Source organism: Capsicum annuum, chromosome 10, assembly GCF_002878395.1.
Source record: "Capsicum annuum cultivar UCD-10X-F1 chromosome 10, UCD10Xv1.1, whole genome shotgun sequence".
Classification (NCBI taxonomy): Eukaryota; Viridiplantae; Streptophyta; class Magnoliopsida; order Solanales; family Solanaceae; genus Capsicum; species Capsicum annuum.
Window position 1 is genome coordinate 131,484,052 of NC_061120.1, and position 72,089 is coordinate 131,556,140.

At 36.9% G+C, this 72,089-nt stretch overlaps 2 protein-coding genes across 12 annotated transcripts; both read left to right on the forward strand.

Moving 5' to 3' along the window:
* The first annotated feature begins 20,949 nt into the window (after nt 1-20,949).
* Nucleotides 20,950-42,921, forward strand: LOC107845374 (V-type proton ATPase subunit B 2). Of its 10 annotated transcripts, none has more exons than XM_016689662.2 (15): nt 20,950-21,026; nt 22,213-22,277; nt 25,706-25,761; nt 25,865-25,963; nt 26,108-26,167; nt 26,594-26,705; nt 26,793-27,001; nt 27,692-27,820; nt 27,930-28,067; nt 28,222-28,372; nt 28,471-28,553; nt 41,855-41,902; nt 42,010-42,063; nt 42,196-42,279; nt 42,381-42,921. In XM_016689662.2, exons 1-15 carry the CDS (start codon nt 21,001-21,003, stop codon nt 42,564-42,566), a joined length of 1,500 nt encoding a protein of 499 aa, XP_016545148.2. In that variant the 5' UTR covers nt 20,950-21,000; the 3' UTR covers nt 42,567-42,921. The 10 variants fall into 10 exon arrangements, with proteins under 10 accessions (XP_016545148.2, XP_047254101.1, XP_047254108.1 ...); XM_047398145.1 differs by having other exon boundaries at nt 20,986-21,026; nt 28,492-28,553; XM_047398147.1 differs by having other exon boundaries at nt 21,012-21,147.
* On the forward strand, nt 32,958-35,421 carry LOC107845375. 2 transcript variants are annotated; one of them, XR_001666815.2, is made up of 5 exons: nt 32,958-32,990; nt 33,079-33,185; nt 34,173-34,388; nt 34,464-34,581; nt 34,670-35,421. XR_001666815.2 is itself a non-coding variant. In XM_047398154.1 (3 exons), the coding sequence occupies exons 1-3, from the start codon at nt 34,031-34,033 to the stop codon at nt 34,701-34,703; spliced, it is 510 nt and encodes a 169-aa protein (XP_047254110.1). In that variant the 5' UTR covers nt 33,733-34,030; the 3' UTR covers nt 34,704-35,421. The 2 variants fall into 2 exon arrangements, 1 of the variants encoding a protein (XP_047254110.1); XM_047398154.1 differs by lacking the exons at nt 32,958-32,990; nt 33,079-33,185 and having other exon boundaries at nt 33,733-34,388.
* Nucleotides 42,922-72,089: the final 29,168 nt, after the last annotated feature.

The window sequence follows — 72,089 nt, forward strand, 5'->3', positions numbered from 1 at the left end:
ATGTATCATATAGTTTACATCTAGGATTTAATGTAGACAATAGCTTATAATAAATTTTGTATGACAGACATATAGGTTCAGAACCAGGTGCATAATTATAACCATGCGTTTTAACATTTAATGTTAAAGCATCAAGTATATTGACACCAGACAGTGATAACTGTAAATTGGGCTGAGTGTTAAAATAAACTGGACCATATGCCACAGTAGATTCAATCGAACCCATTAGAGATTGTCGGAAATTTAAATTTTTAGCAACTCTAAGAGCTGCCAAAAACATTTCTGGTGACCCTTTAAGGGTTAAAGGTTTAAAAGCAATTTGGACCATACCAATATGTAAAAAATTGTAATGTTTTTATATAAATCAATATCTCATTTATTTAATAAATGAATAGTTTATCCTGATGAATTTAAAACAAAAGACTGTTTACTGTCTTTACAATTTGTTTTGAAGAAAGTTTATCAAACTAACCATAATCATAAATGGTTTTTATATTAACTTTTGGAATAGTCCACTTGTTTAACAAGTCAAGATCTTGGGGTATATCTACCTCTTCAAGTCTAGTACTTTTCGTACTCACTTCTCCCATTTTCATAAGTAGAAAAATTCATATCTATGCTGAATAGTTTAGATCTATTACATAATTACAATGAAAGTTCCTAGGCTATAATACCAGATTGCAGGATCGGAGGCTGGCGGTAAGCCACACGGCCATCTGGACCTATAATACAAGAAAATTAAAATATATAAGAATTTCAAATAACTTATTGACTGTATAGAGGAATAAATCTCTTTTTATTATTATTATTATTATTATTAGAGTTTATTTAGGACTCTTCAACTATGAGTTCCTAGCTTTAAGCTAATGATTTTTTAAATTCTTCTAAAAATTTAATATTTGTTATAAATGTATTTACATTATAGTGAATGTCTATCAAGATCTAATAAGATCTAGTTGATATCTATCAGAATTTGAAGTATCTGACTTTCAGTCAGAAACAAGGAGTATTTTCCCCTATAAATAGAGGGGTCTTGTTTATTGTATTCTCAACAATCTAATAATCTCTCATCACTCAAGAGAAATAAGAATTACTCTCTCTATTCTCTCTACTCTTCTTCTTTATTCTTTATTTGTTTATAACACATTATCAGCATGAGACTTTAACTAATGAGTTTCATACGGTTTACAAATTTGTTGCGCGGCTAAAGAGGTTTGGTAGCAATTGCATCTTTAGTATAACTTTGTTATTAATTTTTTTCTCTCTATTTAATTTGCTTCCTTAGAAATTATGAATGAGCATGAGTCTCGTTGCCGTATAAAATTAGAGACTTCACCACAGTATAAAATTAGAGAGTAATCTTTAAAGGAAAAGTTGTTGTATCAATAGATCAATGCATATTGATAAATCTCTTTCTGTGTCCATAATCTATATATGATCTTTACATACATTAATATTTTATGTAACAGATAAAAGTCTTTATTTTATTATTATACGATTTTTATTCATACTAACATTCATCCTCCATCTTATTTCACAAGACTCTTCCAAGTGAGATTATAAATCTAAAGGTAATTTAAAGTTAATAATTCCTTATGGTATTTAATTTTTGCTACTAATAATATAATTATTGTTGGATTTGAGAAAAAAGGATGGGTGAATAAAGCCTAGAAGCGGCAATTGATTACGAGGAAATTGATCGTTCTGTGATTCGTGATTTTAAAATTTGGCTTGGTTGATTGTAATTATGATGTAATGATGATGAAAGGATATATAATTATCATATTATGCCCTTAGGTAGCAGTAGTGATGCATGAGTGTGTGTGTGAGTTAGGCAAAACCCATTACTGTAGTGATTCATTCCTTTCAGTACTATTATAATTCCTTATAAATCTATTTGGTTAACATTGTTACATATTAATATGGGAGATTGTTAATCATTGGGAAATTAATGATGTGAAAATAAATCTCATGTATTGTATATAGTGGTCATATGTGTGATAATTGGTTTGGAACCATTTATTTCTCAAGAACAATATTATCAAAAGGGATGATAATATGTTGGGTTCAAGTCCCATTGATTTATGTCTAAGACGCCTTTATATGGGTAAGACGTTGAGTTTGAATCTCAATGCACCATACTGATGATATTATGATGGCTAAGGAAAAATAATTGGTATTTGGTGAAGAGTCAGGAAATTCAACCCATTGAATATGCTCCATTCCATGAAGTGAATGTGGTAGCAATATCGGATAAGTCTGAAATATGACAACTTACTTCATTCTTGAGGTGTATGTGGTAGCAACACATAATATATCAGAAAGAATATAAGTGATTGAATGCACGGATATAAGCGTAGAGACACAATATGATAATAATCATCAAAAGTGATAATATTTTCATACGCTTATTATGACTATAAGATATGTTAGAGAAAAATTCTCTACATTATATGTATATCATAATTTGATAAGCTTAAGGCACGATTATATTTCATTATTCCTAGAGAATGAGAAACTTATTAATGTAAACATGCACTTGATTGTGATGATATCACAACTCACCTCCGAAAGAGGCAGAACAACTAAGAAGAGTTATTTTGAAATCTACTTCTGAAGTAGCAAATCAGAAATCTATTCATGTCATAGTAAATTTAAAATTTACTAAAATAAAAAACACATATCATGGTAAACTTGGAGTTTACTAGTATAAAAAGTCATAAGTTGACATGAACGATTGTAATATCTCGAAGATGTGCATATTAAGTATTAGACACGTATTGAAGAACTAGAAGATTCTTCAAGAATCTTCAAGAATTGTTTATGTCGCTTGTTCTAATGATAAGTTAGTTGGACCAACTAATTTTAGGATTGGATCCCTTAAAATTTGAAAAGTATAAAAGGTGAACGAGGGCCTGTTCACCTATCATGTGATATCTTGAAAAGATGCATCAATAAGATGATTACATGTACATTCATTGTCAACCTACAGTTTGACATTCATAAAGTTGCTTGCTCAATAAAGTTGCGTTAAGAGCATAACTTTCAGGTTGTGTAATCAAGATAATTCATCTTGATGATGATGGTTTGGCATTGAATGTTTTCGATAAATAGCTAAACAATTACTAATGAGAACAAAACTTCATGTGTTGGTCTAAAATTTGATATGTTGCATACAATAGCACTTGTATGTATTAGACTAATAAATTATGATATATTTCCTCTCCTTCAATTGGTTCATGGTTAAGAACCAACTATTCCATCTAATAGTTTTGATGTGCGATATACGATTAATGAATATACTATGATGCACAAAGATGAATTTCTCAAAGAAGATAGAGGATGTATGTTAGTTTTTCTAACATAAGGGGAAGATTATAAGCAGCTATGAAATATATTAGGAATTATCATCAGATCCTCATTCAAAAGACAATTCAAGTCAAATGTCGAAAGCTTCCCACATTAAGCTGCAAGTGCTCCTATTTTGTGTCCTTAAAGGATAAAGTCTATGCATGTGTGAAGCATTATAGACCAATCGATTCCAAATAAATAATCCTTGAAAAGGATAAAGAGCAAATAATCATGATAAGAAGGTAATAAGCTCTTGAAGAGCCTACGACATAACACTTCATGAAATCTTATGAGAGGTTTAGGTACCAAAAAATAATGAAGTGATGAGATCTTAAAATGTTATGTTGCATTGCAAACCAAAACAAAATGAGAAACCGTCGACAATACCTTTGATACAATATTGGCACAATATTGTGAAAGATTACGAGGATCCAAATTCTACGTATATTTAAGCATGCTAACATAGAAATATTTATCAAGTGACCTGAAAGGATACATTTTGGTAAGCGTACAACTTATTTGATTTGCAGTCCAGATACTTGAAGATGTGACACTTGACTTGTTGGATATTGTTACTTGACAAAAATCCATATAAAAATTCCTAAAGGATTCAAAATACCTGAAGCATATAAAAGTTTCTGAAAAACTTATTTATAATCCTTATATTGTATAAGCTTATAGCTTGAAAATCATTAGAACTCTTGGAGAGTTTTCAAATCAATAGATTATTTGTTGAAATTTGAAATATATCGAATTAGATTGGTTATGAAGTACCATATCTTAGTGCAATTGATGCACTCATGTACCTTACAAATACTATAAGGCCTATAGCCTTTTCGGTTAATATGTTAGCAAAGTATATTTCTACTCCTACTAGGAGACATCGAAATGGGATAAGATACATGAGCTTATTTTATTCTAAATAGTCCCGATCTTATTGGTCATGCTGATGTTGGGTACTCATCTAACCCGCATAAATCTCGGTCTCAAACATGCAATGTGTTCACATATGGGGATACTGCCATATCTTGGAGATATACAAAGCAGTCTATCATAGCCATCTCATTGAACCATGCAATATTATAGCTATTCATAAAGCAAAGCGATAGTGTGTGTGACTGAGGTCCACGATATATCTCATTCCTAAAAAATATGGTTTGAAATTTGATAAAGTTCCCATGATTTTTATGAAGAAAATGCATTATGCAAGCACATCTTAATGAAGGATTCATAAAAAGAGATAGAACGAAGCACACTTTATCAAAGCTTTTCTACATACATGAGCTACAAAAGAATGGTGATATCAACGTGCAACATATTCGTTCAAGTGACAATGTGGATGATTTTTTCACCAAGTCTCCTCCAATTGCAATTTTTAAGAATATGGTGCACAAGTTCGAGATGCAAAGGTTCAAGGATGTTCTCATTAGGGAGAGTTAATAAGCGTTGTACTCTTTTTCCCTTATGAGGTTTTATCCCAATGGTTTTCTTTGTAAGGTTTTTAATGAGGCAGTCGATATGTGTATTGTTAGAGATGTGTACTCTTTTTCCTTTACTAAATTTTTTCCCACTGGGTTTTTTCTAGTAAGGTTTTAACGAGGCACATTATATATCTGGATATTTAAGAGGGAGTGTTATAAATATATTTACATTATAGTGAATGTCTATCAAGATCTAATAAGATCTAGTTGATATCTATTAGGATTTAAAGTATGTGACTTTTAGTCAGAAACTAGGAGTATTTTTTCCTATAAATAGATGGGTCTTGTTCATTGTATTTTTAACAATCGATGATCTCTCATCCCTCAAGAGAAATAAGAGTTACTCTCTCTATTCTCTCTACTCTTCTTCTTTATTCTTTATTAATTTATAACAATATTTTTGAATTCAAATATTTAATATCCTTTGATTAGGATCCCCCTCCGTCGTTCAAACCACCCATTGCTTTCGCCGGCAGTTAAGGTCACCGGCGGCTCAACTTTGGTGACACAGGCAGCGTGCAGCTCCAATCATACATGATCGATCCGGTAGGTCCATCTGATGGTACTATTGGTTTCGACCAAATCTGATTCCCACAAGTTTTGATTTCGGAGGCACTCCAGCGAAGCTCCGACCATAATACCAAGCGTAACCCGGTGACTTCTAACCTTTGCTATTTTATTCTTCGTATAAATTCAAGTATTATCTCCTATATCTTGACTTGTGCTTAATTTGTTGGGATTGTCTATTGTCGTATATTTTTGGTTTATTCCATTGCTTGACTTAGTTATAATTTATGGGTTTGACTTTTTCTTTATTATTACATATACCGTGCTTGTGCCTTCTATTTCCTGTTGTTGATTTATTACTATCATTGTGTGTTTTTCTTGGAGTTGTGGTTGTGGGCATTGATGGTAGGATAGGGTCATGTCTAAGGGGGTTGGGGCAGGGACTTGTGTTGGGGGTGGGAGAGGAAAAAATGGGTATGGGAGTGAGGGCTAGGCCCAACGTTAGGGGAGGTAGAGAAAGACGGGTTGCTAGAGTTGATAGGCTGTGGGTTGGGTCTTAGAATATAGGCACTCTTCAGGGTAAGTCTATAGAGCTGGTGAAGATTCTTAAAAAGAAGAGGATCAATATTGCGTGTGTGTAGGAGACTAAGTGGGTAGGGTCTAAGGCTAGGGATGTGGATGGTTACAAGCTTTGGTAATCTGGTAGCGAGAGGCGTAGGAATGGAGTTCGCATCTTAGTAGATGAAGAGCTTAGAGGGAAGGTAGTGTAGGTTAAGAGAATCAGCGATAGGTTGATGACTATTAAGTTGGTCATTGGGGGGTCTACTCTGATCGTGTATAGTGTTTATGCACTGTAAGTGGGCTTGGATAGGGAGGAGAAGATGCAGTTTTAGGAGGAATTGGATGAGGTGGTGAGAGGAGTGCCTAGTTCTGAGAAGATTGTTATAGCAGAGGATTTCAATGGGCATATTGGGGTATTATCAGGAGGCTTTGGCGATATGCATGGCGGTTTTGGTTTTGGGGAAAGAAATGAAGAGGGATCTACTCTATTGGATTTTGTGAGGTCCTTTGGGTTGGTAGTAGTGAATTCGAGCTTCCCAAAAAAGGACGATCACCTTTCAAAGCACGATAGCCAAGATGCAAATTGACTTTTTGCTGCTTAGGAAAGGGGATAGCGTGTTGTGTAAGGACTGTAAAGTCATCCCGAGTAAGAATCTTTCAACCCATCATAGGCTCTTGGTGATGGACTTAGGTATTAAGAAAGATAAAAAGAGAAGGGGTGAGGAGGGTAGACCTAGAATTAAGTGAGGCGGCCTTGCGCCGGTAAATGTGAGAGAGATAGGGAAGAAGGTGGCGGGAATAGAGGTATGGGAGTACAGGAGGGACGTGGATGGTAGGTGGGATAGGGCAGCTAGGTGCATCAAGGAGACTTCTAGTAAGGTGTTGGGTATTTCCAGGGGTATGCCGACTATCGTCGGGGGGATTGGTGGTGGAATGAAGAAGTTAAGAAAAAAGTGAAGACTAAGAAGGGGGCGTATGCTAAGTTGGGTGAGAGTGAGGATGAAGATAAGAAGCGAGCTAATAGGGAGGAGTACAAGATAGCAAGGAAGGAGGCTAAGTTAGCAGTCACGGCGGCTAAAACGGCAGCGTTCGATAGCTTGTATGCAGGGTTAGAGGAGAAAAGAGGGGAAAAGAGGTTGTTTAGGCTTGCTAAGACTAGGGAGAGGAAGGGTTGTGACCTCGACCAGGTGAAGTTCATTAGGGGGAAGGATGGTAGAGTATTGGTAGAGGATAGTCACATTAAGAAGAGATGGCAGTCGTACTTTGATTGGTTATTAAATAAAAAGGGGATAGAGTTATTGTACTAGGGGAGCTGGAGCACATAGAGGAGTGTCATGACTTTAGTTATTGTAGACGTTTTAAGGTAGAAGAGGTCAGAGAGGTTGTTCGTAGGATACATAGGTGTAAGGCGACGGGGCCTGATAAGATCCTTATGGATTTTTGGAAGTTCTCTACGAGGCTAGCTTAAGGTGGTTGACCGAATCATATAACGACATTTTCAAGTTGGCAAAAATTCCCGAGGGTTGGAGATGGAGTACTATGATCCCTCTTTATAAGAACAATGGTGACATTCATAGTTGCAATAATTATAGAGGTATTAAGTTATTGAACCACACTATGAAGATTTGGGAAAGAGTGGTCGAGTTGAGGTTGGGGAGAATAGTGTCTATCTCAGAGAATCAGTTTGGATTTATTCCCGAACTCTCGACGACAGAGGCAATTCACTTGGTGCGGAGACTAGTGAAACAGTATAGGGAAAGGAAAAGGGATCTGTACATGGTGTTTATCGACTTAGAGAAGGCGTACAACAAAGTCCCTAGGACGGAGCTTTGGAGATGCTTGGAGGTGAGTGGGGTACCGGTGGCGTATATTAGAGCAATCAAAAACATGTATAATGGAGCTAAGACTCAGGTGAGGACGGCAGGAGGAGACTCAGAGCATTTCCCTGTCTTGACGGGGTAGCACCTGGGTTCCACTCTTAGCCCATTTTTATTTGCTTTGGTGATGGATGTGTTGACGCGGCGTATTCAAGGAGAGGTGCCTTAGTGTATGCTTTATGCAGATGATGTAGTTTTGATTGATGAGACGTGGGGGATTGTGAATGATAAATTAAAGGTGTGGAGACAGACCCTTGAGTCTAAAGGGTTCGGGTTGAGCAAGAGCAAGATAGAATATTTGAAATGCAAATTTAATGACGTGAGGCAGAAAGACTAGGTGGTAGTAAGGTTGGATTCCCAGATGGTGTGTAAAAGGGATAGTTTCAAGTATCTGGTATCCATGATCCAAGGGAATGGTGAAATTAACGAGGATGTCTCCCACAGTATTGGGGCGGGATGGATAAAGTGGAAGCTCGCCTAGGGGGTGTTGTGTGATAGGAAGGTGCCGCCTAAGCTTAAAGGCAAATTCTACAGGGTAGCAGTCCATCTGGCCATGTTGTATGGAGCGGAATATTGGCCAGTCAAGAACTCTCACATTAAAAAATTAAAGGTGGCGGAAATGCGGATATTGCGTTGGATATGTGGGCTTAATAGGGGTGATAGAGTTTGAAATAAGACTATTCAAGAAAGGTTGCAGTGGCTTCGGTGGAGGACAAAATGTGGGAAGTCCGATTGAGATGGTTCGGGCATGTGATGAGGAGGGGCACAGATGTCCCGGTTCATAGGTATGAGAGGATTGCTTTGGATGGTTTCAGGTGGGGTAGGGGTAGGTTGAAGAAATACTGGAGAGAGGTGATCAGGTGGGACATAAAGCAGTTACAGCTCACGAGGACATGACCCTAGATAGGAAGATTCGGAGGACACGGATTAGGGTAGAAGGCTAGTGCCAGTTTGAGTCGCTGGGGTAGGGCATTACTTGGTAGATGTATTATTCTTGCTAGGACACTTTGTTGCATGCTTTATTACGAATGTGTTTACTATTCTTTGTTTATTATTCCTTATGGGTGGCGTATTTATTTCTAGACATCTTGTTCCATGCTTTATTAAGTATTTGTTTATTACTCCTTGTCTTAAGCCGGGGGTCTATCGGAAACAGCCTTTCTACTTCTCCTGAAGTAGTGGTATGGACTACATACATCTTACCCCCCAGACCCCACTATGTGGGAATTTACTGGGTTTGTTATTGTTGTTGTTGTAATATCCTTTGATTATGAGTCCTTAGTATATATGGAAGAGTTAATTAAAATTAGCATTATCTAGTATGTTATTAGTTTTCAATTAGAATTCTAGAATCTATAACTTATTTAAATTAAAAGTTTGAAAATTTAACCTTGACAAAAAATTCAACATTAGCCTTTTATTTTATGCTCTTTATTAAGAAAATAAAAGTTTTGTTTATCTTATAAATACAGTTTCACCCAAAATTCATGTAAAATTGGGCATAGTGAAACGTAACTTTTTATAAAAAAAAAAATTCAAGTTCAAATGGAAATGTAAATTAACTTAATCATTTTATATCTAAAATTCAAATAAATTACAATGATAGTTTATTTAATAATAATTTCAAGTGACTTATTATTACTAATAATAATTTATAGATCAGTAGGTTTGGCAATAATTTTTTGTAAACAATATTTAAATAGGCCAGAGATTATTCTTTAGAAAACCATGAAGGTAAAATCTTAGGTTAAAAAACTGAATAATGAAAGAAGGTAAATTAAGAAAACATAATTTTATTTGAATTTGTATTTATAATTATCTCTTAGCCTTATTTTGTGGAAATATAATTCCATAAAAATAGGCTTTTAAAACTGATTTTTGGTGCAGGGGATATGTTGTATGATTAGTGGAAATATTTTATTATATTATTATTATTATTAAAATGAAGTTATCTTCATTCAAATTTCAAGTAAAGTTACTTTTATGGATAAGTTTAAAAAGTTAAAATTTGAAAATTTATTGGTAATTAATGCACTACTAAAATAATTAACAATTGAATTTTCCACCGTTTTCATGTTTGATAGAAATCTCTAGTACTAATATTATTAATTTGTTATTATTATTATATTATTATTATTTTATATTTTAATCTTCTATTTAATATTTAAATCAAATATAACACCATTTAAAAGGAATAAGTTTATGAAATAGTAGAGTTTATTTAGAACTCTTCAATCTTATGTTGCTACTATTAAGTTAATGATCATCTTTGTGTTTTAGAAAAAAAAATTTAATAATTGAAAATTCAAATATTTTTAAATTTTTTATTACAATACTTTAAGCTTTGTCTTACAACTGTCACATGACTTCTCAGTAGCTTGCCACTTGATTAATTATGATGCTTCGTCCTTTACTTTATAATATATATAGATATATCTAAAATTCAAAGAAATTACAATGATAGTTTATTTAACAATAATGGCAAGTGGCTTATTATTATTAATAATAAGTTATTGATCAGTAGGTTTGGCAAATAGGCAAAGATTATTATTTAGAAAACCGTGAAGGTGAAATCTTAGGTTAAAAAATTGAATAATTAAAGAAGGTAAATTAAAAAACATGATTTTATTCGAATTTGTATTTATAATTATCTCTTAGCCTTATTTGTGGAAATATAATTCCATAAAAATAGGCTTTCAAAACCGATTTTTGGTGGTTTATGTTGTATGATTAGTGGAAACATTTGATTATATTATTATTATTATTATTATTATTATTATTATTATTATTATTATAATATTAGTATTATTATTAAAATGAAGTTAACTTCATTCAAATTTCAATTAAAATTATTTTATTGATAAGTTTAAAAAGTTAAAATTTGAAAATTTATTGGTAATTAATGCACTATTAAAATAATTAACAATTGAATTTTCTACCGTTTTCGTGTTTGATAAAAATCTCTAGTACTAATATTATTTATTTGTTATTATTATTATTATTATTATTATTATTATTATTATTGTTTTTATTATATTATTTTATTATATTATATTTTTATCTTTTATTTAATATTTAAATCAAATGTAACACCATTTAAAAGGAACAAGTTTATGAAATAGTAGAGTTTATTTAGAACTCTTCAATCTTATGTTGCTAGTATTAAGTTGTAACGCCCCGAGACTACACCATGGACGTCACACGATGCTTATAATCCCGAAGGACCATAATCTAACTCATGACTGGTACCTGTTGTGGCACTAAGTAATAATCATGAAAAACATGTGTGAAAGTAAAACTGAAAATGACATAAGGTTTATAAAACTGAAATCAATACTGAGTACAATTGTGGAATAACTGCTAACTGAAGGTGTTTGAAAGCCTCTAACATCTGAATTTAACGAGTTGATGGGACAGGACCCAACTAACTCACAACTACTATCTGAAAGTAATTGAAAAGCTGAAATACTCTAAATAACAAAATGACTAAATAAGTGTCATGCCATCGATGGATGAGGACTCACTATTGTAGCTGCGGCTGATTAACTGAATCTAACTAAGTACGGTCAGGAACCTGAGCATCCGAACCTATGATATAAGACATCATAGCACAAAAAAAGTATGCATCAGTACTTTGAATGTACTGGTATGCTAGGTGAGAATAGGTTGTTATGAATGGTTTACGTGTAAGATTATAATCGCTAAATATCATGGAATGACTGGATGAAAGTATTTACAAAACTAGGTCTATTGTGAGTATTTTACTCACTCTAGCACACATATATCGTCTATCTAAATTAGTCTGAAACTATAACTGTGGAAGTTATCATCTAACCGACATGCCTCGCTCTAAACTGATTGGGGTCCAACCTGTAGAAGAGTGTCAGTACCGTGCCACGGGTACTAATATCTGACTGTGTGGATCCACTAAAGTAAAGTCCCGAAGGACTAAAGAGCCACCCTCTACTGGGAGGTGCTCTGGTGAGAGATGCGTCAACCCTTAACTGGCAGGTTAACATCTCAAACCTACGCTGGCCACGTAGTTCTAGAACACAGAGATTGCTACTAAGAGTAACACCCTCAACTAGTAGGTGAACCCCCCTTCGTCCCTGGGTTCACTCGGTGCTAAATCCTATTCCCAACTGAATCGACACTGAACTCATTACTAGACTATACTAGGATTGACTGATATGACACTTGACTACTTTAACTGACTGGGTGAATCTCGCTCATGGTATAACTAAATTCGTTCTGTAGACCCTGGAAAACTAGACAACAGCTAAATTTTAGGTATTCGATACCCCCAGGACTCGATAGCATAGATAATGGAACCATAACTCAACCTTAAAACCTCATACATAAGTTATGATGCACAATTCCTTCACATAAATGGTTTGTCAAACACTTTGGATGCAAAACTCTTATACACAAGAATGAGCAATGTATGAATTATCATGACTACCAAAATTAACCAAAATTCAGCATTTAAGCATGAGAGTTACTTAAATCAACATACGTTCTTGTAAATTCACATGAAACTCAAAATATTCTTGGCTTTAAATACACATAACATCATATGCTTGAACACGACTCCATTCAAGAATATAAATCATAATCTAAGTTTAAAGAAGGATTCTTGAACACCAAGGGTGGAAGTAACCCAAGGATGAACATCTAAACATACCTTGATTGACAAATTCTTGGAAGTTATTAAGGTATTTCTTATAATTTGAACTTGAATGCTAAAGGGTCTAGGGTTTGTTGTTAAAAAAGAATGCTTTTGATTTCGAGAAAATTGTGATAAATGAGGCAAAAATGCTATTTTGGGACCTAAATCCCGTGTTAAAGTAAGGGGAAAAGACTAAAATCTCCCTATGGACTCGGGATTAAATAAGCTGAAAAATGCCCAGTGACATGATAGGTGCCGCATTGTGGAGATTGTATCAACGCAATTACCAACACGTCGCATTGATGGTGACGACACGATAGCCAATAGGACGTGTCCTGATCGCATTGGCTTGCTATTTTAATCATCTAAACATGACTCAAACGACGTCCAAAAAATCTGAAACTCACCCGAGATGACCTATAGATAACCCTGATCATGAATCAATTTAAAAATTGCCAATCTAAGTGTGAAAAGATCGAAACTAACACCATTGAAATGTCCAGACCAAAAATTAGACTAAGTGTCAACACTTAGCTAAAACTTTTCTAAGTTTGGGACCTCTTTTGGCATGCTATAAAGGACTGAAATGACTAGGACTTTGCGGGGTCTTACAATATCTTCCCCTTGGTAACATCCTTCCTCGAATGAGACTGATTGAGCTGAGAGGCACTAAGGTACTTCGGTTATACTGATATACATAGCTGAAACATGACTGAACTGATCCATGAATGTATGAATGATATGATAATGATATGAAGCTGAAACTAAGCGTGGAACAGAGTAAATTTAAGGAAGATTGTTACCTTAGGCTAAGTCTGAGTTTATGGAAAAAAGATGAGGGTACTTGGTTCACATGTAGCATACTTCCAAGTGGATCCCTCAACTGCCAAAGAACTTTGACCAAGGAAACTTCTTTGTTCCTTAGTCTGCAGGTCTGACAATCAAGGATTTAGACTGGAACTTCTTCATAATAGAAACCATTTTGAACATTTAAACTCTCTACGGGGACTAGAACTGTTGGGTCACTTATGCACTTCTTTAGCAAGGAGATATGAAACACTGGGTGCGCTGATGGTAAGTCTGCAGGCAACTCAAGTTTATAGGCTACATTTTTGAAATGACTCAAAATCCTATAAGGACCAACATACCGAGGACTAAGCCTCCCCGTCTTCCCAAATCTCTTCACTCCCTTCATGGGAGAGATTTTCAAATATACAAAGTCGTCAATCTCAAATTTGAGATCTTTTCTCCTCACATCTACGTAAGATTTCTGTTGGCTCTGGGCTGTCTTAAGCCTTTCCCTGATCAACTATACTTTCTCTAAGGCATAAAAAACCAAGTCAGGCCCCACTACCGCGGCCTCACCTACTTCAAACCAACCAATGGGAAATCTACATCTACTCCTATAAAGAGCCTCAAATAGAGCCATCTGAATATTAAAACAATAGCTATTATTATACGTGAACTCAATCAAATATAAGTGGTCATCCCAACTACCATTAAAGTCAACGACACACACTCTCAACATATCCTCTAGAGTCTGAATGATTCTTTCAATCTGACTATCTATCTAGGGGTGGAAGGTTGTACTGAGATGGACATGGGTACCAAGACCCTTTTGGAAGGCTTTCCAAAAGTGAGAGGTGAACTGCGTACCTCTATCTGAAATGATGAACAATGGGACACCGTACAACCTAACTAACTCTCTAATATAGAGCCTGGCATAGTTCTCGGCTGAATAGGAAGTATGGACTGGTAGAAATGAACGAAATTGGTCATTCTGTCTACAATGACCCAAATCGAATCGTGCTGACAACGAGTACAAGGCAAACCTGTCACGAAGTTTATGTTCATTTCTTCTCACTTCCATGTGGGAATACTGAACTCCTGCATGGAACCACTAGGCTTTTGGTGCTCAATCTTCACCTACTGACAAGTAGAGCACTTAGCCACAAACTCTGCAATGTCTCTTTTTATCCTTCTCCACCAATAGACTTTTCGCAAGTCGCGGTACATCTTAGTGGCCCCTGGATGAATAGAGTAATGCGCACCATGCGTTTTATCAAGAATTCTCTATCTCATGCCATCCATACATGACACACATAGCCTACCCTAGCAACGCAACACACCATCTCCCCCTTGGGAGAAAACCTCAACCTTCTGGTCTCTGACTGACTCTTTCAACTTAACTAAATTGGGATCCCTGTCGTGCTTTTCTTTTACCTCAGAAACTAAAGAAGGTTCCGAACTATTTTGTACCCAAACACTACCTTCGGCCGAATCAACCAAATGGATACCTAGTCTGGTAAGCTGATGAACTTCCTAAATTAACTTCTTCTTACCATTTTAAACATGAGCAACACTACCCATGGACAACCTATTGAGGGCATCTGATACTACATTGGCCTTACCCGGATAATACAAAGCACTCATGTCATAGTCTTTCAATAACTCTAACCACCTTCTTTGACGCAAGTTCAGGTCTTTCTGTGAAAATACATACTGCAAGCTTTTGTGGTCTGTGAATACATCAACATGCACCCATACAAATAATGCCTCCAAATCTTTAAGGCAAATACAACAACTGCTAATTCAAGATCATCGGTGGGATAATTTTTTTCATGGGGCTTTAGCTATCTAGAGGCATAGGCTACAACCTTACCCTTCTGTATCAAAACACACCCCAAGCCAACTCTGGAAGCATAAAAATATACAACAAATCCATCTGAACCGTTGGAAAAATTCAAAACTGAGGCTGTAGTAAGTTGAGTCTTCAACTCCTAAAAACTCTTCTCATAAGAATCTAACTACTGGAATTTGACTTTCTTTTGAGTCAATTTGGATATGGGGGATGCAATAGACAAAAATCTTTCCCAGCCAAACCCAAGAAACTCCTGATATCTGACGGAGAGATGGGTTTGGGCCAGTTTCTCACTGCTTCGATCTTTTAAGGATTAACTTTAATTCCATCACCGGCATCTATGTGACCAAGAAAAGCTACTGACCTTAGCCAAAATTTCCATTTACTGAATTTAGTGAACAACTAGTGGGCTCTGAGAGTCTGTAATACTATTCTGAGATGGTCTGCGTGATCATGTTTATTGTGGGAGTAGACAAGGGTGTCATCTATGAAGACTATGACGAACATATCTAAGTATTGCTTGAACACACGGTTCATCAAGTCCATAAAATTATTGGGGCATTGGTAAGACTAAATGACATGACTAGAAATTCAAAGTAACCATATCGAGTTTTGAAAGTTATTTTCGAAATGTCATATTCTCTGACTCTGAGTTGATGATAGCCGGATCTGAGGTTTATCTTAGAAAAGTAACTGGCACCCTAAAGTTGGTCAAACAAGTCATCGATTCTAGGAAGTGGATACTTATTTTTTATGGTAACTTTGTTCAACTAACGGTAGTCTATACACATTTTGAGAGAACTATCTTTCTTATGCATGAACAAAACTAGTGCACCCCAAGAAGATTCGTTAGGTCTGATGAATCCCTTATCTAGGATATCTTTCAATTGTTTCTTCAACTCTTTTAGTCCGACTAGGGCTATTTTGTATGGCAGAATAGAAATAGGTTGAGTATCAGAAAAGAGGTCTACTCCATAGTCAATTTCTCTTTCGGGAGGAACTCCAGGGACATATTCGGGAACACATTTGGAAATTCACTTGCGATTGGAACTGACTTAAGATTAGGAGTCTTAAAACTAGAGTCTTTAACTCGAACAAGATGATAGACATACCTCTTGGATATCATTTTTCTCAATTTAAGGTATGAAACAAGTTAACCCCTAAATACTGAAGTACTACCCCTCTATTCTATGATAGGTTCATTCGGGAACTGAAAATAGATAACTTTATTTGTACAATCAACTGAAGCATAGCATGAATGGAACCAATCCATGCCGAGAATAATATCAAAATCCACTATCTCTATCTCTACAAGGTTTACTGAAGCAACCTTCTGAGACTCCATAACCAGACAGTTCCTATATACCCACTGAGCTATGATAAACTTATCCACTGGGGTAGAGACTGAGAAAGGCTCTATTAGGATTTTGGGGCTGACTCCGAGCTGACGGTTATGTAAGGAGTTATAAAAGACAAAGAAGCTCTAAGATCTAACAAAGCATAAATATGTAAAGGAAATACTTGCAACGTATTGGTAACCACATCAGGATAACTCTCCTAATCCTGTCGGGACTGAAGTGCATAGAGCATGTTTGGGCACTGACCACTGGTAGCACAGGAAGCGGCACCCTGCTGAGATAGGCGACCGTACTGAATTGGGGGATAATTATACTGACCCTGTGAGCCTGTCTGGGGACAATCTCAAACTTTGTGACCTGGCTTTCCACACCTGAAACATATATCGCTGCCCGCTCTATAGACACCCTGATAGTTTCTGCCATATTTCTGGCAAAGAGGATTTGTTTAAGCACTGTTCACACTACCTTGAGATTTAGAGCCTGGCGCCCTATCATAATTATCATTTCCTAATCTAGGCATCGGTGCACTAGCCGAAGAAGGATCTGGGACTGAAGTTTTTAGGCAAAATTGAGGACGGTTTCTACCTTCTGACCTCGGCTGCGTGAAATTAAATTTTAGCCCTCTTGTTCTTCCTTCTTCTTAGTCTTTTATTCCTCAATTTGTTGAGCATGGACCATAAACCTAGCCAAGTCTATATCCTTAATCAGCATTGCGATCCTACACTCCTTGACCACACTGTCAGATACACTAGACATGAACTTGCTCATCTTAGACCTACTATCGGCTACCACATGAGGAGCATACCTGGACAACTGAGTAAACTTAAGGAAATACTCTTTCACACTTATATTGCCCTACTTTAGATTGATAAACTCTAATCCCTTAGCCTCTCTTAACTCCAACAGAAAGAACCTATCTAGGAAGGCAGTAGCAAACTCTTCCCATTCAATAGGCCCTACATATGCGCCTCTATCTACCTTTCACTATTTAAACCACGAATGAGCTATATCTTGCAGCTGATAGGCAGCTAATTCAGTACTCTCACTAGTAGTTACTCCCATAATGTATGTTACCTTCTGTACCATGTCAAGGAATTTTTATGGGTCTTCTTCAGACTTAGACTCTAAAAATGAAGGAGGGTTCGTTTGGGTGAAGTCCTAATATCTAGATGCAGTAGTATTGGCCACTGGATTTGGCCTGAACAACAGGTGGTCGAACATTCTGAGCTGCCACAGAATGGGATAAAGTGGCGAAAGCTGCTTTGAATTCTGCGTGAGAGACATGCTCATTCAGGGGATCTTCCTGAACGGGCAGAGGTGCTGGCTAGTTCTCAGTTCTTCTTTTATTAGTCTTTCTGTGAGGTATGTTAAAAAATTGAATTAGACAGAGAGTTTAACTTGAGCTCATGGTCACTCATACGATATAAATACTAAAAGAAAGGAACTCCTCTAAAAAGTGTCTTGTAGCCTCTTGTCCATAAGTGTGGCTCTCTACACACCCATGCACAAGACTCTACTTGATGCGGCTTTCAGACTCTCTAGGATACTTTAGAACTTTTGGCTCTGATACCAAGTTTGTAATGCCCTAAGACTACACCTTGGGCGTCACACGGTGCTTATAATCCTGAAGGACCATAAGCTAACACATGAATGGTACCTGCTGTGAGTACTGAGTAATAATCATAAAAATATGTGCGGAAGTAAAATTGAAAATGCCATAACTTTCATTAAACTGAAATCAATACTGAGTACAATCCTGGAATAACTGCTAACTGAAAGTGTCTGAAAGCCTCTAACATCTGAATGTAACGAGTTGATGGGACAGGCCCCAACTAACTCACAACTGCTATCTGAAAGTAACTGAAAAATTGAAATACTGTAAATAACAAAATGACTAAATAAGTGTCATGCCCTCGATGGATAAGGACTCACTACTGTAGCTGCGGTTGATCAACTAAATCTGACTAAGTACGGTGAGGAACTCGAGCGTTTGAACCTATGATTTGAGATATTATAGCACAAAAAAAATATGCGCCAGTATATTGAATGTACTGGTATGCTAGGTGAGGTTAGGCTGATATGCACGGTTTACATGTAAGATTTTAATCGCTAAATGTAATGGAACGACTAGATGAAAGTATATGCAAAACTGGGTCTATTGTGAGTACTGTACACGCCCTACCAAGCATATAGTATCTGTCTAAATTAGTCTGAAGCTAAAGTACTGAATTTATGATAACTGATTTCTGAGGACTTGAAGTCATGATCATGTATAGCTGAACTGAGTTTTGTACTGAATACTTGATACTGAATACTAAAACTGTAGCTGTGGGAGTTATCATCTAATCAATATGCCCCGCTCTGAACTGATTGGGGTCCAACCTACAACCCAGTTGGAAGGGTATTAATTCCGTACCATGGGTACTAACATCTGACTGTGTGGATCCACTAAAGTAAAGTCTCAAAGGACTAAAGAGTCACCTTCTACTGGCAAGTGCTCTGGTGAGATATGCGTCAACCCTCAACTGGCAGGTTAACATCTCAAACCGATGCTGGCTACGTGGTTCTGGAATGCAGAGATTGCTACTAAGGGTCACACCCTGAACTGGCAGGTGAGCCCCCCCCGTCCCTAGGTTCACTCGGTGTTGAATCCTACTCCCAACTGAATCGACACTGAACTGTTCACTAAACTGTACTAGGCTTGACTGATCTGACACTAGACTACGTTAACTGACTGAGTGAATCTCGCTTATGGTATAACTAAATTTCGTTTTGAAGACTCTGGAAAACTAGACAACAGCTAAATTTCGGGTATTCGATACCCCAAGGCTCGATAGCATAGATAATGGAACCATATCTCAACCTTAAAACCTCACACATAAGTTATCATACACAATTCCTTCACATAAATATTTTGCCAAACACTTAGGATGCATAACTCTTATACATGAGAATGAGCAATGTATGAATTATCATGACTACCACAATCAACACCAAAATTCAATATTTAAGCATGAGGGTTACTAAAATCAACATACGTTCTTGTTAATTCACATGAAACTCAAAACATTCTTGACTTGAAATACACACAACATCACATACATGAACACGATTCCATTTAAGAATATAAATCATAATCTAAGTTTAAAGAAGGATTTTTGAATTCCAAGAGTAGAAGTAACCCAAGGATGAACACCTAAACATACCTTGATTGATGAATTCTTGGAAGTTATTGAGGGATGTCTTATAATTTGAACTTGAATGCTAGAGGGGTTAGGTTTTGTTCTTGAAAGGGAATGCTTTTGATTTTGAGAGAATTGTGATAAATGAGGCAACATTCTGTTTAGGGACCTAAATCCCGTGTTAAAGTGACGGGAAAAGACTAAAATACCCCTATGGACTCGGGATTAAATGAGCTGAAAAATACCCAATGATGCGATAGGCGCCGTACCGCGTCGATAGTATCGACGCGATTATCGATGCATCGCGTCGATGGTGACGACGCGATAGCCAACGTAATGCATCCTGATCGCATTGGCTTGCTGTTTTGGTCATCCAAATGTGACTCAAATGACATTCGAAAATTCTGAAACTCACCCGAGATGACCTATAGATAACCCTGATCATGAATCAATTTAAAAATTATCATTCTAAGGCCGGAAATATCGAAACTAAAATTATTGAAATGTCGAGACAAAAAATGAGACTAAGTATCAGCACTTAGCTAAAATTTTTCTAAGTTTGGGACCTTCTTTAGCATGCTATAAAAGACTGAAATGACTAGGACTTTGCAAGGTCTTACATAAGCTAATGATCATCTTTGTTTTTTTGTTTTAAAAAACTTAAAAATTTTAAATTCAAATATTTTTAGATTTTTTATTACAATACTTTAAGCTTTGTCTTAAAACTGCCACGTGGCTTCTCAATAGCTTGCCACTGGGCTAATTGTGGTGCTTCGTCCTCTACTTTATAATATATAGATATAAGATATAAATTCTATCATGTCCTGTATTTTACTTTTTCTTTTTTATGTTCATTAAGATATATACAAGTATATTATAATAATAATAATTACCATTCAAAATACTGAGATAAGAGGCGAATTGCTATGACATTGACACAAAGGTGATCATAATTATAACTTGTGCAATGTTACAAAGTTCTTGCCGGAAAATGCCAAAAGTGATGAAATATTCTCAAAATATGACCATGATGATACGGTTGCTAACGACGCTGATCAACAATCGAATCAAAACAACCATGATCTTTTATACTAGTACAACTTATGTTCAATTTTCATTTATTGATCTAAATTCTAATCAATAAATATTTGATTTTTATAAACTACTCCCTTTATTTAAAAAAGAATATCCTATTTTCTTAATTAATCAATTTTTAAAAGAATTTTTTTTTTGATAATAGTATAATTTTAATTTTTCACGTGAAATAAATATGATATATTTTTTTTAAACGGAGTGTATGAGTTTTTCATTTTGATTAAGAAAAATACTTTTAAAATTCAAATATAAACAAAATTTGCAACTTCCATGTCCAAATGACCCTAGTGAAAAAGCAAATACAGTATGTCTCAATTCCTTTAGAACCCCCCCCCCCCCCCCCCGGCTCGCACAACCACCCCGGATCTTGTTTTTAATTAATTCTCTCCCTCTCCTTTTTCTCCGTTTTAATTAGTGTGGAAAAGGTAATCTCCTTTTTGCAGATCCATTTTTTTGAATTTTCATCTTTCTATTTACTAACCGCTTTTCAAGGTTCGTTTCCGAATTCCCCGTGATTGCTCGGTATCGCTGTTGTTATCTTTCTAACATTTTGTCCTTTATTGTCTATTGATGCCTTTTGAACTGTCTGGTTTGGCATTTCTTTATTCTTATTGCTATTAAATACATGTGTTAATTAACTGTGAACCAATTTTTACCCGTTCTATTTCTTGGCATATCACTGGTGATAATGTTATGACTTTTTTAACATTTAGCAGCAAATTTTCTCCAGGTCTGAGATTAAGGCATAGTTGATTGATTGAGTTGCGAGCATATACATTCATGATTTTGTTTTTTAGAGATTCAAACTGAATGTTCTTTGACCTGCTTTTGAAATGTTTTTCCTATTTCTCATTTTGATTAGGAGAGTTGTAGTTTTCTTGTTCTCCGATTCCTATTACTATTTGTTGTTTCGTGTAATTTGACTATAGTATTATTTTGTTGTAGTACTGTTCCACTACTATCATATTGTTTTTGTTACTATTTGTTGTCTCTTGTACTTCCATTATGTCCTTTTCTAGACCTTTTTTTTTTTTGAGCGGAGGGTCTATTTGAAACAGCTGCTCTACCTATGAGGTAGTGATAAGGTCCTGCACATTCTACCCTCCCCAGACCCCACTTGTTGGACTACAGTGGGTATGTTGTTGTATTTTGAATTTTTGATTAGGATAGTTGTGAATTAAATATTTTTGGTGTAGTTTTTGAATATTTAAAATGTAAAAGTACGCGATAGTCTAGCCTGTTTAACTCTGGAAACTAGTCAAATTGGCCTTTGACAAGTAAAAATTGCTAACAAATGTATGTATGTGGGGTTCTCCCAAATGATAATAAAATTATTTACCTTATTAAAAAAAACAAATCGAGATAGAGGGAGTACTATTTTTATGATAGCCACAAACGTACCCACAATTCTTATTCTAGTTTGGTATTGAGGTATAGTTGATGATTGATTATTGGTGCATTATTGTTCACGTTTTTGCTTTCTTATTCAGGTTAAGTATGGGTGTGGCACAAAATGCTATTGAAATGGAGGAAGGAACCCTGGAAGTTGGAATGGGTAAGTTCATGCGCAACTCTTCTTTTTAATACCTTTTGTTTTGCGGAGTGAAATCTATTAATGATTCTATTGGTATAAACTAGAGCTATGTAAGACTAAACTATGGGGCAAGAACAATGAATTCTGTACCTTTATTACGCAACGGATATTGTTGAACTCAACACCAAGAAAGTTAACGCAAGTCAAACTTCGAATACTAGGAAACAAAGTTTAATTCATAAACTAAATGTTTTTTTTTTCTCTTCTTGTGTTTATAAGAGAAAACAAACCAGAGAAATTCTTTGAGCAATAGAACAAAAGAAGCGGTAGTTTTCCAAAAAAAAAATAAAAAATTCTTGCCCCACATCCCTTTTCACGTTAACTCATAAGTGATAGGGCAGGTTGTAACTTCTCTGTAACTTCCCTTACTCATCTCTTTTATATGAGTTGGGTCACCCCACATGGAGCGGCACATGATCCAGACCCAGTATCCGACAAAGTTAAACATACTATATAGGGCTAATGAGCTGAATGCCTCTAGAGGTTTTCAACCTTTGAGAGAACGGTAGTCAAAGACCCTTCGAATTTCCTTTTTAGTAGTTCAGGTGCAAATGAGAGAGGAGTTTCTACTTCTTGGTTTTTGTAGTTAGAGGATTTCATTGGTAAATACTAGTATAAATCATGAATAGACTGTGATGTACCTTCTGCTTATATGCTAGAATGAAATATGCAATTAAATTTTAGGAAATCATCAATAATGACGCTTGAGCCGGGGGTCTATCGGAAACAACCTCTCTACTTCTTCGGAGGTAGCGGTATGGTCTGCGTACATCTTACCCTCCCCAGACCCCACTTAGTGGGAATACACTGGGTTTGTTGTTGTTGTTGTTGTAAATCATCAATAATGAATACAATATTTTCTGGCTCTCAATCTTATGTTGTAGTAATATTGACTCTACCGTCAAGAATTTGATTAAAATTTTCATTTAGAAGATTTATGGTGATCTCTAAACAAGGCAGATCTATTAAGGCCCAAGGCCCAGGGGATTGACATGCGACCCATAAGCTTGGTTAAAACTTTGTATGTATATGTGTGTATATATATGTCAAAGAAATACTACAAATGGATCAAGTGTCGCTTTTATTAACAAATAAGGCAAAGGTGCCAGTGGCAATAGACTTAAATTTTTTAAGCGCTGGGAGTTCGAATCCCACTACCAACAGGTAGTAACTTTTGGCTTACTGAAGGAATAACAGGTAGTAACTTTTGGCTTACTGAAGGAATAGAGATACATACGAGTACACTTACTAGTATTCCATTCTCTATGGTTCTTTTCTTTTTCTCTTGACCAACTATTCTTCATTAAATGTTGTTTGACTCTTTTTTAATTGATTCTTGAATTTTTGTCTCATCTTCGTTTAACACTTTAACAACAACAACAACAAAAAAAAAACCCAGTGTATTCCCACAAAGTGGGGTATTGGGAGGGTAAGATGTACGCAGTCCATACAGCTACCTCCGAAGAAGTAGAGAGGCTGTTTCCGATAGACCCTCGGCTCAAAATAAAGAATAGTAAACACGGTCGTAATGACATATGAAGCAGGATGGATGACATAACAGAAATAAGGAATAAGAAATAATAAAAACAGAAATCAGAGACATACGAAATACGAGAAATAAGAGCAACACGAAATAAGAAAATAGGACACCCACCTAGTAGTAACATACACTCACATACCAAAGACACCTATGGACACAGTCCTAGGATTACTAACCCGGCTACACAAGATCTCTCCTGACTACTTTCTACAACCCACACACCCACACTAGCCTTCTACCCTTATTCGCGACCTCCACACCTTACTATTCTAGGGTCATGTCCTTAGTAAGCTGAAGCTGCTCCATGTCATGTCTAATCACCTCCCTCCAGTATTTCTTCGGCCTACCTCTACTCCTCCTGAAGCCATCCAAAACTAGCCTCTCACACCTACGAATTGGGGCATCCGCGCCCCTCCTCACCACATTCCCAAACCATCTCAGCCTTCCTTCCCGCATATTGTCCTCCACCGAAGCCACTCCCACTTTCTCCCAGATAATCTCATTCCTAACTCTGTCCCCTTTAGTAAACTCACACATCCAACGCAACATTCTCATTTTCGCCACCTTTAATTTTTAGATGTGGAAGTGCTTGACTGGCCAACACTCCGCTCCATACAACATGGCCGGACAAAATGCCACTCTATAGAATTTGCCTTTAAGCCTAAGGGGCACCTTCTTATCACATAACACTCCCGAGGCGAGCCTCCACTTCATCCAACCTGCTCCAATATGCTTAGAGACATCCTCGTCAATCTCACCATTCCGCTGAATCATAGACCCAAGATACTTAAAACTATCCCTCTTACAAATATCCTGGGAGTTCAACCTCACCACCATTTCGTCCTCCTGCCTCAAGTCACTAAACTTGCATTCCAAATACTCCATCTTGGACCTACTCAACCTGAACCCCTTAGATTCAAGGGTTTGCCTCCAAACCTCCAATTTATCATTCACACCCCCTGCATCTCATCAATCAGCACTACATTATTTGCAAATAAAATACACCAAGGCACCTCACCTTAAATACTCCGCATCAACACGTCCATCACTAAAGCAAATAGGAACGGACTAAGAGTCGATCCCTGATGCAACCTTGTCTCGATCGGAAAATGCTCTGAGTTTCCTCCCGCCGTCCTCACCCGAGTCTTCCCTCCATCGTACATGTCTTTAATAGCTCTGATGTTCGCCACCGGGACCCCTCACCTCCAAGCATCTCCAAAGAACCTTTCTCGGGACTTTATCATACTCCTTTTCCAGGTCGATGAACACATGTGTAAAGTATACATAAAATAAAATTGAACTTATTTTCTTCCATATTAGAACTTAAAAGTTCATCTCTCCCCGTAACAAGTATACTTGTCCTGATGTCATAACCACTTAATAATGGAACTGAAAAGTGAAAACATATGTTTATCAGTATACTATAATTCACAAGTTGGATAAGCATTTGTTTTGCTCTAAGTTATTATAATCGTTACATTTTTTTCTTTTTAATTTGTCTATATAAATTGAGAAGATGAATAACCTTTGAAGCTCAAAGTTGATCAAATGGACCAAATGTTTGCCCTATTTGGAGGTTTTAGATGCCACTGTGCTTTGAACGTAGACGTGTAGTACCAAAAATCACTAATTTATCTACAAAATATTTGATGGAGTTCATCGCATTTTTTCTCGTGCTAACGTTTTGACAGATTTTTGATTGATTATCCCCTACCGACGAGCCAAATTTCAGCTTTCATTAGAAATTAGCAATTTTATGATAGTGATGTGTATATGTTCAAAGTACTGTGGCACCCGAAACCTCCAAAATCCTGGATCCACCTCTGTTTCTGATGTTGCGGAATTGCAGAATATAGGACTGTCTCTGGTGTTGCTGGACCACTGGTTATCCTCGACAAAGTTAAGGTAATCATCATGTACTTTGTTTTTTTTTCAAACATAATGTAGTTTAATTGTATTTTTTGTGTTAATGCAACTAGATTTATGTGTACATGTGTTTCTTTGTCAGGGACCTAAGTACCAGGAAATTGTTAATATTCGTTTGGGAGATGGAACAACTCGACGTGGGCAAGTTCTGGAAGTTGATGGGGAAAAAGCTGTTGTTCAGGTCTATTATTCTTTAGGGTCACTTATTGCTAGATTTGACTTCTGAGGAATATTTCATCTATTTTAAGTTTCTACCTTCTGATTATTCTTATAGAATAAATTGAATCTACTATAGCATGCTCATTTCCTCTTTTGTTTTTACCAGGTTTTTGAAGGAACATCTGGAATTGACAACAAATACACAACTGTGCAGTTTACTGGGGAGGTACATTATATTTTATAACTCATATTTTCTCATGACTTTTGTTCCATAAAATCTTATTAACATAAATCACTTGTAGAAAGTCCTCTTTATTTCCATCAATTCTTTTTAAGGTCCACTGGGAAAACATTGTTCTGCAATAACATGCAGTCTCCTTTTGTTTTGCCTTTTATCCCTCTCTTGTATTCAAAGTGTTGTATAGGGCATGCAAAAGTCTTTGTCAAGAACAGTAAATTTGTTAGTATTATCATGTTGCAATAACTTTGTATTTGCTCAATGGAGGAGAAAAGTAAGTAATGAGATGTATCCTGCAACAAAGATATTATTCATAAAGGGTATTATCAATTTTTTTATTAAAGGAGATATCTTTTATGCTTCTTATGGTTTATCATTATCATTACTTTCTAAGAGTGTACATAATGTTTGCAGGTTCTGAAGACACCGGTCTCACTGGATATGCTAGGACGCGTATTTAATGGTTCTGGAAAGCCAATAGACAATGGCCCTCCTATTTTACCCGAGGCTTACAGGGATATTTCTGGCAAGTACTTAGTTCTAGCAAGTTCAGCTTTGGTTTTCACATGATATTTCTAGACATATCCTGCTACATGTAATATGTCGATTTTAGGGAGTTCTATCAACCCCAGTGAGAGAACATATCCTGAAGAGATGATACAGACAGGAATTTCAACAATTGACGTCATGAATTCAATTGCTAGAGGGCAGAAAATTCCTCTTTTCTCTGCTGCCGGTCTTCCTCATAATGAAATCGCAGCTCAGATCTGCCGACAAGCTGGTCTAGTGAAGAGGTTGGAGAAATCTGAAGATCTTCTTGAGGTTAGTAGTAGTTTCTTATAACTGACTCTACTCATTTCAATTTATGTCTCTTTTCCGTTTTTGCCACTTGACACCATTACATTCCTATACAACTTTTACAAAATTTCTAAAGTTCAAGTTCGTTAAATTATTAAATGTTTTATTTTGATGTGTTGTTTCTCTGTCAAACTAAATTTTCAATTATATTTTAATTTTTTCTCCACTATCATTAAAACAATAATTAAGTCAAATTAAAGAATTAATCTCGGTACCCAGTCGAACACTATCTTCAGAAATGGAACGAAGAGGAAGTATGCCACTTTACTTGAAATGGCCATTGAATACTCCGTTTGTCTTCTAGGCCTAAATGCTTGTTTTGATGTCCGTGTTAATAATCTTACTTTTGTCATATAACATGATAGCCTTAGATTATTGCATTGAAGTGGACTTCACAACATTACATCCAAGATGAGGAAGAACAAAATACGAGTCTGCAATTTCATTGTCTCCTGCTTGGGAAGTTCTTTAACTATATGTTTAAAAGGGAAAAACTTAGCAGATTTAAATCTTTTCAGAAAGCTGTTACTGAGTGTTAGTTACTTCTCTAATCTACGCGTGAATAGTTGGAGTGACTCATTTTGGTCTCCATGTTTTGGTGATCGAGTTGGATTCACATTGACATAATTCTCACTCTCTTCCTTGATCTCTCAGGATAGTGGAGAGGACAACTTTGCCATAGTCTTTGCAGCTATGGGAGTCAACATGGAAACTGCACAATTTTTCAAACGTGATTTTGAGGAAAACGGTTCCATGGAAAGAGTGACGCTTTTCTTAAACCTGGTAATGCTTGGATTTAACTCCGACTAACACATGAATATTTGGTTCTGTGAAATAATAACACTTCTTTAAGGTGAAGCTCATTGTGATCTCCTATGTTTACTTCTTGCAGGCAAATGATCCTACCATAGAACGCATCATAACTCCCAGGATTGCTTTGACAACTGCAGAATACCTAGCATACGAATGTGGGAAGCATGTTCTTGTCATTTTAACTGATATGAGTTCATATGCTGATGCTCTGCGTGAGGTATTGTTTATGAAGTGTACCTCATGACCTTTCAACTTTAATATGTAGCTCTTTTAGAACTAATATTAGCACATCTCGGTTATATGGTGTCATCAGATGTTCTGAGTTCTTTAGAATACTGAGAGCTAAGACCATAATTCTCATCCTCCCACAGGTATCTGCTGCCCGAGAAGAAGTGCCTGGAAGGCGTGGATATCCTGGTTATATGTATACCGATCTGGCAACGGTCTATGAACGAGCTGGGCGTATTGAGGGACGGACGGGTTCCATCACGCAAATTCCAATTCTAACCATGCCAAATGATGGTAACTCACAGTCGAGCAATAATTTCTGGCTATTGCTTCTCCTTGTGATTGCACTGTTATATTTGTTTACGAATCCCTAGTTTCTGTTGTTTGAACAGATATTACACATCCTACTCCAGATCTTACAGGTTATATCACTGAAGGACAAATATATATAGACCGACAGCTTCATAACCGACAGGTATTGTATAGCTTGAGGCTGAGTACTCATATATACTCTAAACGGGAATCGTTGCTGAATGTCATAGATCTTATCAGTAAATGAGCAATTGATCCAACTAAAGTGGGTTTTCGAAGCTCTCTGCTATCTTTATTAGTTGTTGATTCTTTGTCCAAAAATAAAAAATAAAAAAAGATAAATATTTTATTGTTTTTGACAATAGGAAAGAATGGTTTATGATCCTATACAAAGTAGAGAAAATTATTCTGGATAAGCTTCCCTGTTACCTACAGAATGAGTCGACTAATGGGAATCGAGACGTCACCATTTGCAGGAGTGGGTTCATTCCCTGTTCCTGCAGATGGGAAGCAAACCTCAAGTTATGCCCCCCTTCCCCACTCGCCTTAACATTTATAGAAAAGCCCCTTCCATTAAAAGGTAAGCTCTGGAACAAATAAACAGAATGTCTCCTAAAATTCCTGAGCTTGAAACTAAATTCTAAACTTCATCCAACTCTAGATTGTTTATTAAAATTAGCTCTAGATTATCCGATCAATCTGATTAGATTTTTACCATACTTTTGGAAACTAAGGGTAGGGAGAGGATGAGAAATGTACAAGAGGGGAAATAGAAAAGATCAAGAAAAGAAAAATTGATGAGCCTGATATTTAATAGGAGAAGGGTGAAGGGGCAGACCCATTATCCCTGAGTTTCGTGGGCTTTTGGGCTAGATTTGGTCCTCGATGGATTTCCAGGTCAACAACAATAACCACATACTGATAGAAACTAGGATGCAGAAGAGATAGAGAAGGAGATATTACTGGTTAAAGAAAGTGCAAGAATCTTAAACACTATATTAACCAATAACCAAGTCCGTTTCAAGTGGGCAAATCTCCAAATATAAAGACAATGATAGTATTTTTCTTCTATTCTTAAAAATCTACCAGATTTTCCAGTTTAAACTAAGATAAGCAATTACTGCTGTAGATAACTACTACATATAACTATTAACAACCACTAATAGATAACTACTAACAACTACTAATAGATAACTGCTTCTATCCTATCTGAAACTAAGGAACTAAGTTACATTATCTTCACATGCTAAAGAAGCAGTCTTATCAGTGCATTACCCTTGAAAAATCCCTTGTCCTCAAGGCGAAAAGAAGGAGACTGTGTGTTCTCCTCTTGCATTAACTCCAAAGATGCAAACGTTCCAGGTTTGCCGTGATGACCTGGGGCAAACTTGTCTCCACAACGATAGCATAGGCTTTTTTTTCGGTGAATTTGTTGTTCAGAATTTGGAGGACTAGTGTTTGGAAGCGGTGATTGTTGAAAAGAGCATACTGGTTGACGGGATGACTGAAAATTAAAGGATTCTTGAACCGTTGGAGAGGAAGTTCCAATTGATAAAAGCCGTGTTATAGAAGGCCAATCGGTTACCTTAATAGACCGATTTGGTCCATGTTTTCCTTCATATTCTAAAGTCAGACTCATTGTCTTATACACAGATCGAGGCTTGTGAATCCTAACGTCCACGCGAAGGTCTTCTTTGAGCCTACTTAGGAAAACTCCAAGCAGGCAGCGTTCTAGCCAGTTTTGCACATGGGCTGCCCGTTTTGCAAATTCTTGCCTATACTCAAACACTGATCCAGTCTGTTGGATTCCACACAGGTGTTCATCTAGATTTTGAAACTCAGCGGGTTCGTAATTTTCTTACATAACTTTAACCAACTTATCCCAATAATAGATGGTTTTCTCACTTTTGATCCAAGAAAATAGATCTAGTGCATCTCCTTCCAAAGACATTGAAGCTACATCAACCTTACAATCATCAGGTGTTTGATAATTTTGAAAATATTTCTCTGCTTTCAGAATTCAACCTCTAGGATCTCCCCCCTCATACTTTGGAAATTCCATCTTTGTGTGAGGACGCCGATAAGTTTCTTGATGCTTTCAAGTGCTATCAACCTTATCTTCGTCCAGTAAAACTTTAGATTTTCCTTGTTGATTCTGAATGTTTTTTCCTTTTAATGCAGCCATATCAACAACCACAGCATCCATGGCTTCCATTTTTGCTGCTATAGTAGTTAGTTGTTGGCTGCTTTGATCAGGAGTCGACATGATACGTTCGCTATGAGAAGCGTTAGCCCGTGTGTTAACCATGACAGATCTTACTGCTCTGATACCAAGGATAGAAAATAGGATGCAGGAGAGTTTGAGAAAGAAATATTACTGGTTAAAGAAAGTGCAAGAATCTTAAACACTATATTAACCAATAACCAAGTCCGTATGGAGTGGACAAATCTCCAAATCTAAAGAAAATGATAATATGTTTCTTCTATTCTTAAAACTCTACCAGATTTTCCTATTGAAACTAAGATAAGTAGTTAATGCTGTAGATAACTACTACAGATAACCATTAACAACTACTAATAGATAACTACTAACAAGTAACAACTACTAATAGATAACTGCTTCTATCCTATCTGAAACTAAGGAACTAAGTTACATGTATCTTCACATGCTAAAGCAGTAGTCTTATCAAATACCCAGTATATTTCCACCCAGTGGCGTCTGGGGAGGGTAAGTGTATGCAGTCCATACCACTACCGCAGAAATGAGATAGAGAGGCTGCTTCCGATAGACCTCGGCTCAAAATGAAGCAATGCTCAAAATAAAACAATCTAGCCAAGGAATAGTCAAAGGACAAAATACCATAGAAATCAACATATCCAATAATGCCATGTACAAGATACACCAAGTGGTACAACCAGTGTTGTGAAGAGTGCTGAAGTGCTCGCTTAAAGCATGAAGAGAAGCGACAATGGGTCGCTTTGTACACTTGAAGTGTTGGGGCGATAAAAAAGCTCTCGCTTTATGCCCAGACGAGAAGCGCTGAAGCAAAAAAAGCGTAGAAAAGTTCGCTTAAGTGGATATTTAATTATCTTTTTTTTTAGGGTTTTATTGCTTTATTTAATTTATTTTAGTTAAAACCCTTAAGTGACTGTACGACTGCATTGCTGCTGCTGCGACTTTTCTGGAACAACTGCAGAAGGTATGCACTTCTTCTCTATTTCTCCCTTTCTTCTTCTTCTTCTTCTCTATTTCTCTTCTTCTCCTATTAGGGTTTTCTATTTTTTTGTTCTTCTCTATTACGCTTTTTCATCCGTGTTTTTTTTTTCCTCTTCTTCGTCTTTATTTCTCTTCTTCTCTGTTTTCCAGTTCTGTTTTACTTTTTTTTTTGTTGTACGTAATCTGACTTCCAGCTTTGTATTTTTTTTTACTTTTTTTTTGTTGCATGTAATCTGACTTCCAGATTTTTTTTTCTTCTTTTTACTCTTTTTTGGCTGTATGTAATCTGAATTTTGTTTATCAGTATATATTTTTATTGTTTTGTTTTTTCTTGTAGTATATTTCTTTACTCAATGGCGCAAAAAAGAGATCCAGCTTGGGCATATGGAATTGCAATAGGCAATAGTAACACATGAATAAAATGTATTTTTTGTGACAATATATATAACAGTGGAATATTTCGTCACAAAAAAATCTTATTGGTGGTTATAAAAATGTCATTGTATGTCCAAAAGTCCCGAATGCTATTAAGGAAGAAATGAAGGAGTACATGAAGAAAAAAAAATGAGCTTAAGACTCAAATGAGGATGTAGCAATGGTTGATCTTGTTGATGATGATCTAATTGAGAATGATGAAATTGAAGTGAATATGCCAATGGGGCCTCTTTCAAAATACCAAAGGAAGTCTGCAACTAGTAGGAGTGGATCATTCACCGTTAGCAATGTTAAAGGTTCTATAGATATCTATTTCCCACAACTACCCAATGAAAAAAGAAAACTTAGAGCTATTGATTTAGCATCTTCTAGGAAGATCGTAAGGGACCGCGCCGTATTTGCTTTTGCAAGGTGGATGTATGACGCGGGCCTCCCTTTTTATTGTGTTAATTACTCGGAGAATTTTGGTGAATTTATTGAAGCAGTAGGCCAATATGGTCCAGGAATGAAGCCCCCAACGTATCATGAAGTTAGAGTTCCTTGTCTGAAAAATAAGGTGGAGAAAACAAATAAGATTGTGGAGGCTCATAAGGTTCAATGGAAAAACTATGGATGTTCCATTATGATGGATAAATGGACTGCCAAAAATGGAAAAATGGTAATCAATGTTTTGGTGAATTCTCCGATGGGGAGTGTATTCCTTGAATCTCATGATGCTAGTGACTCTTCTTACTGATGCTACTAAAATGTTCAAATTGTTTGAGAATACAATCTTGAAAATTGGGAAGGAAAATGTGGTGCAAGTTGTGACTGATAATGCAAGTGAGAATAAGAAAGCGTGTGAATTGTTGAAGAGAGTGTACCCGCATATTTTCTGGACTCCTTGTGCTGCTCACTGTATAAACTTAATGTTTGGTGACATTTTCAAGGAAGCCCCATATTCTACAGGTGAATAAGTGGTTTAGTTTTCTTTTTCAATTTTCATGTCAGTTATGCATACTTAATTTACTAACTACTAAATCTATTTTTTGAACAGTTTTTGCTAAGGCTGTTAAGATTCATTCTTATATCAGTCAAAGGGCATTATTGTTGAACATGATGAGGAGATACACAAACCAATCTGGTAAAACCTGCGAAGACAAGGTTTGCAACAACTTTTTTGACATTGTATAGTTTTTATATACAAAAGAAAAATTTGCGAACCTTGTTCATGTCAAATGAATGGAATGCGAGTATCTATTTAAAGGAGGCTCTTGTAGGGCTGTGCAAAAACCGAACTGACCGAGAAACCGAACTGATAAAAATTTTATTGGTTTATTGTTATTGGGTTTACGGTTTCTTAATGGTTTTATAAAAAAAAATTATTGGGTTATTGGTTCGGTTCGATTTTTTCTTATTGGGTTATTGGGTAAACCGATAACCCAATAAGAATATATATATATGTGTGTATGTGTGTGTATATATATATGACTTATTAGATATTTCTCTTAATTTCTCTTTAATCTCTACAAATTAACAAACCTATTATTTCAATTATACAAACTTTTAATTTCTCCTAACAACATTTAGTTCAAACTTGAAGATTCTTGTAAATTAAAACACATTATGTAGGATTTTTGTTTGCAGCTAAGATTCGATTATTTTTCATGTTAGTTATTACTATTTCTATTTTATGAGTATTTTCTTATCGGTTAAATCGAAAACCAAACCGTTAAAGGACTAAAAACCGATAAACCGAAAACCGATAAAAAATATCTTATTGGTTTGGTTATTGGTTTAGCATATTTAAAAATCGAAAATCGATAAACCGAACCGGTAATATGTAATACCGAACCGAACTGACCGATGCACACCTCTAAGCTCTTGGGAAAGAAGTTGCTAGACACATCATTAGTCCATCTTTTTGGAATGACACTGTAAAAGCACTTAAAGTTGGTGGTCCTCTAGTTACTGTACTTCGTTTGGTGGATGGAGAGATAAAACCACCAATGGGCTACATTTATGAAGCCATGGATAGAGCAAAAGAAAGTATTGAAAAGGCATTTGATTATGTTAAAAGGAAATATGAGAAGGTTTTTGAAATTATTGATACAAGATGGACGAATCAACTTGATCAACCTTTGCATGCAGCGGCACATATTTTGAACCTCGGGCTCTATTATAAAAATAGTGAGATGAAGGATTTGGATGAAGAAGTGTGGCTGGGATATCATGCATGTCTTGAAAGGATGGTCCCAAATAAAGCTTTGATAGACAAAATAAGGGAGGAGCTTGGTAGATACATGAAAGCTGATGGGCTACTTGGATTGGAATCAGCCATTAGAGCTAGAACCTTAAGGCCACTAGGTGAGCATTTCAACTTATAATTGTGTTTAAAGCTTAACTAATAAGTTATTAACTATTAAAATAATTCTTCTACAGTTGAATGGTGGATGCAATATGGCCATAACGTCCCAAACTTGCAACAGTTTGCTATTAGAGTTCAAAGTTTAACTTGTAGCTCATCCGGTTGCGAGAGAATTGGAGCGTGTATGAACATGTGAGAAACTACATCACATTACTAAAAATTAAGTAGTATCTTAATTGTCCTAAGTACTATTATTAATTACTTTCTACAACTTGTGCAGATTCACACTAAAAAGAGGAATAGGCTTGAGTTGAAATGCCTCAATGATCTAGTGTTCATCAAATACAACAGAACACAACACTGGTGCGTCGTTACAATGCTTGTGATACCATTGATCTAATTATGTTGGATAATGTTGATGATGCAAATGAATGGTTAACGGGAGTCCCTTCAAATCATGAAGATGAAAAAGTATATGAAGGAGAAGATCTCACTTATGGCCATGTTGCTTCAGCAAGTGGTGTTGAGGAAAGTGTTTATGGTTTTAGGAGGAGTACTTTAAGGGGCAAGGAAAAAGTGGGTTCAAGTAGAACCCTTGTTGATGAGGCTTCTGATGATGAAGAAGATATTGTTCAAGATAATAGTGTGATGACACTTCAGGAGTTTGGAGATCTTGTTGAGGAATAGGATGTAGAATATAAGTGCTAAACTTTGCTCTGATTGTTGGTTTCTCTATTTGTGTTGGTTGATTACGACGCAAGCGGCAAGACTGATTTTTAGTATTTTAGTAGTTTGCTTGAATGCTTGTTATGACTATCTATTCTTTTTATAATTTGAGTATTGAATGATTGTGTTATTTATTAAGCTCTTGGTTATTTATTTATGCATGTTTAATATTTTTAAATTTTGTACTAAATAGCGCTTTAATGGAAAAAAGCGTGCGCTTCGCTTCACGCTTTTCGCTTCTGTGAAGCGAGCCCTCGTCGCTTTTTTTCGCCTCTCGCTTTTCAAAACATTGGTTACAACAAAAGATACAACATCCTAAACTCATACTAGCCTTCTACCCTAATCCCAAGCAAAGCTTCAGAAAAATGGATAACTAATTAGTACTTCAACATAGAATGTTATCAAAACACCTTCCTTTCCCTCTTTCCCAAAAATTGATAACATCCAATCTTACACCTCAAAATGAAATGTAGTATGTAGCAATAATAAATCCAACAAAGGTTGGGGTCGAGCCCACCAGGAGTGTGTGGTGTGTCAAGATGTCTATAAGTGTGAGAATTTGGTAATTCCTAAGGTAATCTTCAAACAAAAGCATGATTGAACAATTATTTCTAAACTAGATTATTATACTTAGCTAGGACTTTTAACAAACATTTGGAACGCAAGAAAAAAGTGATTATTGCTTCCACAAAAGTATAGGCCAATACCTCGTTGGTCTATTGGTGATATGGCCAGTCCCCGAGAAGATATTTGAACCTCTCCCAAGTATGATATAAGTTCTCATCCGGCTTTTGCTTAAAACTCAAGATTTCACTGTGTAACCTCGCAATCTTGCCGGATAGAAAGAATCGGACGAGGAATTTCTTTGCCTGATCATCCCATGTAGTGATGGAGTTTGAAGGTTTTGCTTTCAACCATTTCTTTGCTTTCTCCAAAAGTGAGAAGGGGAAGAGAGTGAGCTTCACATTGTCAGTAGAGACTCCAGTGGGGATAAACGTGTCACTAATCTCCAAGAAATTTTGCAAATGGACCTGTGGATCCTCATGTGATAGACCTGTGAATTGTCTATGCTGAGAAATAGTTGCACCATGTTTTGTTTAAGCTTGAATCTACCTCCAGGTTTCGGTCTACGGATGACGGGTAACATTAGTTGCGAGTGGAATTGGCACTTCGCAAACTGTCTTGTGGGCTGGTGGATCTTCAGCCATTGATGCAAGATTATCTTCTTTTTGCTGAATTTGAGGTATCCGATAAAGAAGTACTGCTTTTCTCCTCAACAGATGTAAATGTCGCTCAGGTTTAGGATATGGGTCAACCAAATCCCTTTTCCTTGCCAGCTTACATACTTTTCAAACCTGTACCTGCAAATTTAGAAGCTGAGATCAAGTTGCTAGCACTTATAAAACCAAATAGCAAAACTAAAAGTAAGTCAGTTGCCAATTTTCAAGTCCCTGACAACGGCGCCAAAAACTTGTTGGGTCCTAGCGCACACACAAGTGTACATGGTCACCTAAGTAGTAAAGTGGCCTTTAAAAGCCAAGTATTGATTCCACAGGGACTTGTTCTCAACAACAATCTAATTCTAGCCTTACTACGAAGATTAAACAAGTGCAAGTGTAACCAAAAGAGTTTGAGATTTGAAAACTAAAGGTAACCGTAAGCAGTGTGATAAAATAAAGTGCTTGAACAACAATGGGGAGAAATCCAGGGTTAAGGCACTACGAACAATCCTACTTAGCTATACAATTTTGTTGGTTTAGTTAATTATCTTGGTTGTTGATTTATGGGGTTGATAACATGATTATGGTCTTCCGAGCCTCTAATCGTCTATCTAACTTAGCCTCACAACTACATCGTTGAGCCGGAATGCGAGAACTAAGTTAAACGCATTTATATTTCATCCCACATATGAATCAAATGGGGCGAATTAGGTATATTCCTATCCTAAATGCAAATCTTAACTTCAATCCCTTGAACATTTAAGATCCTGCTCCATACATCCCACGTTCTAATCTATTCTTCCTCCTTCCGGGCTCACAATAGAAATATAAGTTTATCCTATGGGCCGCGAATTCGTAGAATAGTAATAACAAGGATATATGAATAACCAAACATGATAATAAACATAAACCAACTCAAATATAAACTAAAGTATTCATGTTCTTGGCCTCAACCCTAGATGAGGGTGTTTAGCCACTCATGGATTTACAACGAATTGCAATTAAGAAATTCATGTATAAAAACTAAAATTAAACTAAAGGAAAGATTACGAAGCCTCCTCCCATGTATTTTCAGCCCCATAGGTAGTCCAAGGTGTGTACAACAAGATAGAAGTGTCCTATTTATAATGGGAACTAAGTGCCCATTTTGAACAACATCATGGGCATGGCACACCCTTGGAGATCTGCAATTAGGGGCGTGGCACACCCTTATCGCATATGCTTACTGTTTTATGACATTCCACTTTGTGCACAAGGGCGTGGTATGCCCTTATCTTGAAGGCTAGAAGGCGTGACACGCCCTAGTGGTCAGAAATTTCAGGTTTTGTCACCGTTTGCTCCATCCATTTGGCCTTGAGTTCCTCACTTCGTAGTTGCTTTTCCAGCATCATTAGACCTTGTTTTGCTTGCATACGTCACTCTTAATATCTCACATGGCCTCCTATAACATCAAACCCCATGAATTAGCACTTAAAACACAATAGAATGCATCGAGATGAACTAGAATAACACATAGCTCGAGCTAAAAGCACTAGTTTTCTCGTCTAAACTCTAGGTGAACGTTTTGATTCCAGACTTGTTTTAAGCACACCTTAAACATTATTACCAAGTAGTTTAACACTTAGATGCTCAATTATATGAATATCAACTCATTACGCATACAAAAAGTCCTCAAAACTAAGCTAACCAAGCGTAGATAATGACAATTAGGTGCATAAATCTACCTAAGATCAATAAACTAATACTCATTCACATTAATTCCATGAGAGCTACAACCCCACCGATTTAGCTATTCATACTAGAAATGGAAAATACAAGAGAAAAGGAAAAGAAAGTCATAACTAAAGATTACTTAAGTAAGAAATTTCATATTCTATGGCGATGAATTGCCAAATCCTCCTAACGTTATCTATGGAGGCTCTCTTAGCTCAAAAAGTACCAAGATGACTTAAGAAAATGCCCTAGTTTCTATTTAAAGTCGTCTAAAAATGTGTAAAAAACATGCCTCTCCTCACTCCTCAGCAACGTGGCTGAGCTGTGTGATCACGTAACATGTGTGGCCATTTCCAGAAGCTCCCCGTTCATCTCTTTGGCTGCCTTGATGGGCCGTGTGCCCCAAGGCTACGTGGTTGAGGCCGTGTGGGCAGCTATGTGGGTGAGTCCCGGAGCCGACTCAAATTTTTTCCCTTTGCTCTTTTAGCTACTTTTTCTCAAATTTTGGCCTTTGTGGTCAATTTTCTCAAGTATTTGAAACTCTTTTAATCCTTGTGCTTTTTAATGGCTCCTAAAACCTGAAATTATATAATACAAACCATTATCAGTTAATTAATCTCACAAATGTGCCACAAATTTATCATTAAAATGTAGCACAAGTTGGCCAAAATGTCCACTTATCAACTCCTCCAAAATTAAACCTCTGCTTGTCCTCATGAAAATCAAACACAAGCATAGATTCATGAGAAAAATTACACACAACCCAAATTCAATCAAGCTCAACCACAACCAAGTCACAACTCAATATACACATAAATTTCACGGCTTTGGTGGTTACCAACGATAAATATAAATCATGTTAATCATTGCAGTCTCTTAAAGCTTCATTTGCATTCAGTAGCCAAAATACCAAATCGGTTAAAGTAAACAATCCAAATCATGAAACTAAAGCTTCACAAGTTGCCTCGACTTCTTCACATAGTGACTTTCTTTTGTTCATGCATTTCAATTGAGAAAAGAAATGCCTTCACGTCTCAAGTTTTCATGTGCCTTCACAATCAAAGAGAATATCACTCACACCATTTGCATTTTAAGATAAAGGCGTGATATCAAAATAGGAATAATTAAGATTTAAGACACTCTCATAAGGATGTTCAAGTGCCCAAAAGTGGTAGCATAGGTTTGTCCTTTGTGCAAATTGCTAGTAATTTAGAACTCGTTTGCCCATAGATTTTCCAAGTAGCTTTTGGAGAAAAACTTAGCGAATAATGTTTGGCCATGCAATTAGTCATTATTTGGCAAATATTTTGGCAAATAATCCTAATTCCCAAATACTAGAAAAAACTAGTATTTGGGCCAAATTTCATTTTTTGGGAACTGCTAAAAGTAAAATATGTTTCCCAAAAACTATGGCCACAGACATGGTGAAACTTCACACAAAAATGACTTGCCAAAAATATATGGGAATCTATGGCCAAATGCTAGCTTGGGTGCACCTAGCTCAAAGTCATTTTGGACTTACGGGAATGTAATGCAGACTTTTGGTTGGAGTTAGGATCAATATGGGTAATGAGTAACTATACTGCCTAAGCACTAAATTTCACACTTCTAATCATTATCCTTTTCAAAACTCTTACCCTTTTCTCATTGTCACCCGTTTGTCATTTCTTCTAGCCACCCCTTTATTTCATACTTCTTTTTGCTTCTCATTTTTTCCAATTCCACATCAAACTTTATTGATTCACATTTCTCCTTTTTCATTTTTTTTCCTTATACCACAATACATTGTTCTCATTGCCTCCCCCAAACATAGGCTTTTAGCCTTAGTTGTAACGTCAAGTGCTCAGGAAGGTCGGGGCATCAAAAGAGTAATCACAAAAGGAAAATGCTTGTAATGTAGTTGTCAAATGAAAAGACTAATAGGCCCAAAAGAGTTGACCAGGGTGATTCTGCAAAATGGGTAGGGACAAAAAAGGCTCAATTGTTCCAAGGAAAGCCTTAAATCATAGTTCAAACCAAGTGCATCCTAGGATTTTTCCTTGAAGCATACTTAGGGCCAGTTCTACACCATAAGAGAGACTAAAGAACTTAACTAATCACCTCATCAGACATGGCACATGCAAAATTCAAGTGGAATCTCTATTGAATACCCAATTGAAGCACATCAACTCAAAAAAAATCAAATCTAACCTAGAAGACTAATTAGTGAACAAAGAGCCAAATACTGAACGTTAAAGTCCAACATGAATCCAGTTTCAAAAATAAAAAAAGTCACAACATGAGTCATCAACTTCAATCATTCACTTTTTTTTAATTTCAGAATCAACCACTCATATGTGAAGTTTAAACTTTTATTGGTACCAAAAGTTTAAACTTTTATTGGTACCAAACAAGCTACAAGTGGACCCCATCTGTGGGATACGCTGGGTATGTTTGTTGTTGTTGTAAACACTTATGGCTTCCCAAAAGCTTGGTCAAATATTCTATAAATAAGCACAAATAAGCACAGTGCAACTCACTCATGGTTCTTATTTTCCTCTTTTTCTTTTTGCTTTAACTGTTTTGTTCACCTTTTCAATTTTGTAAGAGGTTGGTTATTTTAACACAACGAGATAATACATAACACTCAAACTTGGTCTCAGCTGACAAGTAAACATTTCATTTTTGAGTATGCACATCTAGACATCTGTACTAGTCTTCACTTTGTTATTTGAACACTCCAACTTACAAATTGATCTTCTAGGCACCTCCAAACTTTATATGCCACGTCAACGATGGGTGTCAAGAGATATAACAGGGACGAGTTGGAGTGTTTGATTGCTAGTTGAGACCAAATTGAGGTGTCTAGATGTGCATTCTTGAAGTTGGAGAGTTGATGCCAAGTTCGAGTGTATTTTATGTATTATGCCTAAAATAATAAACAAAGAAGTGTTGTTGGTGGCAGGTATCCTGTGGAATTAGTCGAGGTGCGCACAAACTAGCTTGGACACCACAATTATTAAAAAAATAAGAAAAAGAAAAGATTCTTAACCCCGCTGACCAGCCCACCCATTGGAAAACCCATTAGAAAACCCAAAGAAAAGCCACCCGACCATTCCTCAACCTTCACCTGCTACGTCCATCATACCCCGTCAACCAACCACCATTGTTGGTATGACTGGCAGTGGCTTCAACCTAGCCAGGTGTATTGGATGGTTTAAATCAAAAAGAGGATGGAGAAGGGGTTGGACAGTGACAACGATGGGCTATGGAGTTTTGACGGCTGGTGGTTGGAAATGATGTGAAGGTGGTCGGCCATGGCTGGAAGCTCATACATATATTTCTAGTCTTATCTCTCCTAGTATGCCCACACATATTCTTTATGGAAATATGTTTAGTCATATTACATGTAAAATTTTTCCAACTTAAATCAGAGTATATTTCCTTATTTCCATCAAGTGAAAAGGACTTACTGAAAAAGAAAAACATGTACAATTTTATTTGGGAAGTTAAGGTCATTCTAGTGAAATGAAAAGGGACTCAACTTTCCAGTAGATTATCCACCGTTTGTACTGCTTCCATTCACTAGCAGACAAGTGCGTCCAACATATATGCAAGAATGACTGTAAAGTACCCAGTTAATGTAGACATCTGCATTGTTTGCTAACTCAAGTTTTAAATTTGGATAATTGCCGATTCAGAGTGCTACAGAAGATTGCCATTATTGCGACTAGCTATTATTGAATGTTTTTGCTTCTTGGATAGCATTTGGACATTGAACAGAAATGTCTCAAAGATTATTTGTTTTCTGTTCTGAATTGTAACAGATATATCCTCCGATCAATGTACTTCCGTCTTTATCTCGGCTGATGAAGGTGAGCACATGGACCTCTTTACTTTATATTCTGTCATATCATTTTAACGGAAACATGTGGAAGCCTTACATGTGATTATTCCGATTAACCCCTAAGTTTCTTTGTAGAGTGCCATTGGTGAGGGTATGACTAGGAGGGATCATGCTGATGTATCCAACCAGGTAAGTTAATTTTCGATAAAAAATATATTTTGTTGCTTGATTAATCTTCATACCTTAAAGAGAGGTGTTACCTTTTACCTCTGTTAATGTTGCTTATTTTTCCCCTTTTGCATTGATTTTAAAAACCTTTAGTTGTATGCAAATTATGCCATTGGAAAAGATGTCCAGGCAATGAAAGCTGTGGTTGGAGAAGAAGCACTTTCTTCTGAGGACTTGGTATGTTGCTTGAGAAAAAGTCCTTTTGTTTAATTAATTTTGAGCTATGTTTTGCCTAGGTTATCAGTAATTCAAATGATGAGATAACTTCGTTTAAACAGCTTTACTTGGAATTCCTTGACAAATTTGAGAGGAAGTTCGTCTCTCAAGGAGCTTATGACACCCGCAATATTTTCCAGTCGCTGGATTTAGCTTGGACACTTCTTCGTATCTTCCCCCGTGAGCTTTTGCATCGTATCCCAGCAAAGACCTTGGATCAGTATTACAGCCGTGATGCATTTAATTGACAGGAAGGAGCCTGCTTTATACTTTAGTCTCATGTGCTATCCCTTGGTGCAATAGTTGGCTCACGAACTTTTCCTCTTTGTGCATCTACTTTCAGCTCAACAGTCAATGAGTTCCCAAAACACAGGTTCTCCGGCATTTAGAAGTCAATGCGATTCCTTTGAGAACTGGTTACATCTTGTAATTTATCACCTGTTGTGTTCTGTGACACATGGTGCATGGTATTGGTTTTGTTTGAATTTCAGTAACATTAGGGGCTTATAGGTTTTATATAAAGTCCTTTTATGAATGATGCATATTTTTTTTTTCACAGACTTTAAGCTGATTCTTTTTGAATAAAACGTCCTTATTATATCAGTTACTATTTATAGAGTGAGGTTACGTTGATGAGGAGGGGTGCTGATGCGCCAGTGCGGAGGTGTGAGACACTAGCTATGGATGATTTTAGGTGGGGGAGAGGTAGGCCGAAGAAATATTGGAGGGAGGTGATTAAACATGATATGGAGCAGTTACAGCTTACGGAGGACATAACCCTTGATAGGAAGGTGTGGAAAATGTGAAGTAGGGTAGAGGGTTAGGGGGTGGGAGGGTGTCGGTGACAGTAGGAGAGTTCAGTATTTGTGTCTGAAGTTTCTTGTTCGTAGGTGTTAAGTGTTGTCTATGATTTCAGACTTCTAGTTTTAGTATTATCTTGTGGCTAGTGTTAGTTTATTTTGAATATTGTACAAGTTTATATGCATTTATGTATTGTGTCTGTTATATTGTTATTGATTCTAAGCCGGGGGTCTATCGGAAACATCTCTGCTTCACCTGAGGTAGTGGTATGGATTGCGTATACTTTACCCTCCTCAGACCTCACTAGGTGGGAATACACTGGGTATGTTGTTGTACAGTTTTGTCATCTTTAAGACTAGAATTTTCGGGGTTTAGGATTTTCGAGGGCGAAGCAAGATGCAATACGACAATTGTGCATTGCCTCAGAATTTGGTGATGTGGTTGCTGGTTATTTAGTTTAAAAGAAATATTGCATATCGAAAATGCAATCACTTCAAAAGTTGTTACACTGAACACTTTAAATGAGACATCTCGAAGAAATCGAATGAGAATGAAATTATATGCAGCACATATGCCATCTTTGATATTTTTTTCGGTTTTGCTGGAATGAAAATGCTGATGCACATTGTTAGAGAATATTTCATCTGCAGGCAAGCAAGATGTAACGCCTCGTATGTTTGGACATCCATTTAGAGCTAAAAACGAGCCTATATGATACTAAAGACTCAGTAAAAATCGAATAGGGGTGAGATACGATGTGTTGGGGAAGGTTTAGAGTGAAGAAACTGACTGTGCGTCGCATGGGGGAGGCCGTGCTTAGGCCTAGCATCGCTAGGCTTAGCACGAGGAGCTACTGCCTCGCACCCGCTATGGCCATGCGCCGTAGGGGGTATTGCCTCGCGATGGGCGTGCGTCGCACGGGGTGGGCCACGTGATGTGGCATGCGCTGCACCCCCCCTCCCCCCCAATTCGTCAACTGGACTTCATTTTAATGCTATTTTAAGGGGGTGTGGGTCTTTTTACACTTAACCCCATTCATTCTAAACGACTCTTAAGTGCCTAAATACGACTTTCATTGTTCATAAACACATTCTACTCTCCCCTAAAATACTAAGAAGCTATAGAAGCAAGGGTTCCAAGTTCAAGACTCAAATCTCTTGCTTCCTCAAGATTCTTTCGTTAAAAAGATATGTTGAACATTCCCTACTTCTATTACTATCATAAACTGTGAGTTTAACTATTATTTATGAATATTTTAATGGTGAATTGAATTGGGGTTGAAGATTTTATGATGAAAGCTTGATACATAATTTCTCTTTTCTTTGTGAATGATTTTTAAATCTTTAAGTGGGGTTTGAGATGAAATGACTATTCGACAGTGATAACTCTGTGATTTGAAATTTAAATGTTAAATGGATAAATTCTAAGTCATGATTTTAAGTCTCTTGAAACCTTTGAGATGCATAAGAAACATAGATGTTTTTTCGTTCTATGTATCATTGAACGTATAGTATTATGAGAATGTTTTGAAATGGTTATGAAAAACTCAATTGTGGTTATACACATGATTTTAAAGGCGGGATTTTACAATCTAAATATTTAATAATGATGTTGGCATGATTGGGTGACTTGCAAGTCTTGGTATGACAATAACAAAATGTGAATGCCTTAACGAAAGACTCCATGAATAAATATTTATAAAAAATATATTAATTTGGCTTAAAGAAAAATATGTAGTTCACCGAGAAGGTGTATGTCCTCGTGACCAACACCCGAAACCTATGTTTTATCGACATAAAGATGCTTATTCCTTAATTGGATGGCAAATGCTTTCCTTAACATGAAGATAAAATGGTGGCTTTAAACTATTTGTGACTTTAGCCTAGTCTCAGTTCTTGCGGCAAACATGGACCGAGGCCCGCTGATTGGGTAGTACCATACCTATATAGCCTGTGGATTACGTAATGTCGATGAAAAACTACATAGTTCAGAACTAAATTTTAAATGGTTATGTCTTTATGTTCTACATCCTATGCCCCATACTTTGCTGTTATGAATAATGAAAAATGTGTTTTATGACCTGTTTTATAAAAGAATGTCATCTCTATTTCCTGGGTTGCATGCCAGTACTCGTCGTACTGACAGTCCCCTAATGCTGCATCATTTCATGATGTAGGTTTGGAGGTATTTTTTCGTGATTCGGTGTAACACTAGGACCCTTGCACTCTCTCTTGGGACAATTGGTAATAAGTGGTGAGCCCTCCATCCTTCGTAAGGTGTTTAGTCTTTTCTCTCATGTTTTAGTCTTTTCTTTACTTTATGGTATAATGGAGGCCATGTCCCAACCTAGGAGTTCTATTCTGAAAGTTAGAGGCTTCGTAGACTGAGTTGGGTAAATGTTTTCATGTCGTATTACAAGACTTGGATTTTGAATTATTGTTTCAATTGAACTTCTTATTTTATGGGCCAACTTCCGCACTTTATTATGACTATGCTTATGATGATATGTTAAGGGGTATTCTCGGGCCTTCATTGGTCTGGGATACCCGTCTTGAAGTCACGACCAGGGCCTGGACTCGGGTCATCAAAAACTTGGTATCGGAGCACAGTTTAGGGTCTCAGGGTATTTATGAAGCCGTGTCGAGCAGAGTCTTTTTTACGGGTGTGTAGCACGTTACACTTATAAAAGGAAGGCTACAAGATACTTAGGAATGTTTTTCTTTCTTCATGTTCTAGTTCGTGCTAGAGAGTCTAGTCCTAAGTGAATTTTTCTAACTTCTCTATTTTTCCTACGTTTCAGATCATTCCTCCAAAAAGGACTAATGGCCACAAGACATCAGCTGGAATCTCTGCCCTCACTGGGGCAAATGTTGAAAAGATCCGTCCTACCCATGGGATGCGAATAGGAAATGGAGCCTGTACTTCTGATTTCACTGCTCCTTTTGGGTTCCACTAGCCCCAACTAGTCCTCCCCGAGCTCCTAGGACTGGCATCACCTATACCCGGTCCTCGTAGGGTGGCTTCTAATATTGAGTTCAGACAGATCATCTAAATACATACTCAGATTATATCATCCCAGCCTCACCGGTCAAAATAATGTTGATCTATTAGTGGTATTTCGTATGCTACTCGGGTTGGCCAGTTTATACAGCTGAATCCACCGACCTTTTCGGTGTACAACATATTGGAAGACCCTCAGAACTTTATTAACGAGATAGAGAAGATTTTCCAAATTGTACATGTCAGTGATATTGAAGGGGTTTAATTTGCAGCCTATCAGTTAAAAAGGGTAGCTTACCAGTGGTATGTTGATTGGGAGAAGTTTAAGGGTGAGGATGCTGAACTGGTAGTATGGGAAAATTTTGCTAAATCTTTCCTTGATCATTTATTTCCTCAGGAGTTGAGGAGTCTAAGGATGAGGACTTTGTAAACCTAAAATAGGGAAATATACGTGTTAAGGAATATGCTTTGAAGTTTACTTAGTTGTCTCGTTATAATCTAGAGTTGGTGTTTACAATGAGGGATAGAATGAGAAAGTTCATGTCTGGTATGTCTGATGAGGTAAAAATGGAGTGTACCGGGGCGATGTTGAACTGCGACATGGACATATCCATGTTAGTGGTCCACACTCAGTTGGTGGAGGATGAGAAAAAAAGAAGGCAAAAGTTGAGGAGCGCCAGAGTAAGAGGGCCAAACCTGCTGATCAGGAAGTAAGCCACTAGAGTAATGGTAAAGGTGGCAAGAAGCTTTCCAGGAAGAAGTTTTGGGAGAATGCACAATCATCCGCTAGTGCACCTGCACCCAGGCCTTCGAACGATTAACATCCCCAACCTAGTAATATCCTCAGGACTAAGGGTACTCAGTCTCAGGCCAGTATAGCTCAATCGACCCTATCTTACCCTCGTTGCCACACTTGTGCAAAGCTTCACCGATTTGGGGAGAAATTTTTTATTTAGTTATGGCCAACCTAGTCATCTATAGCGAGATTGCACCATAGCAAGGGGTGTGTATGGGGATAACAAAGCCTCAACTACTACTTTATCAGCTTCAGCTATAAAGAACGCTACCCCAGGGATAGGTGGTGGTCATAACTATCTGTACGCTCTTTCCACTCATCAAGATTTTAAGGCGTCTCCAGAAGTTTCCACGAGTATATTACAAATTTTCTCCCATGATGTTTATGTAATACTTGACCTTGGTTCCACCCTATCTTATGTGGCCTCTTACGTGGCTGCGTATTTTGGTTTCCGTCCCAAAAATACTCTTGAACCCTTCACGATTTCTACCCCTGTGGTTGAGTCCATTGTTTCTAGGAGGATCTATAGAAATTACGTTGTGTCTATTTTTTATCGGGATACTATAGAAGATCTGGTAGAGCTAGATATGGTAGATATTGATGTTTTCGGAATGGATTGACTCCACTCATGTTATGCTACCTTGGACGGTAGAATTAGAAAAGTCTCTCCTTTTTCATAGTGAACCAGTCATAGAATGAGAGGGTCATTCCTTGGTACCAAAGGGAAAAGTCAATTCTTATCTTAGAGCCCAAAAGTTTATATCTAAAGGATGTTCGTATCATTTAGTCTAAGTCAAAGAATCTACCTCTGAAAATACTTGACTGCCGCCCATTCCTGTAGTTAAGAAGTTTCTTGAGGTCTTTCTTGATGACCTTTCTGGAACTCCTCCTGATTGGAAGATAGACTTTGGGATTGATCTCTTACTCGATAATTGTCCTATTTCCATCCTATCATATAGAATGGCTCCTACGGAGATGAAAGAGTTAAAGGAATAATTGAATAACCTCCTTGATAAGAGTTTCATCCGTCCTAGTATTTCTCCCTGGGATGCTCTTATACTCTTCGTGCGAAATAAAGATGGGTCTCTTTGTATGTGCATAAATTATGGTCAAATGAATAAGGTCATAGTGAAAAATAAATACCCTCTTCCCCGAATCAATGATCTCTTTGACCATCTTTAGGGTGCTAAGTGTTTCTCCAAAATAGTTCTCCGTGCATGTTATCATTAGCTAAAGATTAGGGAAAATGATATTCCTAAGACTTCCTTTCAAACTCGGTATGGCCATAATGAATTTTTGGTTATGTCCTTTGGATTAACTAACACCCCAGTCTTCATGGATCTTATGAATAGGGTGTTTAAGCAGTTTATGGACTTGTTCATCATAGTGTTCATAGATGACATCTTGGTTTACTCATGGAGTAAGCAAGAGCATGCTAATCATCTCCGAATTATACTTCAGACCTTTAAGAATCAAGAGTTGTATGCCAATTTTTTCAAGTGAGAATTCTGGCTTAGTGTTGTGACTTTCCTTGGGCATATTATTTCTAGTGAAGGTATTAAAGTTGATCCCCAATAGATTGACGTAGTGAAAAATGGCCTATTCCAATAAATCCAACTGATAATAGGAGTTTCTTAGGCTTAGCAGATTATTACAGGAGGTTTGTAGAAAGTTTTTCTTCCATACCTACTCCATTAACTCGGTTGACTCAGAAAAAGGTTAAGTTCCTGTGGTCTGATGCTTCTAAGGGCAGTTTTGAGAAACTGAAGGATTGACTGACTTCTTCCCTTATTTTGACGCTCCCTAAAGGTACTAAAAGATTTTTTGTGTATTTTGATGCATCCCTGGTGGGACTTGATTGTGTACTTGTAGAACATGCGAAAGTTGTGGCCTATGCTTCTAGGCAACTTTAGGTTCATGAAAGGAATTACCTTCCTCATGATTTAAGTTAGCGGCAATGGTTTTTACACTCAAGGTTTGGTGTTATAATTTATATGGAGTGCATGTGGACATCTACTCGAATCACAAGAGTCTACAATATATCTTCACCCAGAAGGAGATGGACCTCAGGCAAATGAGGTGGCTCGAAATGCTGAAGGATTACGATATAAGCTTGCACTATCACCCATGTAAAGCTAATGTTGTTGCTGATGCTCTTAGCAGGATGTATATAAGGAGTCTATCTCATGTTGAGGAATAAAGGGTTTAGTAAAGAACATTTACTAGCTTGCTAATTTGTGATGTCGTACAAAACTACACTACAATTAGAAGTACAATGTGGTAGATTGCAAATATAATAACCCAACAAGGTTTGGATCGATCCCACAGGTAATATGTGAATAGTTGCTTGATTTGATGTAATCCACGAGCAGTACAAGAAAGTTAATGGGGGGATTTATAGTATCAATTATAAGTAGTAACCGAATCTTGAGTGCTTTTGAGTTGTAATCAATATGAGACGAACACTAGGCTTGTGTTCCCTCTGACTTCTTAACTTTGTAAATTTCTTGTGATCAACCCAATTGTTTTGTTGTTCTGCATGCAAAGCCTAGAAGATAAATCTTATCAACTGTCGGGTATGCTCGAAGATAAATTTCATCCTTTATCGGGTAAGTCTCAGGGTGTTGCCTTGTTGCTCCTTGCTACAACCTCAGTTACACCTGTCGGGGTAGGATAAAGTGATAAGATGAGATGCAGGGACTAAAAGGTGGAGGTAGAAATCCCAAATCACTATCTTAATCTTTTTTTTCCAATCATAAACTTCTTGGTTATCGAATGGATGAGAATACAGGCTATCTCAAGCGTTTGCAGCTGCTATGAGATTAATTATTTTGAAGAAGAATTAAGATACATGCAGAAACCCTAGAACAATTAAGTCTCACACTTCCTCTACGTAGCTAATTCGCCAGGGTTCCCACAATTCTAGCTAAGGAGATTAGCCGCTCATGGTTGTGTAAGAAATCATGATTATCAATGAAGAACCCATAAACTCAATTACACAAGAATCAGATGAATAAACTCCAAAGTCTTTAATTGAATAAACCCTAAAATCTCAAGAACAATTGTAAAAGTACTGTAATAATATGTAAAAACATGTAAAGGAAAGTTCATGAGTGTAACCTGATAAAAGATAAACCCTAGGGTATTTATAGTATCTCAAAATAACATAAAAATCCTATTAAAAATGGGAAAGGTAAAGTTAAGTCGACAGTCGTTACGACTCAATCTTCACTCGTATCGACTCAATACGAGTCGTACCTTGCCTTATCATATCCGTTCCAGTATCTGGTCTTCCTACGATTTTAACTTTCTGTTCCGCATACGATATCTCTGTACGAGTCATACCTGGGTGTACGACTCATGTCCTCAACTCGTATCTACCTGGGACTTCGGTATTTCCCAGCTTTGAACATTGGTTTGTATACGACATACCAATACGAGTCATACTCAGACTTTCGACTCTTATTCCTTTGACAGTTCAACTCCTGGATGGTAGCTCCGGTTTTATTATGCTTACGACTTCTATATATGACTCGTATCCTTGCTTATGACTGGGATACTTAAGTCATATCTTCCTCATACTTGGCCCATTCATCTGGCTTTTGGTTTTGTTACTCATACGATTCAGCATACGAGTTATATCGGATGGTTATGACTCAAGAGCTGACTCATATACTGATTAGAGTTGATCTTTTTCAGGTATTTTTGTTCTCTTTTTGTTCAAATACTATTGTAGGCCCGATTTACCAACAATTCACACCAAAGTGCATCATATCCAACAAAATACCCTAAGTTCATGCATAAATTCACAGTTTTAGGCATCAAAAGTGTCGTGGTTCCACGCCACATCAACACCCTCAACTTAAACTTTTGCATGTACTCAGGAAAACAAAACCAAATAACTATTCGCTAGCACAGATCAGATGCTTAAACAGGAAGTACTTCTATATGACCAACCTTCACAGTGAGCATAGCTAACCGAGTCACAACTTTAGTCCACACAGCCTGAGAAATCAACATAATACAGGAGGAAACTTTGTGGCCTAGGTGGCACAGACTGGACTGGCGGTGGGGCACTAGAAGTACTTGCTGCATCTGGGGGTGTGACCTCAGTCTGTGCACCTGCCTATGTAGCCTTAACTGTAGTAGGGGCATCAATCGGATCATTTTTTCAGAATAGTCCCACCATTACATCTACTGCCTCTCTCATAGGTCGGGCCAAGGGGTTGGACTCATCTTGAATCAACTCGATGTCAAAAGTCCTTTGGCCCTCAATCATCTCATCAATCCGGAGTAGATCCATTACTCTCGCAGCTTGATAAATTTGAGTAATCATACAGGGGTAGGCTAGTAATGCCTTCTGCTCTCCAACTTCCCTATCTCTCAGCTCTCTAGGAAGGAACTCACAACATTAAACTTGTACCCGACTGTAAAATCGACTATCATAGTAGCCCAGATCAAGCTCAAAACATCATCTCCTATCATTAGACACAGCCTGTGTCGGGCTAGTGTCCACCAAGATTTACCCCCAAAGTTGAGGGTATCCTTCTTAATCTGCTATGGCTCTCTTATAATCCAAGTCGCATGTTCACCATGTGCAATCATCTGCTTAGATATCCACCTGAATATTACTATTTTATCTTCAGTCCCCAGTGTCCACTTAGTAATTTTTCTCATCTCAGTCATTCGGTGGTCCATCTCTTCTGTGTTAGCTGGAGCCTGATATTTTGGCCCATATAAGAATCCCCCAATGGTTTGGGAAGTGATATTAACTCGAACTCCTCGAATCATGAATGAGGTGATAGGTTCACCACCCTTCCACAACTTCCCCTGTGGATACTGCTTCTGCAGCTCTCCCTTGTAGGCCGCGTAGACACACTCACCAGGACCTCACTGTATCTATCGGGCGCTCTCATTATCCACCTAAATTTGTAATTCCTAAAGCAATTTTAAAACTCAATTAATTCATCCATCCCCATAGTAGTCATTTTCCTTTTCAGATATAGCATCATTTTTATCATACCACCTGGTAGATGGAACAACTATATGTTAAACATATTCTGCATATCGGGGTAAACCTATAGTTCAACGATGGGCACCGGAGCAGTGGTCAATTTTAGTGGGGGGTTCTGCCTGTCAATCGGGGTAGCATCAACCTTAGAACCCTAAGCTTTATCTGAACTCTCCTCTGCTGAACTAGATTTTTCTTCTTCATCATCATCATCATCAATCAATTGTGGTGTGTGAGGAGGATAAACTGTCACATTATTTCTTCTCGGCCCTTTTGGTAGTGGTATTTCAGACTCTTTGGGAACCACTTTCTTCCCCTTAGCTTTAGCAGGTGCTTTTCTCTTTTTAGCGGCTTTTATTGTTGAGGTTCTGTCATATTTTTCTCTGCTGCCTCGGATAGTTATTCATATTCGAAAAATAATGGTTTCCTCACTTTTAACTAGTGCTTGTTTATTCCCTTTTTAGTAACTATTTTGGACGATGATGCGTTCTTTGGTGGCATGATTCCTACAAATACACTATTATTAGTAACTATGAAAAGAATAGAAAAACAAAAATTTAAAACTAAAGTTCAATGTTCCTTGTCTGATTTTGATATGAGTGGTTGGTACTGGTTGTAACCACCGGGTACGACTCATATAGCCGAGTCGTATCTTAAACGATGTATGGACTTTGTTCACTGGGCAATTTACGACTCCTCCTTACCAGTCATACCGAAAGGGTATGATAAATGACCAACAATCAAACAATTACACTATTTTTTTCTTTCTAGGTGGGTATGATTAGTGTGTACGACTCGTATGGTTGAGTCGTATCTAGTCCAGAACTTGAAATTCATTAAACTTCCAAGTTGTCAGTGGGTAGGAATCCCATTACGACTCCCGTACCGATGGGTATGAGTCGTAAGAAGTCTCGTATCCACTGCAACGTATAAGTCCATCTTCAAAGTTTGATTCCAATTAAATTCCCAAAGTATCCACTACTAATTTTCAGATATAACCAACAATTTAACATATATAGACATATCAAAATCCATTTCCCCAACCCTTGTTCTTCCCAAAATTCCAATTTTCAACAAAAATGCCTAAATTAGGGTATCAACAAATCAATAATTGCATAATGCTGCTCAAGTTAAGTTCCTAACATCCCAAACTACTCATTTCCACTTACGAAGCAAAGAAAATGAGATTAGGAACTAACTTGATGAGTGAAGAGCAGAAAATCTCGAGTTCAATTGGTTTTGCTTCCCAAATTTGAGTTTAAGCACAAAAATTGAAATTCTTGGAGTTGTTGATAGTTAAATATTGTTGATTTCACTTTGATTTGGTTGATTAATGGTTGAATTTTGGGTGAAAAAGGGAGTGGGTACTAGTTGTATCAATTAGGTGCCCGATTGTACCCCTTTTTCTTATTTTATTTAAACACTAGGCCAGGTCAGCCCAATATTTGACCTAGTAAGCATGTATGCATTGTGTTTATGACTCGTACCGAGGCTTACGTGTCATTTCTTTGAATCGTATATCCTGGGGACTTACCTGTGTTCTGGAGTGGATACGATTTGTAGTCACGAATCGTTTCCAAAGGATACGACTCTTAATGAGACTCGTATTCATTCAAAAAACTGATGCCTGATTCTGATTTTTCTGCCAGGTCAATACGACTCCTACTCACGAGTTGTACCGTATAGATATGACTTGTAAATAGTCTATATGATAACTTTTTTAGTTTCTCTGGATTTTTTCTGCATTCTTTAGTCCTGCACATTGAACACACATATTACCCTATAAATGAAATAAGTACAAAAACATGAGTTGCCTCCCAAGTAGCACTTGATTTAACATTGAGGCACGACGTAGTTGCCTTGATTACTCAGACTCCATCAAGGTCAATTTCAGATACTTCTTTCACCTCTTCAATATTTCCCCTATAGTACTTTACTCTTTATCTCTTTACCTTGAATAGGCGATCACCATTCCTCTGGAGGTCTAAAGCACCATAGGGAAAAACTTTTTTTTACAATGCATGGACCATGCTACCTCTACCGTAGATTACTTGGAAATAAATGTAGCTTGGAATTGTATAGTAGCACCTGGTCACCTTTTTCAAATACCCTTTTCTCGATACTGCTGTCATGATGCAACTTCATCTTCTCTTTGTAAAGCGCTGGACTTTCATATTCATGAAGATGGAATTCATCCAACTCATTTATGTTATTCAACCTTGATTTTTCTGTATCGTTCCACTCAAAATTCAGCTTTTTTAACGCCCATAGTGCCTTATGTTCGAGCTCAATTGGTAAATTGTAAGCTTTACCATACACCAGATGATAACATGAAGAACCTATGGGTGTCTTGTAAGCTGTATGGTAAGCCCATAATGTGTCATCTAACTTTCTTGCCCAATCAGTTCTGTTAGGATTTACAGTCTTTGCCAATATGGACTTGATTTCTCTATTGTACACTTTAACTTGTCCATTAGTCTGTAGATGATAGGATGTTGCCACCTTGTGGTTTACTCCATATTTTTCAAGCAGACTCTTGAATAGATAATTGCAAAAATATGACCCTCCGTCACTAATAATAGCACATGGCATATCTAATCGAGAAAAGATGTTCTTTCTAAAAATGTGGTAGTACTCCTTTCTTCATTGTTAGGCAGTGCAATTTATTCCACCCACTTTGAAACACAGTCAACATCCATAAGTATGTACTTCATTCCATGCGAACTTCCAAAAGGTCCCATGAAATCTATACCCCATACATCAAAACTTCCAATTCTAAAATAGAGGTCATAGGTAATTCATGTATTCTAGAAATAGTACCTTGTCACTGACATTGATCATAAGCAGTAGTATATTCATGAGCATTTTTGTATATGGTCGGGCAATGTTAGCCACATTGCAGGATCCTATGAGCTGTGCGGGCCCCTCAATGATGACCCCCAAATAGCGATGAATAACAAGCTTTAAGCATGCTCATCATCTCTACCTCAGGTATGCATCTGCGAATGATTCCATCTATATAAATCTTAAATAAGGAAGGTTCTTCCCCAAAAAATTTCATATCTCGTGCATGGACTTCTTCCTTTGCTGATATGAAAGATCTTCTAGGATTAGATCACTTGCTAAGTAATTTGCATAATCTGCAAACTATGGAATTAAATCTTGGGAAGCTGCCAATATCTGTTCATCTAAAAAGCTATCATCAATCTCCAATCTCTTAGCAACCTTCTGCTTAACTTTCTCCTCTAGTCTAGACAAATGATTTGCAACTTGATTTTCTGTGTTTTTTTTGTCTTTTACCTCAAAATCAAATTCTTGCAACAGCAACACCCAATAGATAAGCCTCGGCTTTGCATCTTTCTTAGCCATTAAGTACCACAATGACGCATGATCTGTGTGCACAATCACCTTTGTCCCAATCAAGTAAGATCTAAACTTTTCAAAGGCAAAAACCACTGCCAATAACTCTTGCTCCGTCACGGTATAGTTTTTTTGAGCAGGATTTATTGCCTCACTAGCATAGTATATAAAAGATCTTTTCTTTTCATTGTCCTAGTATATCCCCTAAGGCCAATCCTCTAGCATCACACATAATCATAAAAGGTGAAGACCAATCAGGAGACACAATGATTGGAGCAGACACCAACTTCTCTTTTAGGCTTTCAAAAGACTTCTTATATACATCATCAAAATTAAAATTTTACCTCCTTCTCAAGAAGCTTGCAAAGTGGACTAGCAATCTTCGAGAATTCCTTAATAAATCACCTATAAAAACCTGTATGCCCTAGAATACTCCGAATTCCCTTCACAGAAATTGGGTAAGGTAATTTTTCAATCACCTCAATCTTTTCTTGATCAACCGCTATGCCTCTCTTCAAAATCCTTTGCCCAAGAATAATTCCTTCTTTGACCATGAAATGACACTTTTCCTAATTAAGCACCAAGTTTCATTATTCACACCTTTGTAGATCTTTTAACAAGTGAATAAGACAGTCATTAAAAGAATCACCAACAACTGAAAAATCATCCATAAAACTTCAATAGTGTCTTCAGCCATATCAGAGAAAATAGACATCATATGTCTCTGGAAAAGTGGCTGGGGCATTACATAGCCCAAATGGCATTCGATTAAATGCAAAGGTCCCATAAGGACATGTAAATGTAGTCTTTTCTTGGTCCTCCAGTGTGATAGTGATCTGATTATAACCTGAGTATCCATCAAGAAAATAATACCATCCTCTGCTTGCTAATCTGTGTAACATCTGATCTATGAAAGGCATTGGGAAATGACCCTTCTGAGTCCATTCATTCAATTTTCTATAATCCATGCATACTCTTCATCCAGTGACTATCCTCATAGGCGGTAGCTCATTCTTCTCAGTAGGCACGATAGTTATCCTGCCATTTTTCGGAATGCATTAAACCAAACTAATCCACTTGCTATCCTCGATGGGAAACACTATACCAATATCCAACCACTTGATGATCTCCTTCTTATCCACCTTTTGCATAGAAGGATTAAGTCGATGCTGATATTTAATAGATAGAATGTAATTTGGCTTAAGCTGACTTTTTTGATTACACAAATAAGGCAGAATACCCACAATATCTGCAATGGACCATCCAATGGCCCTCTTGAAATTCTGCAACACTAACAATAATACTTTTACCTCGGACTGGCTCAAATCAAATGCAATAATAAACGACAAAGTGTTTTTGGTCCCTTAAAATACATAGCACAAGTGAGATGGGAGGGCCTTCAACTCTAACACTGGTGGTTCCTCAATAGATAGGCTAGAAGGTGGAGTAGTTTGATTCTTCAATTCTAGATCAAGCTTCTTTGGTGCATAATTATAACCATTCTTATGCAATGCATCCACTAACTTCTCATACTCCTCAATACCTTCAGAGTTAAAATTCATGATCACAACTGCAAGAGCTTCGACACCTAGCCTCTTTTCAATAGGAACAACCGTATTAGAACTATCATCCCATAGAGTAACTAAATCAACATCATGGAATGAATATGTGTCCTCATCATCTAATCAATCATAGACACCACCCTCAATTCATCATTTTGCTTCATAGATTTGTATAAATTGAATGTCACCGATTCATCATTGAGTCGTAATATCAAATATCCTTTCTCCAGATCAATAACATCCTATATGTAGCCAAAAATAGTCTTCCCAAAATAATCAGGACTTGAAAGTCCACTTCACAAACTAATATAACAAAATTAGCAGGAAATATAAAAGATGATGCTTTTACCAAAACACCATAAAGAATACTAACAGGCTTCTTCACTGTCCTATCCACCATCACTAGTCTCATGGTAGTTGGTTTAGGAGCTCCCAACCCCAACTGTTTGAATACAGCAGAGGGAATGAGGTTGATGCTAACCCCCAAATCACATAATGCTCGAGTGAAATTGAAAGACCCAATAGTGCAAGGTATTGAAAGACCCAATAGTGCAAGGTATTGTGAAAGCGCCAAGGTCCTCCTTTTTATCTACCAAAGATCTAGTGACTACAACACTACAATGATGAATATTGTCAACTGGCTTATAACTGACTGACCTTTTTTTGTTGATCAAATTCTTCATGAATTTTTCATATCCTGGTATATTCTCCAATGCCTCTAAAATTAGTATGTTGATAGTTAACTCTTTTAACATAAAATTTTTTTGCTGATACTTATCTTTATCTTGTTTCTTTCTCAATCTTTATGGATAGGGAGGAAGGGGTCTTGGAATGGGCTTCAGCACAAGATCTGTAGCCTTCTCTTTTCCTTTATTCTACTTACTGATACTCCCAACATCAACTAACTCATACTCACTCTTTTGCTCATAGACTGTAGGTACAGGAGGGTTTGAATTAAATTTACCACTCACTATCATTTTTTGGATTTATCACTGTATTTCTTGGAAGAGTGCCAGGTTATCTCTGATTCACTGTGGCTGGCATCTGACCAAACTGCTGCTCTAACTACTTGATTTCTGTAGCATGTGACTCAATATTCTGGTTCAATACTGATAGATTAGCTTTGATATCCTTCAAGCAGTTCTTTTGACTTTCTTTCCCTTTGACCAGCTTGGCCAAAAGTACCTCCATTTTGGACTCTTTATATCGACTTCCTGGTGGAATATATTTGTAGCTCTTCTCCTTATAGTCATCCTTACACTGCCAATAACCATCTTTGTATCTACTTATACCTTTGTATCTATCATTATAATAGTTCCAACCTTGATTCCTTTGCCCTTGGGCTCGAAAATCTGCCAATCTACGATCAAGATACCTTGCCTCTTCTTCAGATTTGATATCGAATGTTTTGGAGGTAGACCCCTATGCCTACTATATTCACCTTCTCAGCACTCATTGACGTAAATTGTTTCATAAGCAACCTAATATCTGAATAAAGCTGTGCAACCTCTTGTTTTACTATGTCATTTGCTGCTCCATAAGTATTTGTTTCTCCAATAACATATGTACCACCACCATGTTCCAAATATTGAGTATGCTATCCTCTATTGGTAACTGTAGTATCATCTAAAATTTCCTATGCAGCTTCCTAGCGAAGATGCATAAATTCTCCTCCTAAAATAGTGTCTATCATAGCTCTTGAACTATCATTCAATAATCGATAAAAGATCTCAGACAATTAAGATTCTCTGATTCTGTGATTTGGTACAATGCTCAGCTTCTTCTTAAATCAAAACCATGCCTCATACATAGACTCTACGGGTAGCTGTCTGAAATTATAAATTTCATCCTTCAATTGTAACATTCGTATAAGAGAGAAGAATATACTTAGAAACTATGTATTCAACTCGTGCCAAGTAGTGATAGATCTTCTTAGAAGTTCCCCTAGCCATACTGATTCTTCATCTGTCAAAGAAAATGGGAACAACCTCAATCTCAATGCTTCCTAATTAACCCATGGAATAGTATAATTTTTGCAGATCTCAAGAAAATTTGTATGGTGCATGTTTGTGTCATCCTTAGATGCACCCGAAAATACACCCTTTAGATTTAAAAATTGGATCATCTCATTAGTGATATCAAACTTCACATTAGGGGCTAAAGCAGGAAGAATAATAGCACCGGACTCGGTAGGCTCAACATAACCCAGATCTTCATCATCTTCCTCATATGGGTCTAGGTGTTGATATGCCGGAATAAATGGATCCCTGCCTCTCTGGACTTGATGATCAACAACTTATCTCGGCCGTACTAGTCCTCCTTGCTGAGCTACTGCCGCTTCTACAGTAAGCCTGGCTTCTTCTGCTTCTCTAAGTTCTTGCTCCAATAGTTGTTATGTACGTAACTCTGTAATATTCTGCGGATCTAATGGAGCATGTGTGAGTGCTGTATTTGGATCTACAGGTGGGGGATCTTGAACCCCTTTACAAATTTTTCCTGACATCTTTCTCAGAGTTTGAAGGATTCTCTCTGGTTTTGGATCAAACGGGAGTAAGGGATTCTCTATACTCTTATTACTTGACATATACTGACGTATTACAAAGTAAAAATAAAAATTAAAAACCCACAAATTTCACCTATTCAATTCACTAGTCAATTGTCTTCTCCGACAATGGCTCCAAAATTTGATGTCACCCAAAACTACACTCCAATTAGAAGTTTAATGCGGTCGATTGCAAATCTAATAACCCAACAAGGTTGGGGTCGATACCACAGGGAAAACGTAGATAGTTTCTTGTTTTAATGTAATCCACGAGCAGTATAGGAAAGTAAGTGGGGGTATTTGTAGTATCAATTGTAAGTAGTAACCAAATCTTGAGTGCTTTTGAGTTGTAATCAATATGAGATGAACACTAGGCTTGTATTCCCCCTAATTTCATAAATTTATAAATTTTTCATGATCAACCTAACTGTTCTGTTGTTCTGCATGCAAATCCTACAAGATATGCCTTATCAACTATCGGGTAAGATCGAAGATATATTTCACCCTTTATCGAGTAAGTCTCATGGTGTTGTCTTGTTGCCCCTTTCTACAACCTTAATTACACTTGTCGTGGTAGGATCAAGTGATAAGATGAGATGAGGGGAATAAAAAGTAGAGGTAGAAATCCCAAATCACTGTCTTAATCTTTTTTTCCCAATCACAAACTTCTTTGATATCGAGTGGATGTGAATACAGGCTATCTCAAGCATCTGCAGCTTCTATGAGATTAATTATTTTGAAGAAGAATTAAGATACATATAGAAACCCTAGAATAATTAAGTCTCACACTTCCTCTACGTAGCTCATCTACCAGGGTTCCCACAACCCTAACTAAGGAGATTAGTGGCTCACTGTTGTGCAAGAAATCATGATTATCAATGAAGAACACATAAAATCAATTACACTAGAATAAAATGAATAAACTCCAAAGTCTTTAATTGAATAAACCCTAAAATATTAAGAACAATTGTAAAAGTATTGTAATAATATGTAAAAACATATAAAGGAACGTTCAAGAGTGTATCCTAATAAAAGATAAACCCTAGGGTATTTATTATATCTCGAAATAGCACAAAAATCCAATTAAAAATGGGAAAGGTAAAGTAAAAGTCGGCAGTCGTTACGACTCAGTCTTCACTCATATCAACTCAATAGGAGTCACACCTTCCCTTATCATATCTGTTCCAGTGTTTGGTCTTCCTATGACTTTAACTTTCTGTTCAACTTACAACATATCTGTACGAGTCATACCTGGGTGTACGACTCATGTCCTCAACTTATATCAACTTGGGACTTCAGTATTTCCCAGCTTTGAACACTGGTTTGTATAGTACATCCAATTTGAGTCATACTCAGACTTCTGACTCGTATTCTTTTGACATTTCAACTTCTAGATGGTAGCTCTGATTCTGTTATCCTTACGACTTCCATTTATGATTCGTATCCTTGCTTACTAATAGGATACTTGAGTCATATCTTCCTCATACTTGTCTCCTTTATCTAGATTTTGGTTTTGTTACTCATACAATTCAGCATATGAGTCGTATCGGATTGTTACGACTCAGGAGCTGACTCGTATACTTATCAACGTTGGCCTTTTTTAATTCTTTTTGTTCTCTTTTTGTTCAAATACTATTGTAGACCTATTTTACCTGCAATTCACACCAAAGTACATCATATCCAATAAAATATCCTAAGTTCATGCATAAATTTGCGGGTTTAGGCACTGAAAGTGTTATGTTTCCATGCCACATTAATTTGGCAGTCTGATTTTTGGACTCTAAGGATGGGGAGTGGTTGTTCATGAAGTGGCTAAGTCATCACTAGGTGCCAAAGTTATGGAGAAAGATGCTCATGATCCTATACTTATGAAAATTAGGAAAGATATTGGTCAATAAAATGTTATGGCCATGGGGACAGATGGTGTCCTGTGATATCAAAGGAGGTTATGTGTTTGGGATTTTGATGGGTTACGATATAGGATTTTGACCAAAGCCCATGTATCCAGGTATAATGTTCATCCCAGTTTGACTAAAATGTATCAAGATATTATGGAGATGTATTTGTGGAATAACATTAAGAGGGATGTTGCTAAGTTTGTTTTTAAGGGTTCTAATTATAGTAAGTCAAGGTTAAGTACTTAAGGCTTGGTGGTATGTCTTAGGACCTAGCTTTTAATGCCCCAAGACTACCCTTTAGATGTCATACGGTGCTTAATACTACAAGTAGCCCCAAATCTAACCCATGGTGTCTTCTTTGCATTAAATCATGATAAACATACTTAAAAGCATGAGTAGAAGCTTTAACTTAATAGTCCTAATTTGTTTAAATAAACAATCCCAATAAACAAATGTGAACTAATCATAAACTAAAAGATATAAATGTCTGAAAACAACTATCAAGTATAGTAAAGCCTCTAAACAAACCGAGAGCCACTAGGACAGACCCCGGCTGACCTAAAAGGAAAACAAAAAATTTGAACATGATCATAACTGAACTGCTAGAAGTAAACATAATCCAGGTCCTCAAAACATGAGAACTCACCAACTAATGGAAGGTAGAAAGTGGTGATCATATCTACTTGTAATGCTAAGGGCAAGCACCAGGCCCTACATCATAATAGGATATAGAGTACATAAAGTATACCATTAGTACTTTTGAAATGTGTTGAGTATATTGGGGTGAATACAATAAGTAAAACTAATATAGATCATAAACTTAAAACATGTAAGCTAAGTGTATGCAGACTCACCACATACATGAATAAAATTAGAAATTCAAATATTATAAAGCATTAGCTGAAAGCATAACATAGTAAAACCAGCGAGTCATCACACTTAGTTTCTGAAATTAATATTTCTGTGGGAGATTCTTATAACTGACATATACCATGTGAGTAAATATGGAGTCCAATATCCAACCCATATTGAGGAGGGTTACTCTATACCTATCCATCGATATAGAACCATGTCTTATGTGAATTCACTCATGAGCCCATTTGGGCAAAGGGAGACACTCTCCATCGGTGAGGAGCCCTTTAACCTATGTTGACACATATTTTGGGAATTTGGGTGCGCTGAAGACATATTTCCTCAGTGCTAAACACTACTCCTAAGACCATGCTAGTGGTCATAACATATGAAATCCTTAATAAAGTATGCATAGAGGTGTATAAGTCTAGAAACTAATCATGCTTCTTTTTCTAATTCATGTTCATAAGTAAGTATGTGAATTTCATATTAAGTTTGAGAGCATAAGATCAAACTAAAATCACAACTACGTTGTAACAACTTATAAGTTATGATTAATGGAAAAATATGTTTTATGACCTATTTTATAAAAGAATATTTTATCTCATTTTCTTGGGTTGCATGTCAGTACTCATCGTACTAAAAGTCCCTGAATACTACATCATTTCATGATGTAGGTTCAAAGGCATTTTCCCCTGATTCTGTGAAGCACTAGGACCCTCGCACTCTCTCTTGGGATAATTGGTAGTAAGTGGTGAGTCCTCTATCCTCTGGAAGGAGTTTGGTCTTTTCACCCATGTTTTAGTCTTTCCTTTGCTGTATGGTATAGTCGGGGCTATGCCCTGACCTTGGAGTTCTATTCTTAGAGTTAGAGTCTTCATAGACTGAGTTGGGTAAATATTTTATTGTCATGTTACAAGACTTAGGTTTTGAATTATTGTTTCAGTTGAACTTCTTATTTTATGGACCAACTTCCATACTTTATTATGACTATGCTTATGATGGTATGCTAAGTGGTCTACTCGAGCCTCCATTGGTGTGGGATGTCCGTTATTGCCAGGACCTGGGCTTGGGCTGTGACACATGGTATTTAAATAAAGTATCTAGCCCATTATTTGTAGAAATTATGGGTGATCGAAAAGCTCTTAGTTGGTTGAAGAGTGGTTTTGATAGTAGTCGTGTAGTAACTAAGACAAATAATCAACTAGTTCATCAAACTATTGAAGAAAACATTTTAAGTAATTCTTATTTAATTCTCTTATTTATGATTCTAAGACACTAATGAATGATTGAGAATCAAAGTGGAGCTATCAAAGGGGAAGTGATAATGCTCAAATTACACTCTTGAATGGGTGTAAGCAATCGTTGTCAATATAAAACCCAACTAGGTTTGGGTCGAATCCTACAGGGAATAATGTGAGTGGCGATTAAACTAGTTTGAAACTAAAGCTACAAGTTAAATTCAAACAAACGATATAAAAAGATAAAATGGGGGTTTTGGAGATTAGCAAATAATTTTTTTTGGTCACTTTAATTTCAATGTTTGTCAATCAAGAGTTTATAAAATAACCAAAATTATGTTCACTAGGGCCTACGGTACATGACAGATGCCAAAATTTACTCAAGACTCTCACGGTGGTTAGGATGACAAGCTATCTTTATCGATGATATGCTCAAATGTCTCTCGACCTATTCGAGCATTTAATTTTCTAATCCTCTCAAACTTAGGGAATCACTACTCACTAGCCAGATTTCACCTCAAGTTAATCCACCTTGTTACAACGCTGATTATTAAACGAAGCATTTTCGAGTCCCTGTTGATAATTCACTTCCTACTATTTATGATTTCTTTCTTAAGCAAACCAAAGTAGGTACGTCTATTGTTTGTATCCAACAGACATAAATTCTAATCTCAAAATTACCAAGAAATCCTAACTCCTATTAAACCTTGAGTAATTAATTACCACCTTATCATGACCTAACCCTAGATCCCATAATCTAGGTTAAGGGTGTTCAGCCACTCATGATGCAAGAAATAAGCACACAAATTGAATTCATAATTGGGAAGATTAACTTACAATAATGAAGGAAATCAAAAGTGAACTTGTAATTGAATCACAAAGCAAACACTGAAATATTGGTCTTAGAGAGAGAGAGAGAAATTATATCTTCTATCGTGTGGGATATGTCAATCGATAATGATAGAATGAATAATAATCTAACAAAAACAACCTAAAACAAGGCTTTAAATAGTTAACCCTAAATAAGGAAATAAAATTAAAGTTTCGATTTTCTTTAGAATAGATGATGACGCTCATGATGGCCTATCACAGACATCGTCTGCTCCTCTGTAAGTTTAGATTCTACTACCTAAGGTTGACGACGACAATAACATCCTATCAAGAGTCTGACGGCGCATCATGGATGTTGTTAGCTCCTCTTCCATTTTGAGAATTTTTCCCTTAGGTTGACGGTGATCCCGACACCTTATCACAACTCTAACGCCTTATCACGATATGCCATCACAACATTACAGCAAATCTTATTATCTGGTTAAGGTTGACGGCATCCTTGACAGCCTATCACCAGGCTGACGATGTGTCATGGATGTCGTCATCCACACTTTGTTCTTTATTTGCTTCTGATTTCATACTTTTTGCTTCCTTTATTTGTGGTTCCCCTTCTTATCTACTTATACTGCAAAATCAAAGTAAACTAATAAAAAATAACTAAAGTTGCTCAAGACTTTGCAATTATTTAGAGTTAAAAGCTTTAAATGTGTTAGCATAGGCTCACACATCAGGAAGCTTGGAGTGTGACTTCCAATAAAGAAGAGTAGATCTTGATCAGGCAATACTTATGGTATCCATGAATTGATTGCATTGGGTGTATGACGAATGCAATCATTGTATGTCATGCCTATCACTGTATTACATTAATATATATGTGAGTATTATAAAATAATGACCTTTCAGGTCATTTTCTTGATTCCCATACATTTTTGGCATTTTGAGCCTCCCCACAATGGCTACAGGTTATTTATGACTTTCCAGAACTATCGATTTGGTTATTAGATAGTTCGTTTGGTCTTTAGGCTCATTTTTTTATTTTGGAGCTTTCATTGTTTAGGATTTGGTCTCGAACCAAAACTACTAGTAGATGACTTCAAATGAGAATTTCAACGGCTTTATCTACTCTAGAGCATTGAGTGTAGGCTAGAGGAACCCTTGGTTCATGTTTGAGGATTTCAGACTCATTTTGGGCTATTAACGGAATATATGAAAAATGGAACAACAGCTGTGGCCCCTCATATTTAGTCAAAACGATCTCAGATGAAAGTTTTAATGGTTCCATTGAGTCTGAAATGTTGAATTTAGTATGGTAGCACAGTTCGTTTGTGCACACGAGGTTCCTAACAAATCTTGATCACCCAGTCAAAGTCCATTATTGGATTTAAAAAAATTTGGTACCTGATAGGACCGATTTTAGCACGCATGGGGCTACTTTAGCACTCATAAGCCACTTAAGAGGCCCTGGCCTATTGGTTGTGGCCTGGTTTAGTGGCAAGGGGGACACTTAAGTTGACCCCACTTTAGTGCAAGGGTGGATGGTTTAGTGGTACCCGCACAAAGCTGCCAGTCCGCTTTAGTGATCAAGATGCTGCTTTAACGCCAAGGGGTCCGCTTTAGCGGCACCTGGGGCCATTTTAATCCTTTTTCCCACTAGATTTTCCATAATTTCTTTCACTATTTTCACACCAATTTGATAGTTCAAAGAGAGAAAATATAGGGAATCATTCATTTAAGCTAAGGTGAGCTAGCCTAACACTCCTAGGTCATTTTCTATTAATTTTCCCATCAATTTCCATCCTATTTCATGATGAATTCTTAGAAATTAGGTCTTTACATTCTAGAATTTTAGGGGCTGATTTTTTCCTGATTCTTGTACCATTTATGCTCAACTTAGCGCACACTTTACTTGACCTTTGAGGGACCTCGTGACAAATTCAATTTTGGATTTTATTTATGGGTCCCGCAGGCCCTTCTCGACCCAAATTTCAACCCGACCCTTTATATAGCAATATGAGTCTTGTTCTAATACTTATGACATATAGATGACTAATTTGATAGTGTTGTGGCATTTTGAGATCATGGAGAAAAGACGAGCAATTTATGGGCGATTCCAAGACTTACAGTTTGACATCAAGGTAGGATTTTGTCTACTCTTCTTCATGATATTGTGTATTATATATTGCATGTTAGTTAAGAATGTTAGGATGTGACTATGGGTAGAACTCCATGACTTAGCCTAAATTATAATTTTGGGGATTAGAAGGGTGAATCGACCCTTAAGGTGAAATACTTATTATGCTTCTAGGATCCTATTACCCTAGGTTACTAGCAAGTTAGACTTAGTTGAAACTAATAAACCCCTTTAGTATAAGGTCACTACCTAACTCGGTGGATTATGATGGTTTCCTAAATTATGATTTGGGTATGTCAGATATATATTATGTGGCCTAAGGCCATGATTATGATATTAGTTGAACTCCAGGTATGAGAATTATCTGTGTAAAGGATGTGGTTGTAGTCTATGGAAATTTAGATGTTTATAATTGTATTATTTGGATACTGGTGATGGCCTTGCATAGATTTGGCAATTTCACGCTCACTAAATGGTACGATTCCACTAAAAAATGGTTTTACTACTATCTTCCTAAAAAAGGGAATTATTCCCATTTCTCACTTTTAAAATAGATTCCACCTTAATGGATGATTTATGAGTTTTCAAAACTAAATTAATGTTAAAAATTTGACTGAGATATATTTCGGTCCATGGTTTACCACTACTATTTACTTTGGATGACATATATTTTGACCTTTTCTATACTTTTATAATGATTTAGTCTTAAAGTTGACCCTAGATGATTAATTTACAAACTTGACATACTTTTAGCCACAGTTTGAATTTGTGCATTTATATATATATATATATATATATATATATATCCGGTACTAGATGGAGTAGATTATTAATGATGATGTTGATTGGAATCCTGGATCGAGGCTAAGTCGGTGTATATGGGTACTCTTGAAACCCCTAGGGGCCCCTTTTGTGAGCCGTCATGCTGGATAAGAGATGTCTCTATAGGTTTTGACTTTGCGAGCCATCTAGCTGAAGGAGATGTATACATTGGGTTACTTTATGGCACTTGGATCAGTTATGGTACTATGGATTTACTTTGTATTCACTCTTGCATATGTATAGTCTATCGCCAATATATTGTTTGGTGCTTGTATCTACCAGCCTCATGGGAGGTTGCATTGGAATAGGATCTGATTTTTGTCTACTGAGTGTTAATTGAACCTTTCGGACCTATAATGGTATATAAAAGGCTCGGTTAGGTATTGTTTGTCTAGAATAGCCGATTACGTTATTGTTGTTATTATGGTTAGTTTGTGGAAGGTTGATTATGCAATGATACTAAGATTTGAGGTATGATTCTTATTTCTTTCTTTTATGGTTATTATATTAAGGATAATTATCTCATGGTTAGCCATTGTAACTATAGGCCCAGATCAGCTAGTATTAGCTTTCCTACTCGGTTAGGTTTCCATGGAGGGGTTAAATTGGCTACCTTAGGTTGTTACCTTGAGTTAGTACTATATAAGTATATATATCTGTGTGTGTGTGTATGTGTCTGTGTATTTTTGTATCTAGTTATAGTATTACCATATATCCCTCTCTTTCTTTGTTTATTCATTTTGTATATCCATTTCTTGGCCTTTTATACTACTATATATTCTTTTTCCACTCTTGATTTGTATATTTTATAGTGATATATGATATAGTGCTTTACTACCTCTGTACAGCTAGAATAGGACAATTCATCCATATTACCTCCCTTGTTTTATTATGTTAGCTCTCAGGATATTTGGTTATAGTTTACATTTTTGCTTTTATGTTTCTATATTTGCATTATATTTCAAGCTCAATCGGTAGTTGCCTACTGAGTATCATGTATTTTTTCTTCATACTACAGTTCTGCAGCTTGTTGATCATAGTACGGGTTCTCGCCATTGTTATGTGCCTCGTGATGAGCAACTATGGATTATAGATTTAGAGCGAGCTTCTGGTGTTTGGAGTACTACTATTCTCCCTTTTATAGATTAGGCTAATCTCTATGTTGTATTTAGAGATGGGTTGTATTAGTATATACTAATATATATATATATATATATATATATATATATATTAGTCTTTGATTATACTTATTCTGCTATGTTTATTTATTTCTCTTGGTAGTTAATTACTAGCGATTTTGGACTACAGGTTAACTTACCTACTGGTGGATTAGAGTAGGTGCCATTATAACCTGAAAAATTAGGTTGTGACAAATTAGTGTTAGAGCCTAGGTTTACCTATATATTGGTTCAAAAGCTTCGTGTCTAGTTGACTCCTGCGGATTGATGCGGAGACGTCTATAACCTATCTTTGAGAGGCTACAAGGCATTCTTAGGAAATTTTTTTTCTTCACTCCTTATTGTGTGTTCATATTTCTATGAGCCTCAAGTACATTGTTTGACTCTATTTTGTTCCACATAGAAGACACAAGTTTATCGAGAGATGTAGACCGAACTTCGACACATGTTTCCAGAGTCTCAGTGCAATGTCAAACTAGGGCATCAGAGGATAAAATCGAAGATCTTTAGTATCAACCAGAGGATTTGAGGCCAACCCAGGCTCCGATAGAGCTTGTGACTGCTTTATCCTTACGAGATTCAACATTTGGGATTCTGAGTCTTTTTGTAGATACCTCCCAGCCAGAGATAACATCTAATTCATTGAGAAGTTGGGTTTGTTGGTGTTCAGCAGGTTTCTTTATCGGTTTCATAGTATGAGACTAGATCTCTTGAGTTGGCCAAACATATTCCTATGATATATCTATTAGAGCATGGGATGGTGAGTGGATTTATTAGAGGGTTAGCCTTGCAACTCTGTTTGGTGTTGAAGCAATTATTAGCAACTGATATGACCCACCTTGGGGCCTTGTTGTAATGGGCATCCCAAATCCGACCAGGACTAGAGACCATCCTCGTTACCCAACCCAACCTCCAGCCGCCTGCCCCGAGTTTGCTGAATTTCGACCATGTTACAAGGCAGTGTAACAACTTATATAAAGACTCTGGGAATAGATCACAACCGTCACTGACCCAACCGAGTTTAACCATTCCATACCAATAATCCAACCATACCAAAACAAGGGTAATAAACCAGGCCATAACCAAGGATGTTCCAAAACATAATATAATTAAACCCAAAATGAAATATGATGGAACAATGAGAAATTATGTTCGATGATGCCAGCCTCCTAGCTTATTCCAACGACAAGGCCGACAACAATATTGATCTCACCTATTCCAACCCATAGAAGTACCACAAAGACCCTAACCAAAAGAGAAATGAAATTCGGTTGGGACATGCCCCCAACCATAACGAAAACCAATATCCAAATAAAATTAAAGTGTCTAGAAATATCCATAACATGAAATGGAGCCTTCTGAAAGGATGATAGCTCACCACTTCAGTACATATGCTGATCCCAAGTCAATCACTATGTAGGAGGAGTAGAATGGCCGGTTCCTGCATATGTGGGTATACAGCCTCCAGTAGATGGGGTTAGCGAGTGACCGCTAGCATGATCTCATGGTAAGGATAAAATAATTCCACTTATTAAACCAAGTAAAACCATCCTTATCCACACAACCATACATATATATAACCATGTTGGGAAAATGGACTGGGTTTAGCATGCCTTTAAAATATTTACCTGGGCTTGAAGATTTACTATCCTAAACCACCCACGAGCTTTATGGGTTCAGCTCTCCCTGCTGACAGGGCCCCAATGCTTGTAGCCACACGAATAGGGAAGAAAAGCTTGGGATCACTAGTACATCCCACAAATATAGTGTGACATCATGCACACAGTCACCAAGACCAACCTCATATCGGCAAATATGAGTTTTCAGTTCTGGTCCCCTCGGGACCTCCACCTTCCAGGGCTTTGCTACAGATCCCGTTATTATTGACCAATTAAAACCAATTTCCAAATAACCAAACCATTATCTATTTATTAACCAAGGCCATTAATATTGGTATGATCATACCAAACTTTACTTGCAAGTATTACCCATAGCCAACCATATATAGTTTTAAGGGGACTTTCAAGTGCCCTTCCATTTACCATATTAAACTATTTGGGGGTTTCCATGTGGCCCTCAAACATAACCATTAGTTATTTACCATTCCAATCCATTTAAACCATGCATAATTTCGTTACCAAGTTTTAAAACAAGCAAGAGTTCTATTAAAAGTAGTCAATGCAATGAACATATCTTTATAAGCATTTTGTCAAACACAATGGGGGCATAATATGACCAAAATCAATTCCAATTACCATTAAACCATTCCCATGCAATCGAATTATCCAAAACCACCATTAATGTATATAAAGCTTAATTAAAACCATGTAAAACGATAACCAACCATTTAATATCAAAACCGCCAAATCATATTTGAAAACCAAAATCATACAATCAATGAAATCATGAAAACATTCATAAAAACCATTCCTTTAGTTAGGATTAACAATGAGGTAAGAGAACATTCCATAAACCAATATGATGACGGAAATAAATCACCAAGACAAGCCCCAAATTGATCCTTTAGTTGAAACCCTAGATTTCCTTGCCCAAAAACTCTTGAGAGAATTATGGAGTGTTTTAGAAAAGTTTCTAACTATTAATGAAAGGAATAATCGGGTAAATAGCCTCCCAAGTAGGTTAGAACTTGTGGGACCTTATTAGGATAAGTGGAGAAATGTTCAGAATGCCCCTACTTAAGTTGCACCAAAATCCTATCACAGGGATACAACTTCCCTATACGAGTCATACCCATCAAATACGATTGGTATCCTCCACTCGTATCCTGGCCTCAACTCTTAGATCCAACACTGTCCAGCATACGACTTATCCAACCAAGTCGTATTGAAAACATACGATCCATACCCTTCATCCATACCCCTGGTAGATTTAAGATCAAGGAAGATTTAGACACTGTCCACCATACGAGTCCATGGTGAGCCTCTCGTACTCAGATCCAACCTCAGTAACCAAGACTATGATTAAGTTAAGAAACCAAATGATCTATAACAACCTATACGACTCATACCCCGAAGTCGTACCCATTCCAGTAACAAAAATTCATCCCACCAACCAACACTGGTCAGTATACAACTATCCATACCATTCGTACCCCAACATATGGTTTGTACCCTCGAGTCATATTAGGTCCAGAGACTAGAATTCTAGGAAATTTTCTAAGGGTCAAAACCTAGGGTGTTGTAGTCTCTGCCACGAGGAACATTCATCCCCAAATGACAAAAAAGGTAGGGGTAACCATATACATGAGTCATTTGTATTATCAAATATATTCCCAATCTTTAACAAGTTTGAAAAACAAAGAGGTAAAGATATTAATCTTTCTTTTAACATACTCCAAAAATAGAGATGTGTTGTAGACACATACCTTTCGTGCGAATCCCAGGAGCATAAAAAATATGGATATTTGGACTTTATGTCGTCCTCTGCTTCCTATGTAGCTTCTTTGACCTTATAGTTCTGCCAAAGAACCTTAACCGAAGCCACATCCTTGGTACACAACCGACGAACCTGCCTATCTATGATCTCAATCGGGACCTCTTTATAAGATAAAGAATCCGTAAGACCCAATCCTTCCAAAGGAACAATAGAAGAAGGATCACCAATGCGCTTCCTTATCATAGAAACATGAAAGACCAGATGAACCAATCTCAAGCTAGAAGGCAACTCCAACTCATAAGCAGTATTACCAACTCTTCACAAAATCTCATAAGGACCCACATATCAGG

Coding starts and splice junctions, on each gene's coding strand:
- LOC107845375 (XM_047398154.1), top strand. CDS start 34,031: ATGGGCTACATTTATGAAGCCATGGATAGAGCAAAAGAAAGTATTGAA. Junction 34,389..34,463: donor TAGAACCTTAAGGCCACTAG/GTGAGCATTTCA, acceptor ATTCTTCTACAG/TTGAATGGTGGATGCAATAT. Junction 34,582..34,669: donor ATTGGAGCGTGTATGAACAT/GTGAGAAACTAC, acceptor CAACTTGTGCAG/ATTCACACTAAAAAGAGGAA.
- LOC107845374 (XM_016689662.2), top strand. CDS start 21,001: ATGACCCTAGTGAAAAAGCAAATACA. Junction 21,027..22,212: donor CTAGTGAAAAAGCAAATACA/GTATGTCTCAAT, acceptor TTTCTTATTCAG/GTTAAGTATGGGTGTGGCAC. Junction 28,068..28,221: donor ATGCTGATGCTCTGCGTGAG/GTATTGTTTATG, acceptor ATCCTCCCACAG/GTATCTGCTGCCCGAGAAGA.